Genomic DNA, 72,089 nt, shown 5'->3' on the forward strand with positions numbered 1-72,089 from the left:
AAGTAATTAAAGAAGCAAAAAGAAGTTACTGGAGACAATACTGTGAAAGCATAGGGGAAGAAACTGAAATCAGTGCAGTTTGGGGAATGATCAAGAAAATGGCTGGGATTCATAAAAATAATAGCATTCCTGTTCTTGTATGTGATAATAAACCAGTTGTTTCGAATGTTGAGAAAGCTGAAGTATTAGCTAAAGCCTTTGTGAAAGTTCACAGTAATGACAATATTTCAGAACAAATGAGAAGAAATAGGGAACAAAGTTTAAAAGATAAGCCAGAATTATTAAATCATAGAGAGCCATCAGGAGGGATATTAGATAACGAGTTTACTTTATATGAGCTTAAAAGGGCTATTTGTAGAGCTAAACTAACTTCTCCTGGTAAAGATGATGTGTGCTATGAGATGGTAAAACACCTCTCAGATATTTCGTTAAATATAGTATTGCGTCTATTTAATAAGATATGGGAAAAAGGGATTTTACCAGATATATGGAAGCACGGAATAATTATCCCAATAGCTAAACCAGGGAAGGATCATATAATACCGTCCAATTACAGGCCTATTGCATTAACATCAAATCTTTGTAAAATCATGGAGAAAATGGTTATATATAGATTAAATCATGTGATGGAAAGTAAAGGATATATCTCTCCATTCCAGAGTGGGTTCCGGAAAGGACGGAATACTATGGATGCAGTACTATCTTTAGAGTCTGACATCAGGAAGGCACAAGTTAGTAAGGAAGTTGTGGTAGGGGTGTTTTTTGATGTGGAGAAGGCTTACGACATGATATGGAAGGAAGGGCTCTTAATTAAACTGGAAGAGATGGGTATTGAGGGAAGGATGTACAATTGGATACATAATTTTCTTTTTGATAGAACTATACAAGTCCGAGTAGGATCATCATATTCTAAAACATATTATATTGAAAATGGAACCCCTCAAGGTAGTGTGTGCAGCCCTGTCCTATTCAATATTATGATTAATGATATATTCTCACAGGTGGACAAGGGAGTTGAGAAATCCTTGTTTGCGGATGACGGAGCACTTTGGAAGAGAGGGGGGAATGTGACATATGTGGCTAAGAGCATGCAGAGAGCAATTGATGAGGTTGAAAAATGGGCTGATAAATGGGGATTTCGATTATCAGTATCGAAAACTCAGGTTATTTGTTTTTCTAAAAAGAGGGTAAGCCCAAGTATAAAATTACAGTTATATGGGGAAATGTTAGAACAAGTGAGTGTGATAAGATATTTAGGAGTTTGGCTGGATGCAAAATTAACATTTGCAATACATATACAGAAAGTTGTCGATAAATGTAAAAGAGTATTAAATATACTAAGATGTTTAGCTGGGATGGAATGGGGTGCTAAACGACAATCAATGAAGAGAATATATTGTGCATTAATTAGATCAGCCATAGATTATGGATGCATAGTATATGGCTCAGCAACTAAAACTATGTTAGGAAAAGTTGATGTAGTCCAGTCTCAAGCATTACGATTATGCTGTGGAGCATTAAGATCTTCTTCTATTTCTGCTTTGCAGGTCGAAATGTGTGAACTGCCTCTTAATCTCAGACGATTAAAAATACGGATGGCCTACTGGATATCAGTACAGGGACATTATGATTCTCATCCTATTAAAAAAGTTTTGAGAAAATGTTGGGAGCATGAGTCGGATAAAATAAGAAGTTTCGGGTGGATTGCTGATGAAGAAGCTCAATCAGCAGGTCTAATAAATATTAATGTAAGTCCTACTGTGGTAGTGTCAAACATTTGTCCTTGGCTGTTCTCATTACCAGAGGTAGATTTTAATCTACAAGAAATGATTAATGATAAAAACAGGGTAATATCAAAAGATGCAGTAGTAGAACAGTATCTAAAACACAAGTATTGCTCAGTAATTCAAATATTTACTGACGGGTCTAAAGATCCTGTAACCGGTCGAGCATCAGCAGCTGTTGTAATTCCACATTGTCAGATTAAAATTGTTAAAAGAGTTACAGATCATGTAGGAGTCTATTCGACAGAGATGGTGGCAATCTTGCTAGCTATTCAATGGGTGGAGGAGAATCGTCCAATTAGTGCAGTTATTTGCTCGGACTCTCACTCAGTATTGTCAAGCCTCATTAGTGGGAGATCTACAAGACAAGACATTCTATATGAAACTCTTTCAAGCATGTATAGAGTTGAAAAATTAGGAATATGTTTGTCTTTTGTTTGGGTTCCAGCGCATGTGGGAGTAGATGGAAATGAAGAAGCTGATCAGCTGGCAAAGCAAGCGCTGAAATTATCAAATATAGAAATGAACATAGCACTAAGCAGGGAAGAGTTTAAGGCCAAAATTAGAACAGTAATTAAAATAAAATGGCAGGAGTCTTGGAATAAGGAAGAAAGAGGAAGACATTTTTTCCATATAGTAAATAAAGTTGGAAATGAAAGAGGGAATTTCGGTAATAGGAGAGAGGATACAGTAATAACAAGACTCAGATTAGGGCACACAGTTCTAAACCACTCTCTATATAAAATTAATAAACACGAATCTGGGAATTGCAGTAAGTGTGGAGAAGATGAAACTGTAGAGCATGTTCTGATGAATTGTGTTGAGTATGAAAACGAAAGGGCATGTTTGATAAAAGAACTAAGAGAAATGGACATAGGTAATTTTTCACTTAAAACTCTGCTAAATAATGGAGGTAATCATAAAAGAATATATGAAGCATTGATGAGATACTTAAAAAAAACTGAATTGTTCCACAGGATTTAGAAAGATATAATTTTGGTTTATATAATTGTGTATGTGTGTATGTATGTATGTATGTATGTGTATGTATATGTATATATATATGTATATATGTGTATATATGTATGTGTGTATATATATATAATTTTTTTTTTTTTTGTTTTTGTTTTTTTTTGTTATGAATATATAATATAGATTCTTCCTGATATCAAGGGTCCACACTCCAGCCCAGTAGGTGGCGGGAATGCACCTATCGTTTGTTTGCCAACCGCCATAAAAAGTCAATAGAAGAAGAAGAAGAAAATCCAAGATGTACCGGGCCAATCACGAGTCGGTGGGCGGGCTTAACATGATGACGCCTGACCTGCGACCATAAGTTCCGTCAGACATGAATTCCTGGTTCTGTGAATTACGCGTGGAAAACTGAACAGTATTTATATAATTTTTTACTTTGGATACACAGCCACGTCCATCTGTCCTGAGCAGGAGCTCGTTACATGTGAACGCGCTGTGGTGTAGAATACGCAAACACCGGAAGCGATCTGTGGCGTGTATACGACACTCATTGTTCACACAGTGCACAGAGATTGTGGATATAGCGGCTATTCAAAATGGTAATTACTTGCGCTTATCCTGGTTGTTCAAACCCATTTAAAGCTTAAAGATTACGTTTGTTTACGCAAACTCATCCTGGACTTTTTCACCGATTTCCCCTTCCGGTGTTTGCGTATACTACATCAGAGCAGGGTGTAATTTGGATTTGTCTGTGCATGTTTTTGTTTACTTTTAAAGGTTTAGTGCCCATCACTGATCTATATAATGACTGGATTGCTCATTGCGTTCTAAACTGCCGTTAGGCAGTGAAGCCACCGGAAGTGTTCGATCCGCCATCTTACTATTCCCTACCTGCAGAGAGCGCCATTGAGTCACATGTAAATTGCTGACCTAAAATCACCCGATTTGAAGCGTATCTTTCACACAGGATTAGTTTTTAGGATATGTGTATGCAAATTAATTTTTACTTAAGATGTTTTCTGGAATGTTTATGGTCTTTTCGGGCTGGATAAGCGATATCTTGAAATCGTTTAGGTGGGTGTGTCAGCTGCGCACTTGCAGTAACAGGTAACTGATCCAACACAAAATACATTTCTTTATGTACCTAATTATGCAGAAAATAATAAACATAACCATATACCTGGTATTCGTATCTGAAATTGATTCGATTATACAGTAAATAATACAATAAGTCTCTGTTACTATATTGCTCGTTGTATTGAAATTCAAATCTTTGAAATAAAGCTTAATGTCTTTAAGTCCGTACCATTTGAAGTCAGCGGTATATTCTCCGAGTTATGTGTATATTTTTAATGTGCCTGATTGAGCAACATCTATTTCAGACACTTCAGATCAGCAAATTCTGTAATGATTTACTAACATTACCGTTTCCATCTGAGTAAAATGCTGTGTACGTTGAATTAATTATTAATTTAACGAACAAATCATTACCTGCTTAAAAAAATGAATTAAGTATTGTTGAAATATGCAGTTAGTCTACTGTACGAATATTTAAACAACAAAATGACATAAACCGTGAATAACTGTACTAAGATATCGTCCGATGTTTATGTTTATCTGATGTACGTGACTGCAAAGCTAGGCTATATGAACGTACATTTTTTAATAAGCAGAGGGAATTCCCAACATTAAATAAATAACCGTTTACATGCTTAGGACGTTTGCATTGTGAAAATGTACAGTGAGACTTCAGATATAAAAACGTTGACTTGTTATGCGATGTTTTCTCAATAAAATCTTATAATTTCCTATTCATTCAATAGAACGTATGCTAATACTAGGGAATACTAATATGGCGGCGCGGTGGCTTCACTTTTATGACGTCATGAGCAATCCAGTTCTCTATTATAGATCAGTGGTGCCCATCTATGTCTATTATTTGGCTGACAGACTGCACAGTGCACTGATTTTCGTTAAAAATCTCCGTCGCTCTGACTACGTCACCTGACAGACTAAGTCTCTGATTGGTTGTAGCGCTATCCTATTGCGTGGAGAGGAGTTTGAAAGACAACCGTTTAACCCACCCCTCCGGTTGAGCCCTGTCTATGGAGAGTGCCCAGACCCTACATTTATGTGGGTCTGGCTTGCCAGGCTAGCGATCTCCGGTAGATTGTTGTTGTTCTTGGCTCTCTTGCTTTTCTTTTTTGGCTGGCCCGCCGCCTAGTGGACAAACTAATTAGTGCAAAAACCATTCAAGCCACCTGCTGCTCCCTCGGGCCGGGCGAAGATGATTGGCGGGCCGCCAATTGAATAGCCCTGGTGTATACACACTGACCCACACTGCGTTCACCTCCCTGGTCAGAGTTCTGGCCGCTGGAAGTTTTTCAAGAAAGTAGTCACGGTTAGATTCCGGGGCCTCAAAACTGTGCGTTTTTACGTGAAAAAAATATATGCGTTTCAAAGCTTGATTAATTTACATCACAAAAAACACTCCTGACAAAAATCATACCTCAGTTTTAATCGGCACTATTTTCTTTCCGTTTCCATCAATCCGCGCTGCTGTCAGTTCGCACATTCCGATCAGCTGTTCCATTACACACTCGAATGACAACGACGTAAAAAGTAGAAAATTAACAATGGTGCGAACTTGTAAATTCCCAGGTTGTGACCACAAGAATGTGCAGGGATCGCCGTTCAGATTCCATCGTTCTCCTGTTTCTGATATAGTTATGAGACAGCTTTGGCTGGTTGCCATCGGCTACTCTGCGGGAGCTAAAATATCCAGTATCAAGGATTTTCGTGTGTGCAGTGCTCACTTCAGCGAAGACGATTACATCCCCAACCAAGGAGGAAAAATCAAAAAACTGATTTTAAAGAGTTCTGCTGTACCAGTACCACGGGTAAGCTCTATTTACTAACTTTGTCGCATACGACAGGTTTATTTTGAAGCTAACGTCGGTAACGTTACTAATGTCATAACTAATGAATTTAATTGAATCTATATAACACAACAAAATATGATGCTTTGCTATATTTGTTATTGTCTGTAACTATGCGGAACGTGTGTCGGTATCATCGTGTTTATAAGTGTGCTTGAAGTCACATTCAGGTAGTTCTAAACCAGGTATCTCCAACTCCGGTCATCGTGAGCTACATTCCTGCAGCTCGATGTTTTCCTATGACAGGACACCTTTCTCAAATGAGACATTCTGTACAAGCCTGCTAATTACCCGTTGATTTGAGTCAGGTGTGTTGCATCAGAGAAAAACTAAAACCAGCAAGACCGTAGCTCACGAGGACTGGAGATCCCATATGTCTAAACTGTACAGTAAACAATCTGATGTTTAGACTCCTGTGGAAATCACGTGAAACGAGGTCTAATATAAAAATATATATATCGTCTGTTCCGTCTGACATTGTGCTAAAATTGGTTTCATCATCAGAAGTTTCGTAGTCAGACATGTTGTCAGTGAGTCGCGCTATCATCAGCTGATCGGAACGTGCGAACTGACAGCAGCGCGGATTGATGGAAACGGGAAGAATATAGTGCCGATTAAAACTGAGGTATGATTTTTGTCAGGAGTGTTTTTTGTGATGTTAAATTAATCAAGCTTTGAAACGCATATATTTTTTTCACGTAAAAACGCACAGTTTTGAGGCCCCGGAAACTAACCGTTGACTACTTTCTTGAAAAACTTCCAGCGGCCAGAACTCTGACCAGGGAGGTGAACGCAGTGTGGGTCAGTGTGTATACACTATAGTGCTGATAAGGATTGCATACAACTTCATGTCTTAAATGCTCGAACTATCCCTTTAAAGAATACATTTGGCTATATGTATTTATTAAAGTGACCTACCCTGTGTCTCTCCCCAGCCTGTTACATAACATTCAGTATTGCTTGGTACAATGTAGTCCTTTTCTGGTAGGCAAGCAGGCAATACCTTATCGTTTAATATTGCAGGCCTAAAATTGGATACAATCATGAGTTTGCTGTTTTTATGTCATTATAACATTATTACATACATAAACAGTGGACAATTGAAACTTACCTGTCCAACTTGAGAAGAGCTATGTCAGTTCCAGCTGGTCCCTTAATAATCTTAGAAACGTCTCGCTCTTGTTTTGATGATTCAGTTGCACGTTCTGTGTGGATTCCAAGCGTGATCTTGTAGGCAGATGGACTATCAGACCTATATAATGGTATGTTCACTTTTAGATGTATGAAGGACCTATTAAGAGTTGTTTTTTGTACCATGTCTGTTTGGGGCTTTGAGGTCTACATACAGTTGAAGTAAAAAGTTTACATACAGAATGCAAAATCAGCAAAATGCACCAAAAATGCATGTTATTTTTTATTTAGTACTGACCTAAATAAGATATTTCACATAAAATAAATATAATAGTTACATTTATAAAAAAAAAAATGACCCTATTCAAAAGCTGTACGCTTGATTCTCAATATTGTGTTTTTTTTTAAATGATAGTTGTTCATGAGTCCCTTGTTTGTCCTGAACAGTTAAACTGCCCGTTGTTCTTCAGAAAAATCCTTCAGGTCCCACAAATCTTTTTGGTTTTTTAGCATTTGTCTATTTGAACCCTCTCCAACAATGACTGTATGATTTTGAGATTCATCTTTTCACATTGAGGACAACTGATGGACTCTCATGCAACTACTACAAAAGGTTCAAAGGCTCACTGATGCTTCACAAGGAAACACAATGCATTAAGAGCCGGGGGTGAAAACTTTTGAACAGAAAGAAGAATGTACATTTTTCTTATTTTGCCTAAATATCATATTTTTTTTATTTATTTCAGTGCTGCCCTTGAGAAGCTACAGAAGATACTTACATGTTTCCTAGAAGACAAAATAAGTTAAATTTACCCTGATCTTCAAATTCTAAAAGTTAATGGTTTGTGTTTCCTTCTGAAGCATCAGTGAGTGTTTGAACCTTCTGTAATAGTTGCATATAGTCCCTTAGTTATCCTCAGTGTGAAAAGATGGATCTCAAAATCATACAGTCATTGTTAAATACACAAAAATGCTGAAAAACCAAAGTATTTGTGGGACCTGAAGAATTTTTCTGAAGAACAACAGGCAGTTTAACTGTTCAGGACAATCAAGGGACTCATGAACAACTATCCAAAAAACACAGCTGTGGATTAATCAGGTAGCAACACAGTATTAAGAATCAACTGTTATTATTTTCTCTTGTGGACTATATGTTAACGTCTTTTATGTGAAATATCTTACTCAGGTCAGTACTAAAAAAAATCACATGCATTTTACATGATTTTGGTAAAATAATTAATATTTTGCAGATTCTGCAAGGTGTAAGTAAACTTTTGACTTCAACTGCAGTGCATGGTTGTTAACTTTAGTTTAGAAGTCCACAAGACAAACAAAATGTACAAGGTTGTGGATTCCCAGAAGCAAAGAGAGAACCACTGCACTTTTGTACTCCTAAATATTGACAAAATTCCCTTTTTGCATCATATAACTCTTTTATTTGCCTTTTTGTGGAAAAACAAAAACAGTCCCTTACCTCTCTAGGCAGTGAGCTGCTGTTAAGACCCACTGGGCATCAATTAGCGTTCCACCACAAAAATGAATTTTGCCTCTGGTATGACAGAAAATTATGATTAATAACTACAATTGCATTTCTCCAATATCAAGTTCTGTTTTCACAAACCGTCATCAATCGGCCATATTGGCAGCACTGAATGTAAACAATGCCACCAAACCGGACAGAACTCGAAAATTTTGCTGATTATTGTTGCTGAAAATGGTCAATTATGTTATGTTTTGGGCTGTATCGGTCGGACCAGGTAGGTAAAATATTAGGCTGATATCTTAATTAATACTGTTTGTACATATCTTTATCAGTTTGTCAAAATATCGTGCCCTTTCCTGCTTACTAAGTCCTCTACATGACTTAGCAGCTTCCACATTTTTTTTCGTGGTTTAGACAGCATAAATTAGAAGAACAACGTATTCAGTAGTAAATTAACAATGCAATCCATACTGTTGTTTACATCCGAGTACCTCCAATATGGCCGTGCATCTGGGTAGCTGACTAAAGCGTGATGTAATGTCAAACCCTTAATACCTGGTCCTAAGACTGATCTGCCAAGGCCACGAATGTGCTTTGGAAACACATCCCCCAACAATCCTCCCAAAGCACCGCTTAGGTTTTGTTGCTGGTTGTCCGCATTTCAGGCCATCTGGTTAGAAAGTAAGAACGAGCTTGTCATGTATCTTACATAGCAAATATATTTTTTATTTAAACCACGGTATCAGCAATTAGCATTCAAGAACTCCCCTTCCCATTGAAGTCAAACTTTCCCAAGAGGAATATTAAGAATTGTTACCGCAGTCTGGGATCTGACAGTAATCCCACTTCTTATTCCGATCTGTTGTATAGCACCAAGGTCCATTCACATCACTGTCTGGGTTTCTGCATTGCTAACAGGGTAACCAAGTAAAAACTGTGTTAAAATTTCAGTTGTTGCCCTCAAAATATGCTTAAAATTATGCATAGACCTACATTTGACTCTAGACCCTTATCTGGATGTGTTTCAGGGGTAAAACTGGCATGCTGATGTGGAGTCATAGAACTCCATGCTTGGCAGGTCACTCCCATTATAGTAGTGGATGTAGGACCCCGGTAAGTTGCTCCATTGCCAACCTTACAATCTTGCAAAAAGAATCAAAGCACATTGTAACTCACACCGTCCCTTAGGCAATACTCTGGTACTTTTCACATTTGATATTACTTCTTAGCTTGTAGGTGGGTAAACCTGTTTTCGTCGGAGATGATGTTTCGACTGGTTCTGTTGGAGTGGCAAGGGGTTCCTGAATAGTGAGCTTGCTGTCACACCGCTCGATGTTGCAGTACTCCCACCGAACTGAAGGATCTGTGGTGTAACACCAAGGGGCTCGGTCACCATCTGGGTTCCTGCACAAGTTCCTCCTCAGATCTCTGCATGATGGGTGAAATCATGAGGTGAAATGAGTGGAGCTTAAGGTTGCAACTGTTCAAGATGATGGAATTTGGTGCTGTGTCTTACGCTGCCGGGTAACTCTGAGGTGTTTTAGAATGTCGATGAGGTTCCATGGATGTCCAGAACTGGCATTTCTTTCCACTGACAGTCTCTGACATGGCACCGCGGTAGGAGCTTCCATCACCTTCATAACATTCGTCACCCACAGGGATCACCGGCTCCTCTGCAAATCACATATTTATGTCATACATAAATAGGGGCATATTAACACAGGAAGGACATCAACATCTGCATTTATTGAGATGGTTTTGTAAGGCTCCTTCAACACAGACCAGGTCTAGGCTGATCTCCACAGCTAGGTACAGTGCAGTACTCCCAGCGGGTCTCAGGATCGGTGGTGTAACACCATGGACTTCTTTCATTATCAGGGTTCCTGCAGTAGTTCTTATCAAGGCCTCTAGGATGAAAACAAATTTTAGTTGCATTCTGGGGAAAGACAAATTTCATCGTTTTACCCTGGATAATTCAGACTTCGAAGAGTCTGTCTCTTTGGTTCTTCAACTGTGCTTTGATTCAACGTCGGCCCTGGAGTGCCGCTGTCCTACAGAGTTTAGCTCCAACCCTAATCAAACACAACTGAACATGCTAATCAATGTCTGCAGGATCACCAGGGCTGCAGGCAGGTAAGTTTTTTTTTAGGGTTGAACTAAACTCTGCAGGACATCGGCACTCCAGGACCAATGTTGCATATCCCTGTCCTGGAGGCTCCTGTCCTGCAGAGTTTAGCTCCATCACACTTGCCTGAAAGTTTCTAGTAATCCTGAAGACCTTGATAAACTGGTTCAGGCTAAAATGGGTTGAGAGCTCAACTCTGCAGGACAGTGGCCCTCCAGGAGCAGAAATGGATATTCCTGTTCTAGTTTAAGTGTGCCATAGTGCTCCTGGAGGGCTTTGAATTCTGTTCTGACCCTGCTCTGTAATTTAGTAGTCCGGAACACCTTGATTAGTTACTCTGCACAAAGACGATTGCCATATGTAGGGTTTAAAATCCTTAGTTTCCTGCAAAACCATCATGTTGATGCTTACTTGCATGGGTAGTTCTCTGGAGTTCTAGAATGCTTGTGGGGAGTTTGGGATACCCATTCCTGGCAAGTTTTTCCTGATAATGTCACCGCGATGGTGCCTCTGTAGGAGTTACCTTCTCCACTTGCACAGGTAAGCTCCGGGACAATTGTGGGTGGTTCAGTTACTACAAGAAAACAATGTCCAATTAATGATAAAACAAATTACTTGTGTTTCAGATTGACAAGAACAGTACTTACTGCATCGAGGAATGTTGCAAGATTCCCAGCGTTTAGACGGACTAGTGGTAAAGCACCAGGGCTTGGGCTCTCCATCGGGGTTCCTGCAATAGTTCTCTTCCAAGTACTTATCAGGAAGGCTACAAAGGACAGACCACAGTCAAAATATGCATAGAATAGACCACATCCCATTTGTGCTATAAAGGATAATGTCTCACGCTGAAGGGATGTAACCGTGGTTGTGGGGTTTCTGAGAGTCCCAGCGTTGGCAGGTAAATCCACTCGCAGTGATGGAGATCTTGCCTCTGTAGTTTTCTCCACTGCACTGCATACATTCCTCTGTAGATATTTAAGAGCAGATTCAAGGGTCAATTTCAAATTGCGTTTCTTCACCCTTGTACTTTAATTAAAAGTGTTCTCAGTTCATTTCAAATATCTTATTTAGGCCAGTACTAAATAAAAAATAACATGCAGTTTGTATGATCCCTCTTATTTTGGTAAATTAATTACCATTTTGCAGATTCTGCAAGGTGTATGTAAACTTTTGACTTCACCTGTAGTTGGATAAAGGAGAAAAGATAAAGTATCCAACCACTATTTGGCAGCTTGTTTGCTAAATGTACCTGTGCAATCTTGGATGTCGCAGTTCTCCCACCGTTTCCCTGGATCTGTGGTGTAGCACCAGGGACCTCCTTGATCTCCATCCGGGTTTCGGCAAAAGTTGGACTCCAAGTCAGCTTTTGGATGTGTCTTTGGCGATATGCTGTGGAAAGTTACGGTTAATTAGCTGGCCACTGTAGTTTTTGTATTTCCTATCCACCTTTTTCTTCCCATACGAGTGGGCATGGCCATTTGTAAATTTTATGGGTGTGGCTTCCGGTCTTTTTAGCTGTAACTAGTTTCCTGCTTGATATTGCAAATTGGTGTGTCTTACCATGTTATTTTAATGTATTATTTTTATTATGAAAACACTAGTTTGTAGTGCAAACAGTTTTACCGTTCACTGCACATTGTTATTCTTCTTGTTATTTCCCTATAGCGAATAACAAACTGGAAGTCTCACCCATAGACATAGATTACTTCTGCGTTGAGGAAAAAGGTGCATATAAATGGAAAAAGTCAAATTAAGATATGTACTTTGGCACATGGGGAAAAGTTCCCTCCCATCGCTGACATGTTTTTCCTGATTTTGTCTTGGATTTTGTCCCTCTGTAGTCCATGCCAATGCCATTCACGCATTCCAGTAAATACTCTGTATAAAGGAATTCAGTGCATTTATTACAACATACTTAAAAACACATTCATTGTGTTTTTAGAGCTAGTACGCTCATTTTTATTTACTAATGACACTGATGATAATGTAGTAATTTTCCTATATTCTTATGGCCCTCTAGGGCAATGGTTCTCAAATGGTTTGTGGTCTGTTGCTAGATGCTAATTGCTAATACTGAAATGTGAACAAATAAGAATACATAAAAATGGCAAAAGAGGGCAAAATGCTTCCATAACTATTGATCTCGATGTCAGGCAGTGAGGCAAAACAAACCCAGTATTTTGGCCCAGTGTTTTTTTTCCATGCGATAGCCAAACGATAACATTATAAATCACACTTTTGCTGTTGTGTTATAGTTTTCTACATTGGATGGTTTTACACAGTTTGACAATATTAATAAATCAAATTTTTAATGATAATTTTGGAACACTAGGCTACATGATTTTAAATGTAAAATCTCAAATCCTGAAGCACCAGCTAAGAACCATTGATCTACAGAATTCAACATCCATTAGGCATACACTGCAAAAACTGCTTTTCTTAATTAGATTTTTTGTCTTGTTTCCAGCCAAAATATCTACAAATTCTTAAATTAAGAAGGGTTTTCTAGACAAGTAAAAATAATTTTCTTGTGTTCAGAAAAAAAACCCAACTCAAAATGAAGTGAGTTTTTGCTTAGGAAAAGCAAAATAATCTGACAGTGGGGTAAGCAAAAAATTTTCAATAGATCTAATTTCAAACAGAAAACAATAAAAAAAAATTTTTTTTACCCCATTGGCAGATTATTTTGCTTGTTTCAAGCAAAAACACTTAATTTTGGCTTGTTTTTTCTGAATAATTTTTACTCATCTAGAAAATCCTTTTTGATTTAACAATTTTTAGATGTTTTGGCTGGAAACTAGACAAAAAATCTAAGTAAGAAATTTTTTGTTGTTAACCTAGACAGTACTTGATTCCTTTGTACTTAAAAAAGAAGTAACCCCTCATTGGACGATAGATTTTTAGATAATCCTCTTCACTTTGTTTACTGACATAGACCAAACTACACTTTGGTAAATCTGGATTATATATTAACTCAGGTAGACTTCAAAAAGCATAGCCAGTTTCTTAAAATGCATAATGTACTTAAAGGTCATTTAAAAACATTGTAGGGGTTCCTTCATAACATCATCTGCTATAAACTTTCAAATTGGTAATAAAATAATAAAATAGACCGGGCTATAAAATCTTACCCTTTTTCTCAAAGAGGGCAGCACTCATTCTTCGCAGTATTTGATCAGTTTTTGAGTTGGCAGGTAATGTTACGCAATCCTGATCTTTTTCGACATACAAAAATGACCTGAAAAGCACATACATATACATTTTAGAATTATAGATTGGAATAAAGCATCACCTGTTAACATTAGAGTCTAGTGCAGCACAATACAGTTTGAGAGTTTTGTTATGGTCTGACTTGCACCTGCATGTAAAAGAAGTCTCTTTGTTACACTTGACGGCACAATCTTCCACTGTTTTCACAGTGTATTGATTTTTAGGCAGCTTCACTATCCAGGCCCCATCTGTTTTAATATACGCTTCCAAAACATCTGTAGAATGTGAAAACATGGAAAAAACACATGTTGATCAAGTAAGGCTCATAGGTTCTGTGAACTGTGCTATCTACCTAATATCTACCTAAACTGACAAGGCCAAAACATTTTAAACTACAGACCATGTAAGCCCCTACCAAACAGTATCACAGAATATTTCTAAAATACAAAGATCTCAAAGACATTTGTTTTACATTTGCAGGTGAACAGATCTTCTTACCTGTGCTTTGGCTGTGGCACCTGAGGAAACCTGAAGGTAACATGATTATATCAGTCATATACAGATATATTAATAATTTTAGTTATAGGTAGTCTTAGAATTAAGCGCTATGAATAAATATATGTTGGCTTACCTGTAAAAAGGAAGAGACAAAGTAAAAGAACTGCTTTGTGAACCTCCATGTCGGAGCATTGACAAGCAGGGACTTTGAGAGGTTTTCAATCAAGCATTTCAGTACAACAAACATCATAGGGCCGTCACTCATCAGTCAATCATTGTCCTAACAAGGACATGGACCAGGTCAAGATGTGTTTGTCGATCAGTGTGTTTGAACCCACCATTACTGTTTCTGATCACATGATTTATCAGAGCTGGACTTTTTATTTGATTAACCTTAGTGGTCTTACTTTGCATTAAGATATTTTGTTACTAAAACTGCATTGAGAGAAAAGAGAAAAAAGGACAGGCAGATAATTTCTTTAACTATTAAGCAAGTGATTAAACAAACTGCTCTTTCCTGATACCCTGAAAACTCAATAGTGTATTTAATTTCATACAGCTTTTAAAATAACACAATTAATTACATAACATATCAATTCAGTCCTTTTAAAATGTATATTCTCATCAATGTCACAAATCAACAAGTTAATTATCAACTGAGAAAACAGGAGCCGTCCTATGCTAACTCAATCCACAAACAGAACAGCCTAATTTTGCAATTGTGAACACTGAGCCAAGCAACCATGAGAAAAACTAGTACTATCAAGATTTGAGATGAGAGGAAAATGGAGGAATTGACAGCAAAATAAGCCAATAGTGCAGTGGGGAGAAAAAAAACATGCAATCTCAGAAAAGTACACTATAGTTAAGCTCTACCCCCATTCAGGAAAACAGTAGAAAGCAATCAAGGTTTGGCTTTTTAATCTGGTATCAACATCCACTGTTTACAGTTACTATTCTGCACAAGTCTATTCATGTGTATGCTTACGGTAATCAGATTAAAGAACTGAAGGAGGTAAGTTGTAGTTTTGTTGACTTTAAACATGAGTTGTATTGAGTTCTTCAAAGCTGTGCAATCTTAAAGGGAACCTTGGGTATCAAGACTTGTATGGCTCAATATAACAAATGATGTCTCTCACTGAAAATTGTAGCAGAAAACCTATGAAAGACTTGTTATTTAAAAAATACACATTGTTTTATACATATTTTGGACTGTGGTTGCTCCATTATTTCAATGACGTGAAATGGCTGCACTCCGTGAGCTACTGGTGCTACTTGTTTTTACCGTAAAACAACTTGGAAAAATAAAATATGGATACAATGCCACAATGTGCGTCTTTTAGTTGTAATTTTCAGTTGATGGGCAACAAGAGAAGCGATGTAAGTCTTCACTGTTTTTCCTAGCCATAAGAAGAGGAGCAAAGAATGGGAAGATGCCTGTGAACAAATAAAACTTCTCTCCACTTTAGCCCTGATGCCTTTGGGGCTTTTAGTAGACAACAGCTACTGAAAGAGCTTACAAATGGCAGAGACAAGAAATGCTAGATGCCATCCTGGCAGGATGTAAACATACCAATGCTTGTCATGTCGCCGCAGCCACTGAAGGAGTTTTTCAGCTCAGGTTTTACTTGATATCCAGGGCGTTTAGACTCCTTATGGTGGAAAATCAAAAGTATGGCATTTGATTTAAGCTTACGCTTATATCCATCACCACCTGTAAACTCAGTAGCTGTGGCTGAGTTGTGTAGCGGCAGTAGCTCACCTAGCGCAACCATTTTACATCATAATGGTGCCTCCCATAGTCCAAAATATGTATAAAATGATGGGTTTTGGGGTCATGGGTTTCTACTACATATTTCTGTAAGAGACATCAAGTCATAACACCTAGGGTTCTCTTTATGGACAATGTACTTGAAAATGCACCAGTGACAGTTTTTGAGGACAATCAGGGTGCTATTGCTCTTTCAAAAAACCCTGTATGTCGTCAAAGGTGTAAGCACATTGATGTTAGGTATCATTTTGTCCGATCTGTACTCCGTGATGGCAAAATAACTCTTCATTACTGCTCTACAGTTGACATGGTGGCAGATATTTTAACTAAACCTGTATCTAGAATCAGAATGGATAAATTTGTGTGTTTTCTATTTGGTATGTGATGCACTGTGTTGTACTCTGTCAATTTCAGAACAAGTGGGGGTGTTGAGTTATGTTATTGTATATGTTCTGAATCAACGCTGTGACCTAGTTTCTGGAAGTGGGCGTGGTGATACACCGGTGCGCAATTATCAATAAATGGCCACTGCTCATTCTCAGTTTGTGAGTGCATGCAGGCCAAAGGAATTTGTGTGTCTGTGTGCTAAGTTTTTTCCTCCGTTATGAGAACCGGCATTCCCAGTTCTTTTGGAGATGGCCGCGCCAACAGTTAGGATTATATTGATTTCACTTTGATTTATTCATCCCTAACTGCTGCTGTAATGATAACTGATAGTGATTTCTTAACAAAAATTATACAAAACCCCTTCCCCCAAAGTTCTGCAGTCAAATTTGAGAGCAGTGTCTGCAGAAATACTCCAAAACCAAACTGGTAGAAACCAGTTTGAATCTGAAGACAGACTATTTGGTTTATTCGCAAACCATTTGAATTGGATCAGAACTTCAGAGTGGGTTTGTGAATCATTTGATTCAGAACGAGACTTCGAAACATGAATCATTTGATTTAGATCAGAACTTCTGAGCGGGTTCATTAATCTTTTGATTCATATCGGAACTTTGGAGCAGGTTCGCAAATCATTTGATTTAGTTTGTAACTTTGGAATGCATATTGCAAATTGTGTTAGATCAGGGACTTCAGAGAATTGATCACAAATCATTTGATTCAGATTGGGACTTGAATAATTGTATTTAGATCGGAACTTTGGAGCAGGTTTGTGTATCTTTTGATTCAGAACAGAACTTTGGCGCATGTTCACAAATCATTTGATTTAGTTCACAACTTGCGCATATCTCAAATTATTTGTGTTACACTCTTAAAAATAAAGGTGCTTGAAAAGGTTCTTCAAGCGATGCCATAGAAGAACCATTTTTGTTTCCACAAAGAACCATTCAGTCAAAGATTCTTTGAAAAACCATTTCTTTCGTACCTTTTTATAATCTGAAGAACCTTCTTTCGCCACAAAGAACCTTTTGTGAAACAGAAAGGTTCTTCAGATGTTTAAGGTTCTTTATGGAACCATTTAGACAAAAAAGGTTCTTCTATGGCATCGTGAAGCACCTTTATTTTTAAGAGTGTAGATTGGGACTTCTGAGCGTTTATTGTGAATCATTTGATTCAGATCGGGACTTCGAAATGCAAATCATTTGATTTAAATCTAAACTTTGGAGTGGATGTGTGCGTCTTTTGATTCAGATTGAAACTTTGGAGCGGGTTCACAAATCATTTAATTTAGTTCGGAACTCGAGTATCGCAAATCATTTGATTCAGATCGAGACTTTGAAACGTGAATCATTTGATTTAGATTGGAACTTTGGAGCGGGTTTGTGAATCTTTTGATTCAAATCAGAATTTTGGAGCGGGTTCACAAATCATTTGATTTAATTTGGAACATCTGAGTTCGTATTGCAAATTATTTGTATTAGATTGGGACTTCAGAGTGCTTATTGTGAATCATTTGATTCAAATCTGGACTTTGAAAGACGAATCGTTTGATTTAGATCTGAACTTGAGCGGGTTAACAAAGAAAAAAAAGAAAATCATCTTAGTCTGTGAATCAGGACCAAGATATTCTTCAACATGAGATTCAGGTAGAAGCAGTATTCAAAATGTAACTCTTACACAGTTTAATAGCGTTCTAAATGATATCCTTTCTATTTTACAGACTAATGCACAAATTAGAGGAGCAGAGAGGAGGAATTTCCTTTGTAAAGGAAAAGGAACATCTAGAATTTCAAAGTGTAAGGACTGCTCACAAAAACAGAGACGCTCTATTAGTTCACAAATGATGAACATGAAGCTCAGTCAGCTGACGGTATATCCCACTGAATTTCATCAGAAAGAGACGCCAAATAGGCCTGGAAGATTCTATAAAAGACTGTTGCTCTACAAGCTCTACAGGCTTTTTAATCTGCTATTAACATCCACTGTTTACAGTTACTATAACTACTGCAGTTGAAGCTGTAGATGTTGAAGTTGTAGTGTGTGCACTGCTGCACAAGTCTACAAATGTGTATGCTTACTATAACCAGAGTAAACTATTGATCAAGGTAAGTTGTAGTTTTGTTGACTTTAAATTGCACAGACTAGGTTATAATATAAATGTTGTTATTTGTTTCAGTTTTGTGTGAATACATGAATTTGTATTCGTTTGTTCAAGGCTGAGACATCTTAGGATTTCACTTTGATTTATTTGTCCCTAACTGCTGCTGTAATATTAACTGATAGTGATTTCATACCAACAATCAAACAAAAACCTCTTCCCCCAAAGTTCTACAGTCAAACTTGAGGGCAATGTCTGCAGAAATACCCCAAAACCGAACTGTGGTAGAAAGCAGTTTGAGTCCGAAGACAGACTATTTGGGGACCCTTCAATCTTTCTCCTCTGTTGTCCAGCATCATGAGAAAAACCAGCCTCAGATGAGTGAATCTGAACCTGGATTCCCATCTCAGTCTGTGAATCAGGAGACGCTTGAGGAACAGCAGAGATCTGAAATGGGCAGAGCCGCCTGCCAACCTGCCCAACATATGTCTCAAAGATCCCCTCAGGAGGTTAGTCTCAACATTTTTGTTATTATTTAGTGAGCATGATTAATGCTGATTATGTCCTTTAGCATCTCTGTAAATAATGTACAGGTTGAAGTTTGCAGGTGTGAATGTGAGATGAAGGCAGGTTTACTAGTAATCAGTTGTGTTCATACCGCCTTTAGATGGTGTGCTGGTTACATATAGAGACATTACAGGTACCAAGAAATGTGCAAAGAAAATAATCTTCTGGTATTTAATGGACCTACCTTTGACTCTAAAAAACACAAATTTTATCTGTACAGAGAAACCGAGAAAATTTCTTGGGAAAAACTTTGGGATTTGAGTTTTTTTGTTGGTATTGAGTTTTACTAGTGGTTTGGTAATTGTATTGCATTTTTTCTTTTTTCTTTTTTGGTAAATCTTACCATTAGTTTTTTATATACATTGATTTTTTTCTTTTTTATTATTGTTTTTTAAAATTTTAGAGACAAATTACTCTTCTGACAAAACTAGAATTTAAATTTAAATTTCAAATCTGATTTTGTCCTCAGAAATCCTAAATTCTCAGCTTACAGTATATAGTTAAATTGTCAGTTATATTTTCTGACAGCATTAATAGTTTTGTTATGTTACACAGTTGTAAATTATTAAAACTTTAAAATTACAAATAGATTTTTGTCCACGTTTAATACTAATATTTATAGAATATGGAATTGTTCTGTTGCAAAACGTGTTTTCCTTGTGTGTTTTGGCCAATGTAAACTACCGCTCTTACTATTCACGCTTCAATTTAGAAGGGTCATGAAACCAAGCTTTTCAAAACTCCAAATCAGTTAACCATTGCATCGCAAAATAATTCACTGTTTCGAAGCACGCCAATCGGATCGCATATCGCGAATCATTTGATTCAGATCGGGACTTCGGAGCGCAAATCGCAAATCATTTGATTTAGATCTGAACTTCGGAGGGGGTTCATGAATCTTTTGAATGCATGTCACACCTCTCTTCATCAATTTGCACTGGCTACCAATAGCTGCTTGCATAAAATTCAAGGCATTAATGTTTGCCTAAAACAACCACTGGCTTTACCTAAATTCATTACTTCAGTGAACGGCGCATTATTGTGCCATCCTAAAGAGGCATAAAATCACTTTCACAGACTTTCACATTAAATGTACCCTCCTGGTGCAATAACCTGCCCAACTTAATCCAAACAGAGTCCTTAGCCATCTTCAGGAATCTTTTTTTTTGACCCTCTAAGTCTAGCACCTTCTATTCTAATTCTATTCTTAAAAAAAACTTGCCCTTTTAGACTTCAGACTCTATTTATTTACTTATTGCTTGTTTTCTAAAAACAAAAACACACTAGCTTCTCAGTTCTTTTTGTATTCTATTTTTAGGCCTCTAACACTAGCTTGCTTTTTATTTTTTATTCTATCGATTTTCTTTTTATTGATTATATAGTTAAAAAAAAACATGTACATGTACTGCGTTAGGCTAAATGAGACTTGTCATAGCACTTGCATGTTATTGTTCTTTTGTTGATTTTGATGGCTTCCATTGTCCTTTTTTGTAGGTTGATTTGGATAAAAGCATCTGCTAAATGTCTACATGTAAATGTAAATCTAAACCTTGAAGCGGGTTCGCAATTCACTTTATCCAGATCAGGACTTTGGAGTGCATATCACAAACTGTTTGTTTTAGATCAGGACTTCGTAGCAGGTTTGCAAATCTTTTGATTCAGATCAGGAATTCAAAGTGCCTATCACGATTCATTTGAATTAGATCAGAAGTTCAGAGCGGGTTCGTGAATCAATTGGTGCAGTCGGTACTTCGGAATGCGAATCACAAATCGTTTGATTTAGATCGGAACTTCGGAGCGGGTTCACAAATCATTTTGTGAACTGAGAGATCTGAAAATTCTGATCTGAAATAATGGTTCGCGAATCATTTGATTTAGATCGGATTTAGGTGAATTCCCAAATAATTTGATTCAGATCGGAACTTTGGAGCAGGTTCATGAATCACTTAATTCAGATCGGGACTTCAGAGCGCGTAACGCGAATCACTTGATTTAGATCAGAACTTCCAAGCGGGTTTGCAAATCTTTTGCTTCAGATCAGGAACTTTGGAGCATTTTTTTATTAAACAGTACAAAACATTAAGGCAGTATAGCAGTATAAAAAAGAAAGAAACAGTTTTTTTTAGAATAAACAGAGCTTTGGATAGTTTACAAATACTTGCCTAGATCAAGAAAAGAGAGGTTTAGATCCATATTTTTATGTATGTGAAATTTAGCTAGCAGGAAACAAATTAATTCAATTGTATTTTCCTATATTCTCTTTTGAGTATTCAAACAATCCAAAAAAAAAAAATAATAATAATGTTAGCTTGATACTACACATAGGTGTGTCTTACCATATTATTTTAATGTATTATCCTAATTAGGAACACACAGTTTGTAGCACAGACAGTTTTACCGTTTACTGCATGTTGCTGTTCTTCTCATTATCTCCCTATAGCAACTAATGAACCAGAAGTCTCGCCCATAAGCTTACTTCCGCGTTAAAGAATAAGGCGGATACAGATTTTGATTTGACATCTGATCATATCTCTTTCTAAACAGAATCCAGGCCAAAATGAGAAAATGATCCTTCAGCTTCAGGTCAAGCAGTTGCAGAGGGTTTTACAGGAACAGAACGCATTGCTTTCTCTCATCAGTCCAGGTACATTAGGAGAAACTCTTACATAACAGGGATTTAAGTTGTTTATGATGATTGCGCTATTAAGAAAATTATCATTTAATGCTTTCAGTTATGAAATGTTGTAGTTTCCAAATTATATTTACAGGAAGATATGCAAATGATAGTTTTAATCTGTGATTAGGCCTGTAACACATCATGCATTACTTTTTTTTTTTTAGTTTTACTGACCAGCACTACAAATGCAGTATATAAATGCACCACTCTTTTTTTCATTACAAAACTTGACTTTCTCTTTTAGGACAGATTTTATCTCCAACATTCTTAGCGCGCTGGCAAGTCCAGACACCTCTGAGCTTTTTGGAAGCTGAACCCCTCAACTCTACTGGGAATTTAGATGTCTTCAAGGAATGCCCAACCAAAACCACACATTCTGGTGAGGTTGAGAATGAGTCAGAGGCTCTGGCAACTAATAACACCAATTGGTAGGAATCAAGAAGTCCTTTATGTTTATGGTCTTTAGAAAAATGTACATTTACAATAGTATGGAAGTAAAATTCAGTTTGAGATACAATGTTCTATACACATCAGTAGTCAAATCATAACTATACATGCAAAAAATATACATATGAAATGCAATTAAAACATGAAATCTTGCACATTTCATCCTCTGTGCCTGACAGAGAAATTCCCTAAATCAAAAGTTTCCAGTTTCTAGACAACACATCATGAGTCACATTTACAAATCAAGTCCAACATAAGCAAAAAACACAAAAAAAATTATTAACATGCTACTTCATCTAAAACTATTTTTTTAAAGCATATGGCTAATTGTTTTGTCATTATTGTGCATGCATTCAGCTTTCATGACCTCATATAATTTTATGTATTGTTAAATACTAAAATAATATGAGGTCATGTGCTGAATTCATAATGACTACATGGACTATTTGTACATCTGTATCACCGCAGGGCCATTTAAAATGAACTAGAGAAGGCATAAAAAAATGTGATTTAAAATGGTCACAGTGCCTAAAATGTACATTTCTGCAATTTACAGTCAAACCAAAATTTATTTAGACACCTTAAACATTTCTCACATTATCACAGTTTATTCAGTACAGTTAAAAAAGATGATAATAAAATATGACAAGAACTCAAGTTCACTTCAGAATTCATCTTGATAATGTCAGATAACGTGTCAAATCAAATTTTTGGGTATAATATGTCTCAGTTACCGCTAGTAAATAAAATATAAAAAATTATATCTGGTGTCTGAATAATTTTTGGTTTGACATTATAAAATTAAAACCTAAAATTTTACTTTGATTTAAAAAAAAAAAAAAAAAAAAAAATCTTTACCCATTTACTAAATGTATAAAAAAAAAACGCAAGCAATTCTTTCAACATTCCTTTCAAAGCATCTTCTTCTTTACTTAGTTCAATCATCTGCAGTATCTTCTGAACTTTCCGGTTGTTGCTTCTCCAGCAGAAAAGGGAGATACATGGATATGTATAACTTTTTAAATTTGCTGCTGCTCAGGCAGTACAGGATCGGATCCAGCAGACAGTTCAGATAAGAGAGACAAACAAGGCCATCGTACAGTTTAACAACAGTAACTTTTTCCTCTTTCATCACGAGTCCACTTATTTTCAACTGCACCGCTCTTGTAATGGTATACGGCAAGAAGCAAACCGCGAAGACGAGAACCACCGAAGTGACGAGGAACATCGCTTTTCTGAGTTTAGTCTTGTCGCCCACCGACTTCTGTTCAAGTCTTCTGATAATCCGTATTGAACAGTACACAAGAACAAAAAAGGGGATGAGAATCTGCGTAAAAAACACAATTTCCCTTAGTAGAACAATAGGGCTGAGTTTCTCGTCTTTTTCACTGCTGTTGCATCTGATAAAACTTTGCAACATGGCTGGAATAGTCAAAATTCCCAACAGCACCCAGATGAATACAGATATCTGAGGCGATTTTTTCAAAATCCTCAGGACTTTCCTCTTCCCAGGATGGACTACGCTATAATATCGATAAATGGAGATGACCGTCAAGAAGGCGATACTGGCTCCTCGGTTGAGAAACTGCAGAAAGAGCTGTACTTTGCACACTACCTTCTGTTCACTGCATTGCTGAAAGTTATACGCTTTTACGGGCAATCCAATCAGCAGCAAAATGTCAGCCAGGACCAGATTGAACAGGAAAATGTCAATGGTTTTAGACTTCCAGAACTTGAGCTTGAAGATGAAGAGATGGATGACTGTAATGTTCAAGAGGAGACCCAAGGTAAACTCCACCACTACCACAGAAGAGTAGAAAATATACAGCGCTCGGTTTTGGTCGACGTGTTCCTGACAGTTTTTGTCTGTTTGGTCGTCTGTAAAGTTGTCCATAGCCTCCATATTTTGATTCCTGTTCCAAAGCGGTTTCTAATGCAAGTAGACGACACAACTGTGAACGTCTGTTCTACCAAGGCAGAGCATTTTTAAAGGCAAAGCACCTCCTCTGCTAGAGTGTTCAAGTCTCTACCTGTTGAGAAGGTAAATGCCTGATGTCACAAACTGCCATGGAAAAGACAAAAAAAGGCCGTCATCAAAGACAACTAATGTTTAAATCTTTTATAGAGCACTGAGTGAGCGTCACTGATAAGATCAAGTGTCAGGAAGGCCGACACAATAAACAAAGCGAATGCATGCTATTAAAAAAGTAGCTATTTGCAAAGATTGTATCTCATAAGAACAGAGCACATTATGGCAGTACAATAGTGGGGCGTGTTGACTTCACTGTGCAAGTTATAACAAATGTATGTTAAAAAATGTAATGGATATTGATCTTCTGATTTAAATACCTTTATTTAACTATGTGTGGCTTGTCCAGACAGGCCTGAGTAGACTGAAGGGTTTTTGTGAAGAAAATTAGCTGAGGGGCAAGTACTGTCTTATTAGCAAAAGGACATGACCTGTTTAAAAGATCTGCCATGCCGATCTTGCATAACAAGCCGATTTTTTTACAGTAATTCAGTTTCCTAATAAGTGCAACTATTCGCTTTCGAAACTATATCTTGCATTATGTTGAAAAAATTGATTGCATTACTTTTGTTTCTCGAACTTTAGGTTATCTCAGTTGTGTTGGGTAGTAATGTTAAATGAGATTTCAATTTGCATTGCAGATGTTGCACCATTAGCAGAGCTCAGATGCTTGTCTCCTATTAAAGAAGAGTCTTCAGAACATGCACAAGAAGACTGTCATCTTAGCCCTTTTGGATTAAGGCAAAGTCTCCCACCAAACCCAGAGGAAAGGTATTATATGATGCAAAAATATATTTGGAAAACAGACTCAGATATTGAGACTATGTGGTATGTATAGACATACATACAATTGAAGTCGAAAGTTTACATACACCTTGCAGTATCTGCAAAATGTTAATTATTGTATCAAAATAAGAGGGGTCATACAAAATGCATGTTAATTTTTATTTTTGAGATCCATCTTTTTATACTGAGAAAAACTGAGGGACTCATATGCAACTATTACAGAAGGTTCAAACACTCACTGATGCTCCAGAAGGAAAAAACGATGTATTACGAGCCAGGGATGTAAACTTTTAAACAGAATGAAGATGTGTACATTTATTTTATTTTGCCTAAATATTGTATTTTTTCATTTAGTACTGCCCTTCAGGAGCTACAGAAGATATTTACATGTTTCACAGAAGACAAAAAGTCAAATTTAACCTGATCTTCAAATTCAAAAAGTTTTCACCCGCCGGCTCTTAATGCATTGCGTTTCCTTCTGGAGCATCAGTGAGTGTTTACACCTTCTGTAATATCTGTAATAACTGCATATGCATCCCTCAGTTGTCCTCAATGTGAAAAGATGGATCTCAAAATAATAGTCATTGTTGGAAAGGGTTCAAATACACAAAAATGATACAAAAACAAAGAATCTGTGGGACCTGAAAGACTTTTCTGAAGTTTTGTTCAGGACAAAAAAAAAAAAAAAAACACAGCTGTGGATCATTCAGGTAACAACACAGTATTAAGAATCAAGTGTATGTAAACTTTTGAACAGGGTCATTTTTATAAATTCAACTATTATTTTCTTTTGTGGACTATTATGTAAAGGTCTTATTCAGGTCAGTACTAAACAAAAAATGCATTTTGTATGATCCCTCTTATTTTGGTAAATAATTAACATTTTTGATGCAGCTTTGGTAAGCATAAGATACCTCTTTTCATATCTTGTATACTAATATAAATAAAAGAAATGTGCTACTTAAGGGCTGTTCAGTAAAAATAATATCATTTAAACACAGGCCTATTCGACCAGGGTTGAGAGAAGAGCAAAAAACATTTGAAGATTTTGTTGAAGAACATCTCAAAACAGACCAACCTATTCTCCAACATGAGATTCAGGTATGAGCAATATTCAAAAAGTAACTTACACATAGTTTAAGTGTGTTTGAAACATTATTCTCTCGATTTTATAGATTAATGCACAAATCAGAGGAGCAGAGAAGAAGAATTTCCTTCGTAAAGGAGAAGGAAAGTCTAGAATTTCACAGGTTAAGGACTGCTCTCAAAGACTCCAGAGGAGACGCTCTGTTAGTCCACAAATGTTAAACATGAAGCTTAGTCAGCAGGTAGTACTTCCTGCTGAATTTCATCAGAAAGAGATGCCAAATAGGAGCAGTCCTGGACTGAAGGGTGTCAGAAACCTTGATGATCAAAGATCTGGCTTGGAAGACTCTCTAAAGAAGAACGTTTCTCTACAAGATAATGATTTATCATCAAACAACAAAGGGAAAGTCAAAGATATGACTGCTAATAACAATGCAGTCCCACTCAAAACTAAGCACAGTGTAGGAGCCATTAATAATTATGGTAAAACCAATGGAACAAGATCAAGTGGATCACAAAGCAAAGAAAGTGTTGGCTTTAAAAAAATTAATGACCACATAGTCAAAATCCAGAGTGGACATATGGTTAAAGACGTCAGTCTAACTGACGAGGTGATGGAGTCACTGGCTCTTAGCGATTCTCGCGACAGCACTAGCAGTGAGGACGGACCCAATTCTCAGTCTCACCAGCCGTTACCTCATTATCTCTCAAGGCACACAGATCACAAAGATCAGAGTCTGGATTTGTCAGATGGCGACTATGCTAGTGATGCACAAAGTGAGACACGATTCAGTGAAGAACATCGCACTTCTACTCCTACGTCTAGTTCTTCAAGCTTTAGCAGTGATTCTGAACCCAAGATCTTACAGGGGTCTATGGGTAACTGCAAGAAAACAGAAAAAGGGAGGCCTGACAGTGACTTTAGACAAACTTCTGCTCCCCTCACAAAGATGTTCCCAAAAGTCACCACTCATAGCATGGGACAAGAGCAACCACATACTCCAATCAGGTTTTTTAAAAAGATTATGATTTTTACATAATTTCTGGTATTTTGAAAAGAAACTGTAACCATCAAGCTCAAGTTTCTATCTCTGATTTAACATGTTTCTGAAATTGACTAGGGAAGAGATGGGAGAGCCTAGTTTTAATGGTGAGGATGGCTGCAGACCTTTGCACAGGAATAAGAAAGAACTTCATGAACTTCAGGTAGAATCAACACTTCTCCATGATAATCACCACTTTGTTTCTCATATGTGACCCTGGACCACAAAACCAGTCATAAGGGTCAATTTTTTTTAAATTGAGATTTATACATCATCTGAAAACTTGAAAAAAACTTTCCATTGATGTATGGTTTATTAGGTTAGGCCGAGATACAACTAATTGAAAATGAGAAAATCGCCTTTAAAGTTGTCCAAATGAAGCTCTTAGCAATGCATATTACTAATCAGAAATTAAGTTTTGATATATTTGCTGTAGGAAATGTACAAAATGTATTCATAGAACATGATCTTTACTTCATATCCTGAATTTTGGCATAAAAGAAAAATTGATAATTTTGACCCATGCAATGTATTTTTGGCTATTGCTACAAATATACCCATGCTACTTAAGACTGTTTTTGTGGTCCAGGGACACATATACTATTAAAAAAAGGTTCCAAATGGGGGTTTTCACAGTGATTTCATAGAACCATTTTGGGTTCCCAAAAGAACCTTTCACTAAATAGTTCTAAAAAAACATTTTAATTTAAGAATCTTTTTCAACTTTAAAGAACTTTTTGTTTAGTGGAAAGGTTTTATAGATGTTAAGTTTATTCACTGAACTATTGTTGATGTTTCAATAGTGAATATGACCAGAAAATTCTTAAAGGCATAGTTCACCCAAAAATGAAAATTCTGTCATTAATCACTCACCCTCATGTCGTTCCAAACCAAGACCTTCATTCATCTTCAAAACACAAATTAAAATCTGTGAGCTTTCTGACCCTGCATAGACAGCAATGCAACTGAAATGTTTCCAGGTGCAGAAACATAATAACGTAAAAAGTTTTTTTCTTTGTGTACAGAAAGTCTTCGTAAAATTGTGGTATAACTACGTTTCTGGGTCTGGGAACATTTCAGTTGCATTGCTGTCTATGCAGGGTCAGAAAACTCTCGGATTTCATCAAGAATATCTTAATTCGTGTTCCGAAGATGAACCAAGGTCCTACGGGTTTGGAAAAACATGAGGCTGAGTAATTAATGATAGAATTAAATTTTTTGGGTGAACCCTTTAACATGTTTATATTATGTTATGTTTAAATCAATGTGCATGTAGGATCTGAGACAGCAGATCTCATCTCTGAAGCAGCAGTTGATGGAAAGAGAGTCTCACTGGTCGCAGGCACACAGTCTCCTCCAGAGCCATGTTGAAGCACTCACCCGAGAAAACCAGGAGCTTCACAGCAGGCTTAATGTGAACAAGAGATCGCACCAGAGCACTGGTTCTTCTGCTCTTCAGCCTGGAACATACAACACAGTGAGAGAAATTCAAACCATTATTTTTTCACTGAAATATCTAAACAATAGCATCTTTAAAATGTAAGGAATAATATAATCTCTATATAAAGACTTTGTGATTATTAATACTGTGCCTCAATGAATAACATATGTTGTGCTTCAGTTTGAGAAGAAAAGAGAGGAACCACAACGGACCCCTCATGGAAGAAGCGCAACTCCAGCCTTTAACAAACCCTCCATCCATAGGACACAACAAGTCAACGTGAGTATGCCAACGTCATTAATGTGCATTAATAACAATAATAACTGTTTTTCGATCTGGAAGTAAGCCTATGGGTGAGACTTCCAGTTCATTATCTGCCATAGGGAAATAACGAGTAAACTGTAAAACTGTTTGCACTACAAACCAGTGTGCTCATAATTAAGATAATACATCAAAATAATATGGTAAGACACACCAATTGGCAATATCAAGCAGCAAACGAGCTGTTTTGTACAGCTAAAAATAGCTGGTCGCAGATGAGACCGGAAGCCAGACATAAAATTTACAAATGGCCAGGCCCACTATTATGGAAAGAAAAAGGTGGATAGCTTTAAAGTAAATATTCCCTTTTTTATTTTTAACAATTTGCTAGATAAGGACTCATATAACTACTTGAGCTAAACTCAATTCCTGTAAACCCATTGAGGTGTGTAATATGTTCTCGAGTGCCTTTAAGCTCGTCAGAAATAATTCATGGTGACTCTCAAAGCCCAGTGTCAGATAATTGACTCGGTTCTTTATAATTAATTCATGCATGTGCAATGCATCTACCCATCTCCATTTCATACAGTATAAGTGTTAAATCCTGATTTTATATTGTAATTGTTTGCCCTGTTCATAATTTATGAACACATAGAGCTATTTAATATAAATGGCTCTGGCACATTTAGCCAGACCAGCGTATAGTATCACTTTCATGTAATATATTTATGCAATCACTGTGCCTGTTTTTGACACACATAAGTATATGTGACCCTGAACCACAAAACCAGTCATAAGGGTCAATTTCTTGAAATTGAGATTTATACATTATCAAAAAGCTAAATAAATAAGCTTTCCATTGATGCATGGTTTGTTAGGATAGGACAATATTTGAAAATCTGGAATATGAGGTTGCAAAAATTTTTTTTAAAAATTAAGTTTTGATATATTTATGGTAGAAAATTTACTAAATATCTTCATGGAACATAAATGAATTTTGACCCATACAATGTATTTTTGGCTATTGCTACAAATATACCCATGCTACTTAAGACTGGTTTTGTGAGTCACAAGAACAAATGCTTGCCAAAAAAAAAAAAACATTGTTTTAAGCACACAATCAAATCGTGATTTTTTTTACCTTTAATTTCCAGGCAAATGGACGTTCTGTTACCAAAACTAACAGGCTAATAGAAAGCAAAGCAAACTCTTTGAGTAAGTAAGTTCTCTCGTATTTCATCTCCTACAAACCAACATACAAGTTCATGTATTCACCACATATGTGACCCTGGACCACAAAACCAGTCATAAGGTTAAATTTGACAAAACTGAGATGTATACATCATATGAAAGCTCAATAAATAAGCTTTTTATTGATGTATGGTTTGTTAGGATAGGACAATATTTGGCCGAGATACAACTATTTGAAAATCTGGAATCTGAGGGTGCAAAAAAATCTAAATATTGAGAAAATCACCTTTAAAGTTGTCCAAATTAAGTTCTTAACAATGCATATTACTAATCAAAAATTACATTTTGATATATTTATAGTATGAATTTTACAAAAAATCTTCATGGAACATGATCTTTACTTAATTTCCTAATGATTTTTGGCATAAAAGAAAAATCAATAATTTTGACCCATACAATGTATTTTTGGCTATTGCTACAAATATATCCCAGCGACTTAAGACTGGTTTTGTGGTCCAGGGTCACATATTAGATGTACTGTATAGAACATGCCATGTCTTGTGGGTTTGTTTTTCCAAAAGGAAAGAATCCTGCACTTTCCATTGACAGTCCACTGAACAATGCCATGATTACACAAGGCGGAAAGGTATTTACATTTCTCTTAAAGGGATAGTTCACCTGATTCAATCAGCCAACATCAGTAATGACACACACTTTTGTATCACAACTGTATCACTCATTATGACGGAACAGCCTGACCCAGTTTCTATTATGAAATGTACAATGCCTCATAGTATCATAACAAAACTTTTGTCCACAGGGAAGTTTGTTTTATCATCATACTGACTGCAATGATACCACTGCACAAATGGCATCAGACAAAATACGAGAGGAAACCTGCTATCCGGATGGAAGGGTAACGAGGGTTATTTGCAATTAGAAATTTTAATTACACTTAAGCTTACAATGCTTAAAATGCTTTTCTTTTAATTAGGTAGATTGTCTTTTTTGGAACGGATGTCGTGTCATCACATTCCGCAATGGAACGAAGAAAGAGATCAGCGTTGATAAGTCAGTCACTGTTACGTTCTTCAATGGAGATGTTAAACGCACACTGGCTGACGGGACTGTGGTGTGTATCACGAGTGAATCAGGAAGTCTTCTCAAGTCTGTTCCCACAGTTACTGGCATATTGCAACATTTCAAAATTCATGAATTATTTTGTGGTCATCCACCAGAATGTTAACATGTTCCTACAGGCCCAAATCTTTGTTTTTTTTTGTGTCATGATTCCACAGGTTTGTCACACTTTCAGCTGTTCCTGCATTTGTGTTCTTTAATAAGTCTTCAAATAAGGATTATTACATTTATACATTTATTTTGGTTTCCAGTTTCAGTATGGTTTCAATTTCCTTGTTTTTTATTCAGTTCTTTTTTTAACAGTTATACCAAACCACCACAAATAACAAAAGTAATTTGTTTGTTTTTATTTAAATTTTTTGGTGCTTCAAATGCACTAAATCAAGGCAGTGTTTTGTGCATTTTTAAATATTTTTTGTTTTTTGATGGTTTGGATTAGGGTTGTCACTAACGATTATTTTGGTAATCGAGTAATCACTCGATTATTCGGACAATTAGTTGAGTAATCAGAAAATGATATATAATCAGATAATTATATATTTTTGTAGTAATAAAAATAGACCTAAGTGAACAATAAATAAGCTTTCCATAAATGCATGGTTTGTTAGGATAGGACAATATTTGGCCGAGATACAACTATTTGAAAATCTGGAATCTGAGGGTGCAAAAAATTCTACATATTGAGAAAATCGCCTTTAAAGTTGTACAAATGAAGTTCTTAGCAATGCATATTGCTGATCAAAAATTAAGTTTTTATATATTTATGGTAGGAAATTTACAAAATATCTTCATGAAACATGATCTTTACCTAATATCCTAATGATTTTTGGCATAAAAGAAAAATGTATAATTTTGACCCATACAATGTATTTTTGGCTATTGCTACAAATATACCCTTGCTAATTAAGACAAATGCTTGCCAAAAAAACATGTTCTTGTTTTAAGCATACATTCAAATCTGATTTTTTTTTTACTTTTAATGTCCAGGCAAATGGACACTCTGTTACCAAAACTAACAGGCTAATATAGCCATAATAATAATAGCAATGAGGCAACAATAATTAGTTCAAATAGCACGTTCTGATATGGCTTTATTGAACAAAACTGTTCAATAAAAAATACATAATGTATTCTAAACAACAGAGTCAACGTCAATTACACATTATAACAAAAGACAAAGGGCGTCAATGGCCTGACGATTGTTTTTACACTTTACTGCGCAATCTAATCCTTGTTAAATTTTGACTAAACAACATTTAATTCAAACATCCACTTAATCTTTAATATTTGCCGATTTCTTTACAACAGAAATGCTACAGTCACTGTAATTTCTTGAATATGTGGACATTAAAATGTGTAAACTTTGAATGGGTTTGAGGTTTTATTTTGAAATCGCGATGAACAGTTAGCATTTTGAGAAAGATATTGATGTATTCTCCTGTGTTTGCTTAGGTTTATAAATGATTTTTCTTACAAATCTGATTAAATAGCGTTGCCAGATGAACAGTATAATAAACTCCAACTGAAACCCAAACCCAACCAAAATGCAGAGATGGCATTTGAGATGCTCCATATATGTAAATAACAACACTTTGCTGCTCTGACACGCATGCAAGTAATGAAAGTGCATATATTGAACCTGCATTGTATATATTCATTTAATTAAATCATAGCATTTGTGAATTCACAATAGCATTTTGCTTTGTAATAAATGGGTTATATATATTAAGCAGCCTTGGAAAATGGCCTAATAATTTGTTTCATTGGTTCTTGTCTGTAGAATGTGCCACTTCCGGTATTTTGCCGGTTACTCGAGACGGGCAAAATGCAATCTACGATTTTTTTTAATTAAATCAAGGAATCGTGACAGCCCTAGTTTTGGATGCAGTCTGTTTTCTTTTAATTAGCACAGGTTCTGTATCTCTTTTTAAAACTGACTGATCATACGCCTCATTGATCTGAACTTATGCTCAGATTATTTGTGGATAATTTTGGCAATGTTGACTAAAAAACTGAGGTGAGTAAGCTCAAACCAGTGGGGCCTATGATCAATCAGTTCCAAAAATAAATTAAAAACCTGTGCAAATCAAAAGAAAACAAGTTCATAGAAAGACTGAATCCATTCCCCTAATAAAAATGCATTAACTATGTTAAAATGACAGAAACACGACATTAGGGTTAAATTAACAATTAAACTGTTAAATTGCTCAGTTAACAATTTTTCCTCTTTACATTTAGATATACTACTATTGTGATGCTCAAACAACACACTCAACTTATCCATCAGGGTTGGAGGTTGTACAGTTTCCAAACAACCAAAGAGGTTAGAAAGAAATAATGCAAAAGACGTTCTTTCAGTGACATACACTATAAAAATATATATATATTTTTAAGTTGTAAATAAAACAGAGATAATTATAGTACATTGCTTGCTTTCTTTGTAAAGCTTTCTTTAGTGTAGTTTCAGTAATTTCACTGTGAATTTGTAATTTTAGATGTATTTTTATGTTACATTTCCCATAGAAAAACACCATCCTGATGGTACAAGGGAAATAGCCTTTCCGGATGGGACAGTTAAGATTCTCTACTGTGATGGTCGAGAGGAGAGTATTTTTCCAGATGGAACTGTTGTCAAGATATCACAGTAAGATTAAAGTCTGCCTTTCCTGTTTGATTGTTTCTTTTCTTCTTCTTATTTACTCCCTTACACACTTTTTCCACAGACATGGGGAAAAGGTGGTGGAGTTTACTAATGGGCAGAGAGAGATCCATACTTCTCAATACAAGCGGAGGATGTACCCAGACGGAGCGGTTAAAACTGTCTTCACAAATGGGAGGCAAGAGACAAAGTTCTCATCTGGGAGGGTTCGCATTAGGAGCAATGAAGGCGTCATTATAATGGACAAAAAATGAACTTCTAAAATTTTTTTTATTTTATTTATTTGTTGTTTTTATATTGATAAAATAATTCAGTAACTATTGTTATGCATCTTTCACTGATCAAACACTGAAGAAGAAAAAATACTTTTTGGAGTGCTGTTTGTACTTTATTTATGGTAATTGCTATAGTATTAGACGCAAATCAACAGTGCAAATTTTCATTATAATTTTAACTGGCTAAAATCATCTCAATCTATACTCTTTGTTCTGAAGTTATCAATAAACTTTATGACAATTGGATGAACTATGCCTGTTTATTTGTACTGTCAGCAGGCCTCTTGTGTTGTTGAGAGTTTCTCTCAGCATGAACACATCTGATACAGTATGCAGTTGAAGACTTGTGACCCTCTGACCTAGTGCTGACATTGTACTACATTGCAACACTCTGGTTTCAGTAGAGGAACATTGCTGTAATAGTAAGAGAGAGCTGGTAACATCATTAATAAATTAAAACCTAGGAACAGTTCAGGGAAATAGTTATTTTGGATAGCGTTCAGTTCTTTGTTGTTTTTCGTCTTTATTTTATTTACAAGAAGCCATACATTATTTTAATCAGTTATTAATTGTGACATACGATTCCATGTTCTTTTCTGATTTTGTCACAATATTATTCTGTTTTACAGAAATTGGCACATAGAAAGAAATTTGTTTTAAAGGAGTAGTTCACTTCCAGAACAAAAATTTAAAGATAATGTACTCACCCCATTGTCATCCAAGATATTTATGTCCTCCTTTTTTCAGTTGTAAAAAAATTATGTGTTTTGAGGAAAACATTTCAGGAATTAGCCTATCCTCATATAGTGGACTTCTATGGTGCCCACGAGTTTGAAATTCCAGAATGCATTTTAAATGGAGCTTCAAAGGGCTCTAAACGATCCTCGTCTCGTCTAGCTCTGCCATGCATGTGCATATTCTGTGCAGTTCTGTTTAAGACAGTTAGGGTATGTTGATAAAGTCCATCTCATTTTCTCCTCCAACTTTAAAATGATTGTACATTGCTGCTTAACCTTTTTTTGTAAAGGCCGTTTTGAAGTTCACTTTGTAAACACTGGGTCGGTACTTCTGCAGTGATGCAGGGCGTTTTTGAAGTTGGATGAGAAAATGAGATGGGAGTTTTTCAACATACTCTACATACTCGGAATACATAGAGTGCATGTAGAGCTAGACAAGACGAGCATTTGAGGTTAAAAATTGTGTAAATATTAATTTATTTCGGAAAATGGCCGGTCGTTTCGCTAGATTCGCTTCTTCCTCGGCTAGGATCATTTAGAGCCCTTTGAAGCTGCATTTAAACTGCATTTTGGACGCTCAAACTTGTGGGCACCATAGAAGTCCACTATATGGAGAGAAATCCTAAAATGTTTTCCTCAAAAAAAAAAAAAACATTTTTTTACGACTGAAGAAAGACATGAACATCTTGAATGACAAGGGGGTGAGTACATTATCTGTAAATTTTTGTTCTAAAAGAGAACTACTCCTTTAATTGCTAATCTGAGTATGTATTTTGTGTTTTTATATTGACCGCATGTATATGTAAAATATACTATACTCTATACTTAAAATTACTTTAAGTAATTAACACTTTTATACACTTCCAGAATAAAAAAATTCTGATAATTACTCACCCCCTTGTGATACAAGATGTTCATATCTTTCTGTCTTCAGTCATTAAGAAATGAACTACCCTACCTTTTTGAACCAAAGCATACAGACGGAGAACTAACTACGCGTGAACTTTCCAATGTGATAAGACACGCATGCACATCACAAAGCTATTGCAAGACAAGCATTTGTGGTTAAAAAGTATGTACATTTTAATTATTTTTAGAAAATGACCAACCGTTTCGCTAGAAAAGACCCTTCTGGGATCATGTGGAGCACCTCGAAGCTGCATTAAAACTGCATTTTGGACCTTCAACCCACTGGCCACCACTTAAGTTCACTATATGTAGAAAAATTATGTAATGTTTTCCTCAAAAACTTTAATTTCTTTGCGACTGAGGAGAGAAAGACATGATAATCTTGGATCACACTGGGGTAAATTACCAGGAAATTTTTATTCTGGAAGTCAACTTCTCCTTTAAGCAAACATGATTTCTGAAGAATCACATGAGACTGAAAACTGGCTAAATGGCTGCTGAAAATTCAGCATTGCTTCACAGGAATAAATTACATTAAATATATATAAAAAAATCTAATATATTGAAACATTGACTGTTAGAAAAACCAGGCCAACTTAAACCATTTTACTTGACTTTTGAATTTAAGGAGCAGCATTCGCTCAGAAGAGGTGGATCTTTTGGTCCCCAAAGCAGAGGCTCAAATTTGTCCCCGACACCAGCGCTCTGACTGCTTTCCATCTTCGTCTTCTCTTTTTCATTAAAGGAAGTTGCCAGTCGGTTTGTGAGCTCATGAACCTCATTTACAATAGCCTTAACATCTGCTTGGTCCTGCGAGGCTTTCCAGGTAGCCTCATTAAAGGGAAACGTCAGTATGAAGTCGCCAACGCGACAAGGAGGAACGCCTCTGTCTTGAGTCGTGCTGTTCCACAGGACGGCTGAAGACTTGAGTTTAGGTACAAGAAGAGATGGTAACTTGAATACAGTAGATGGTGTATTTCTGTGGGAATGCCTCGTGCTGTTAAACGGTGTGAGTTTTAAGTCATCAGATTCCACCTCGTTGGTAATTTCCTCAAACGTCTGAGGAGCCTTTTCATGTCCAGTAGATTTTGAATTGGGGTGAAATGGGCAATTAGTGTCTTGAGAACTTGAAGAGCTTGAGATAGAATGATTCCTGCTTTTGCTGCCTGATGGAGCATGCCGAGTCTTGGGCAGCAGAAACCCTTGAGAGATTTTTGGCCGTAAATACCGGCTACTCGATCTCTTCCTGAGGTATCCCTTCTGTCTGAAGTTGTCAATCATCCTGTAGTTCATTAGGTCGATGATATCATTGATCAGCCCTTTTTTGACCGTTACGTCAGCAGGGCAGTCCAATGAAAGTGCCGGACTGTAGTTGACCTCTAGAAGCCATGGTTTGTAGTTGGCGTCGATGAGGATGTCAAACCCCAACAGTTCCAGACAGTTGGGGCTGGAGGGAACGCAGGGAACGGCTGTGAGCAGAGTCAATGTTACGATATTGCTGATCCTGTGCCACAGGAGAAGTTGGTTAACATCTTGTTTGTGAAGAAAACTGCGAAATCTGCTCATGGTCCACTTGCATCCTCGACCCACTCGCTCTTTGTCCGTATCGTAGCGCATTCCAAATTTATTAATGCTGGTGTTTGTCAAATGAGAGTACAGGCTGTCTAAAGAAGCAAGGGTGTACTTTTCTGTCGCAAAGCGCACTAGGCCTTCCTGATGCATGTAAATCACTAGAGGAGAGAAGCTTTTCACACAAACGTAAATGCGTAAATCAAACTTGTAGCCTGAAATGAGAAGCGGGTTGCTGATGTACCTCTGTACAATCACTGAAGAGTCGTAGACTAAGTCCTTGATATCCTCAAACAGAAATATACCTCTTCCTCTTGACAGGTCAACTGGCTTGCAAATCCAGTAGCGTGACTTCCCTCTGTCAGTCGTGCGATTCTTAGTGTACACCCCTAGAAATTTTCTGTATTCGTTAGGCAATATGTAAGCACCAGGGCTGAAGTCGTACAGGGCTATGCCGAAAGCAATCTTCATTCTTCTCATGTGTCGTGCCAGACAGTCCTTGCGTGTAATCTGGCTCATTTTGGGATGGTGGTTCAATCTCTGCCAGGGCAGGATTTTTTCATAGTCAGACTTTCGGAAGCTAGAGGTTCTCCAGTAGAGGTTCCAATCTCCTTCCTCTTGCTCTTCTTCATCATACTCCTCCCAGCCGCGCTCCAATAGGACCTCACGTACCACTTGTGGAGCTCCTCCGTGAAGTCTGAACACCAGGGGAGCAAAACCACATTCCTGTTCGGCCATAGAGAAGGTCCCAGTGCCTCCAAGAAATCACGTAAGTCAGTTCTCTGAAATCTGCATGGAATAGGGGAAATCACATTGGTTTCATTTTCTAGTGGATCCTGCTGTTCTCTTCTGGAAATACTGGAAATGCTTGCCTTTGCTATTTATCATGCAGATCAGTTAGTAAATGATACAGCTTATAAATTAGAGGTCATGTGAATATGATGCATGTCTACTTTTCTTTTAAATAAAATAAGTAAACAGTAAATTGATTTATTTATTTTAATCTAATTATTATCTCAAAGGCATAGTTCACCCAAAAATGAAAATTCTGACATTAATTACTCACCCTCATGTCGTTCAGAACTTGTAAGACCTTTGTTCATCTATGGAACACAAATTAAGATATTTTTGATGAAATCCAAGATGACTCAAAGAGAAATTACGGCTGAACAACTTGCTGTCACTTGGACTGTTCTGTTGATGTTCTTGGTAGCTTTCTGGAACTTGAACATGGTAGGACCCTTGCTGTCTATGGAGTGTCAGAAAGCTCTCAGATTTCGTTAAAAATATCTTAATTTGTGTTCCGAAGATAATTAGGAATGACATGAGGGTGAGTAATTAATGACAGAATTTTCATTTTGGGGTGAACTATCTCTTTAATCTTATTTTTTTATTGTCTATTTATTTATTTATTTATACAAAATAATTTACATTGTTTTGGCCTAAACTTTTTCATGGACCCCTAGTATTCCCTTGTAGCCTAGAAACTGGAATATTGACTTAATTTAGTTATGGAAGTTGTGATGATACATTTACTCATTGACTGATTAATACCAGATCATTCTTGTGCATGTAAACAAGGTCATAGTACTCTTATGACTCAAAAGCAAGACGCCCAGTTGCTAAACAAGCAATAAAGCACAACCTTGTATTGCCAGCATGGTTTTTAACCAGTTTTAATGCATCTGGTTATATACATTACCAGTCAAAAGTTTTAATGTTTTTTAAAGAAGTCTTTTATGCTCACCAAGCCTGCATTTATTTGATCCAAAATACAGCAAAAGCAGTAATACTGTTAAATATTTTTACCATTTAAAATAACTGATTTCTATTTGAATATATTTTTGAATATATAATAATATATTTGAATATATGTAAAGCTAAAGTTTTAGCATCATTATCTCGTCTTTAAATCATTCTTATAGGCTAATTTGCTGTTCAAGAAACATTATTATCAATATTTAAAACAGCTGAGTATGTTTTTTCAGGATTCTTTAATAAATAAAAAGATCTAAAGATCAGCATTTATCTGAAATAAAAAGCTTTTGTAAAGTTATACCCTTTATCATTCAAAGCTTGGAGTCAGTATAATTTTTTAAAAGAAATTATAGAAATTAATACTTTTATTTAGCAAGAATGCTTTAAATTGATCAAAAGTTGTGATAAAGACATGTATTACAAACGACTTCTATTTCAGATGCTGTTCTTCTGAACTTTCTGTTCATCAAAGAAACCTGAAAATGAAAAAATTCTACTCAATTGTTCAACAAAATAATAATAACTGTTTTTGAGCAACAAATCAGAATGTTAGAATGATTTCTGAAGGATCATGTGACTGGCGTAATGATGCTAAAAATTCAACTTTGAAATCACAGCCAGGAATAAATTATATTTTAAAATACATTCAAATAGAAAACAGTTATTTAAACTAGTAAAAATATTTCAAAATTTTACAGTTTTTGCTGTACTTAAGATCAAATAAATGCAGGCTTGGTGAGGAGAAGAGAGGTATTTAAAAAACGTTAAAAATCTTACTGTTCAAAAACTTATGTGACGTAGTGTATATAGGTCTAATTTCACACTTTTTTCAAATTTAAAAGAGAATACTTGCATAAATCACTCTTACCTGACCGAGCTCTGTTACCCAGGTAGATTGTCCACAGAGTTCCTGTCAGACAGGTTGAGTGTGTCTCCTTTTGTGTCCTCTCCTCTGCTCTGGTCATCTTTCGTTGCTAGGAAACGTTTGAATAAAAGCGCGCCATTTGAGCTGCTAAGGTTGCGAGTTCAGAGAAGGTGACGTCACCATGCGTGATTCAGCGGTAATTATCCTTTCGTACAAAATATTGATTTTTTTTTTATTATTAAATATCAGATATAATATATCCGTACAAATATAACATCTAAACATAATATATGATAGCTACACTGATGAATGTGTTTACTATTGTCTCAGTTCAAGATCGTTCTGGATTTTCCAAGTAGGATATTTGTAAAGATAAATGTGTTTTAGTATATTTTATATTAAATATGTTATTAATTGAGACCCAATTTAAAATGTTATCACGTAAATGCAATGGGCAACCGTATTTTACACATTTTAGAAGTGAAGTCCAATTATGTAGACCTCACTCACATACCCTGCTTTAAAAAACAGCTAAAACCAGCCTAGGCTGGTTGGTTGGTCTTAGCTGGTTTAGGCTGGAAGTAGCTGGTTTTAGCTGGTCTCCCAGCCTGGCCAGGTTGGTAAGGCTGGGAAAGTGGCCAAAACCCATCTAAAACCAGCCTGCTGTCCAGCTAAAACCAGGCTGGTTGACCAGCTAAAACCAGCCAACCAGCCTAGGCTGGTTTTAGCTGTTTTGTTTTTTTTCACCAGGGTAATGGCATTACAAAGTATATCAAATGATTTTCCCTGTAAATGTTGATGTATTACTCTCTCTCTGTTCTCACACAAGATAGCTGAACATAATAGACAAAAGAAAACACTGCCACCTACTGGAGAACATAATACACCTATATAAAGGTAAGGAGGGGTTTACTATCATTGAAAATGCTTTTATTTACTGGACAACGCAAAACATTGTACTGGCAGTGTTTTGATTGATCTTTAATATTATACATATATTTTGCATAAATGCGTAGGCTATAAAGCATGCACCATTATTTATTATATAGCTATATAGAGAAAGCAGAAAGAGTGTTCAGTGAGTTACACTGCAGTCTTCATAGCAGCCTACAGATGGCGCACAGAGACAACAAATTTAATAGTTCCAGCAGTTAGTAGTACTTAAAGCAATTAGACACTCACTGCTTCAATAAAGGAGTACAGTTTCACAGCAGTTTATTGATGATTTTAAGTTTAGATGCTTCTTTAGTTTTTTTTTTTTTTTTTTTTTTTTTTTAATGTGACCCAGGACCACAAAACCAGTAATGAGGGTCCTTCTTTTTTTCATTAATATGCTGAATTAATACGCTTTCTATTGATGTATGGTTTGTTAGGATAGAACAATATTTGGTTGAGATGCAACTATTTGAAAATCTGGAATCTGAGGGTGCAAAAAAATCAAAACATTGAGAAAATCGCCTTTAAAGTTGTCCAAATGAAGTTCTTAGCAATGCATATTACAAATCAAAAATTAAGTATTGATATATTTATGGTAGGAAATGTACAAAATATCTTCATGGAACATGAAAAATCTGTAATTAATATCCTAATATTTTTCGCATAAAGATAATTTTGACCCATACAATGTATTTTTGTCTATTGCTACAAATATACCCATGCTTCTGACTGGTTTTGTGGTCCAGGGTCACAAATCATAAAATTTATTTGATAAAAATGTTCCTAAAACTAAAAATATCCTAAAACACTTTGACTTTTGGAATATGCAGTGTGTTGTGGACACTGAATATTTGAACACTGTAGGAATCCAAGCACGTTGTTGTTTTAAAACTGTCATAAAAATATTTCTTGTTAGCTGTGAATGTCTTAGTCACATATTTATTACTATCATTCAACCAAAGTTATTGCCTGCACAGAGCGCAATTTAATTACTTTATTTTGATTCTCTGTTACATTGCTACACTTGAAATTTCTTACATAACAAACGCCATTGCTTCAGGAAGAGTGTAATCCGCAAATGATTGTTTTTTTTATGCGAAAAGGCTTTATAATCACTCATTTGGACTATCTATATGAGTATCTCAGGAAGATTCTGTAAAATGCGTTAAAAATCATTTCTGATAAAGGCTGTAAAGATTATAATCTGCGCAGGATCTTTTTTTATTACTTATATTTATATTTGATGTTCTGACTGGACTGATTTTTTATTATGTGTAATTATAGTAAGATTATTATATCATTTCATACTTTTACACATAAATGTGATCAGTTAAACATTTTATTATCTGGATCTCATTCTGTGATTTTATATTGTAGATTTGGCATGTGATCTTTGACTCAGCACAATGGTGCAATAGGAATGCACAGTCATTGGTCATGTTTGGGAATAACAGCTGATTTACTACGTACACTTCAATCTCAAAATGATACAAGCCTGCTTTATGATAATTTTTTTAAATAAAACCCTTTTTGAATGTTAACCTGCCATGTTCACATTTGTGACCCTGGACCACAAAAACAGTCATAAGGGTCTATTTTTTGAGATTGAGATTTAAAATAAATAAGCTTTTCAATGATATATGGTTTGTTAGAATAGGACAATATTTGGCTGAGATAAAACTATTTGAGGGTGCAAAACAATCAAAACATTGAGAAAATCACCTTTAAAGTTGTCCAAATTAAGTTCTTGGCAATGCATATTACTAATCAAAAATTAAGTTTTGATATATTTACAGTAGGAAATTTGCAAAATATCTTCATGGAACATGATCTTTACTTAATATGCTAATGATTTAGGATCCCTTTTTAAAAATAAAACACTTTGTGAATGTTAACCACATTGTGACCCTGGACCACAAAAACAGTCATAAGGGTCCATTTTTTTTAAAACTGAGATTTATAATAAATAAGCTTTTCATTGATGTATGGTTTGTTAGAATAGGACAATATTTGGCTGAGATACAACTATGTGAGGGTGCAAAAAATCACCTTTAAAGTTGTCCAAATGAAGTTCTTGGCAATGCATATTACTAATCAAAATTTTTTGTTTTGATATATTTACAGTAGGAAATTTACAAAATATCTTCATGGAACATAATCTTTACTTAATATCCTAATGATTTTTGGCATCAAAGAAAAATATATAATTTTGACCCATACAATGTATCTTTATTGCTACAATAATATACCCGTGCTACTAGCATATAGAATTAATCTACTCCACTTGCTGTAAATATGAGATAAATGCAATAAACATATTAAAGGAAAAAAGTATTTTAATGCATATACTAAAATGAATTGTGCTTTTGTACAGAAATTAAAAAATAATAATAATAAAGAAACAGATCAAAACACTTACATGGTACATAAAAAAACTACAGTTTCTAAACACTTTGTTAACATACTGTAAAAATAATCTCTGAATGACAAAGTAGAAAGAAAATCAACATTTTACAGACTGAGATATATACTAAGGCAGAAATATAAAGCAAAATGTATTTACATTGGTGTCTGGGCAATAACCCCATTCTCATTCCATTCTTTCTCATTCGATTCTTTAAGGTCGCCCTTTTCTGGTTTTTCCAAGTCGTAAGTCACTTGTGAAGTTGGATGCTTGTACTCGTTGTACTCAACATAAAGGTAAGTTACCATGGTAAGGGCAAGAACACTCAAACAAATGTAGATTTTGATGGACAGGCAGATGTATGTGCTGTAGGCAAAGGCTATAACAAAACCAAGTGACTCCCACATGCGGTAGTTGGCAAATGCTGCTTCTTTGTGTTCAGCAAAGAGAACGCCATAAAGTGCTGCAAATAAAAAAAAAAAACACACATTTTTATTAGTATTATTTTTGCATTTTGTGTTGTGAGGCAACACAAGTAATTATCTATAGTTATGTCTCTAGACTGTTTATCAGACGTTGTGCCCCAAAACGAATTATTTTATATCCATAATAATAACTATTAGTAGTATGCAGTATGAAGCACTCACCATTGGTTTGTGTTTGCCACACAGCGTCTGCCATTCCCCAGAGGGCCGGAAACACGAAGAACACACCCAGCTGGTCCGGATGAGGCTTCCAGTACAAAAGACCCAAAAAACAGCCCAGGTTTGTCAGCGCAGCTGTGAAAGTGCAGTAAGACAGAATGAACATAAATTCTAGCCACCATATTTAACCTTTAAACCATATGTCAACCTGTTCATTTTTTACCCAAGCAAAAGAGGGCGATTCTTCCGGTGTATTGAGCCAGTCTACCAAACGTGAATGAGCACAGGGAGTTAGTAGCACCAAAGCAGATCATCGCAAAGCCGACGTAGTGTATTCCTATCGCACAAGTCACGTAGTTCTGCAGGGGAATAAGGGTTGCAAGCACATTAGACTCATATTTTATTAGGACAAATTAGTATTCATTTACTCCAGTCTGAATAGTACAGTGACGCATTGCTGTTTTATTGACATCTTTTCTTGTTAAAACAACATCTTTTCTTGTAATAATGAGATGTTATGTCTTTAAAATGACTTATTTTCTCTTAACAAAGAGATATGTTGTTATATATCTTCTATAATGGGAAAAACATCATTTTTATGACATATGTCATTATAACAAGAAAAAAATAAGTTGTTTTAACAAGAAAAGATGTTGTTTTAACGACATAACATCGTATTTCGAGAAAATATGTTTAACAAGATAATTATGCCATTTTAATGGCATAACATCTGGTTATGACGAGAAAAGATGTCGTTTTAACAAGATAATTATGTCATTTAAACGACAACATCTGGTTATTACGTGAAAAGACGTCATTTTAACAAGACAATTCTATCGTTTTAATGACAACATCTCATTATTACGAGTAAGGATGTCGTTTTAATGGCATAACATCTTGTTATTATGGGAAAATATGTTGTTTTAATGACATAACGTTGTTATTAAGAGAAAAAAGGTCGTTTTAACAAGATAATTATGTTGTTATTATGAAAAATATGTCGTTTTAACAACATATCTCATTACTGCGAGAAAAAAATAAGTTGTTTTAACAAGAAAAGATGTTATTTTAACCACGTCTTGTAATTTTGAGAAAAGATGTAGATTTAACAAGAAAAAGATGCAGTTTTAACGGCCTATCTTATTACGAGAAAATATGTTTTATTTTATAAGATTATTATGCTATTTTAATGGCATAACATCTAGTTATTATGAGAAAAGATGTCCTTTTAATGACATAACATCTGTTTATTACGTGAAAAGATGACGTTTTAACAAGATAATTATGTCATTTTAACGACATATTTCGTTATTAACGGCAAAACATCTTGTTATTATGGGAAACAATGTTGTTTTAAAAAGATAATTATGTCGTTTTAACAACATAACGTTTTGTAATTACGGGAAAATATGTTGTTTTAAAATGATAATTATGGTGTTTTAACAACATAATATCTTATCTTATTAACGCCATAACATCTCATTATTATGGGAATATATGTCGTTTTAACAAGATAGTTATGGCGTTTTAACAACATATCTCGTTATCTCAAGAAAAGATGTTTTAATGACATGACATAACATCTTGTTATTATGAGAAAAGATGTTGTTTTAACAAGATAATTATGTTGCTTTTACGAAAAAGATGTAATTTTAACATCTCGTTATTGCGAGAAAATATGTAATTTTAACAACAGAACATCTAGTTGTTGTAAAAAAAAGATGTAGATGTAGTTTTAACAAGATAATTATGTTGTTTTAACAATGTAACATATAGTTATTAGAGAAAAAGATGTCGTTTTAATGAGATAATTATGTTGCTTAACGATTTAACATCTCGTTATGAGAAAAGATGTAATTTTAATGACATAACACCACGTTATTACGAGTAAAGACGCCGTTTTAATGACATAACATCTTGCTTTTATGAAAAAAGATGTTTTATCTAGCCAATTATATTGTTTTAACGACATCTCGTTATTACGAGAAAAGATTCTAGAGAGTATTTGATTGGACAGAAGGTTTGATGAGAAGCTGAAGTGCAGGGTGAAATCATAAAAATCGTTGATCCATATTAGCAGAAGTTATAGACTGTAAGTTTTGAATGCTTATATCTTAAATATGAATTTTGTCATTGTTTTGGAGCCTTACTTTAGACTAACATAGTCAAATCAAATCGGTTTACTGTTCACTGAAGCAGAGCATTAGTTCCAGATTGAAGCATCAGTTTTGACAACAGCTATGTAAATTGAAACTAACGAAATGTGTAATATTTGACAACTGTTTAATAGTAGAAATGCTAAACTAAGGACAATAATATACTATGATGGAAACTACTCGACTTTCTTCCAAAATGTCCCCAAATGTTTAAGACGTGGTGTACCTTTGTGTATTCTCCAGCGAGGAAACTTTGCTCAAACCCACTGTACATTGTCAATGGGATTAGCAGCAGCAATTTAGGATCTCTCAAGAGCTTGAAGGTAGCCAGAAAGGTGCTGCAAAATGATTGGTTGCCCTTGGTCCTACGAAATTCTTTGGCCAGATCTCGGTCGATGTTGTCCAGGAAGACCGCCACAAAAATTATGGCAAAAACCCCCACACCTGCATGGACCAAGGAAACACTATGTTAGACAGTCTTAATTGAAATTCCTAGATTAATGAAAACTGGTTTTGTATATTTTCTAAAAGAAATGTGAATGGTGCTTGTCCATTGCTATTTAATTAGGTCACTAAACTAGTTTGTAGACACAATTATGAATGAGTGTTACCCACCAATATAGCAGCCCAGTAGTGTGTTCACAAGGTGTCTTGCTGGACGGGTTGAGTTTGCGACTGTGAAATTTTCAACGCATGACGTGGCACCACAGTACTGCAGGTTTTCCTCGTGGACTTCTATAAAACAAATAAACATTCAGTGTATTCAGCAAAAAAATAGATAAATAAAGACACTGGCAAAGTCTTTAATCCATCTGTACCTATGCTAGTATCCTGGCCGAATATCAGAGATGACATGAGGTTTCCCCATACCGCCGATGACTGAAAAATGAAGAAAAATATGCCAAAATATTGGTTGATGAGATCCTGGCCTTTCTTGTTGATTTTCTGGCTGCGTCTGTTGCCACTTATTGTGAGATAAGTGCATTTTGCAGACCACAGCGGTGAACCTCCCATACCCAGAATGGCAGAGGTGATCATCAGACTTGGCCTGCAGACAAAAATGACACTGGTAATTATAAGCAATGTTTCTTAAAGGATTAGTTCACTTTCAGAACAAAATTTTACAGATAATGTACACCCCCCCCCCCCCCCAATAAGATTGAGTTATTTTCTAAAAAAAAATTACTATTTATATACTTTTTAACCTCAAATGCTCGTCTTGTCTAGCTCTGCAAGACAAGCATTTGAGATAAAAAAGTATATAAGATGTAAATGTTTTTAGAAAATAACTCAATGTTTTGCTGGATAAGACCCTTCTTTCCTCGGCTGTGATTGTTTAGAGCCCTTTGAAGCTGCATTTTGGAATGTTGCATTTTGGAATGTTGCATTTTGGAAGTTCAAACTATTTTGCTAGATAAGACCCTTGTTCCTTGGCTGGGATTAGAGCCCTTTGAAGCTGCATTTAAACTGCATTTTGAAAGTTCAAACTCGGCACCATAGAAGTCCATTATAGAGAGAAATCCTGAAATGTTTTCCTCAAAAACACCATTTCCTTACGACCTAAGAAAGTAATACATGAACATCTTGGATGACAAAGCGGTGAGTACATTATCTGTAAATTTTTGTTCTGAAAGTGAACTACTCAGCAAATCAGCATGTTAGAATGATTTCTAAAGGATCATGTGACACTGAAGCCTGGATTAATGATGTTAAAAATTCAGCTTTGCATCATAGGAATAAATTACATTTTAAAATATATTCAAATATAAAAGAGTTATTTTAAATTGTAATATTCTGTAATTTTATACTGTCAGTAACTTGTATTGTTTAGCAAATCAGGAAGTAAAAAAGGCAAAGAAATGCACGCACCAGCCTGGTGCAAGGTTTCCAAAGGAATACGACACATAGCAACCCATAGAAAGGACGATGGTCCATTTACAGCCCAGATTTTTTATCATTATCGGAGGCAGAAACATTGAGGACAAAATGATGGCTCCATAGATGACACTGAGTGAAATAACACCCATTCCATCCTCAGCATTGAGACTGCTCTGTAACATACAAACATGCTTCTGTCAATATTAATACACACACAAATCAATACCAATGATACACCGATTTCTGTAACAAATGAGTCTAAGAGTGTTTCTTCATGTAAGTAATTGTTCATTTAAGACCAAATTCTTAACATGAATTATTATGGTTTTATAATCAGTGTTGGGGGTTACGCATTACAAGTAACGCAAGTTACATAATAATATTACTTTTTCCAAGTAACTAGCAAAGTAACGCATTACTTTTTATTTGACAAGAAAATATCTGAGTTACTTTTTCAAATAAGTAACGCCAGTTACTTTTCCCCCCATTTATTGATTGAAAGCTCTCCTGTCCCCATGTTGAGAGAAATTGTGAGTAAGATTTTAGTTAAGTTATGTTGTAAGATTTTAGAATAAATGTAAACTAAAATTCAACGCAAACCTGCAATAATTAAATATGTTAAATAATACAAATATCCTTTATGTATTTAATCCCATTTTATCAACCGATGTCTTTGTTGCCGACCTTCGATGATCCAATTCATCCATACTAATAAGCAAAAATTACTCAAAATAATCTAACAGTTGGTTTCCTTTTTTTATTTCTGAAGAGTTGACTTTTTTCTTCTGCAGTCTACTGTACAGACGTGCATTTCATTTTCTCTAAGCATGAGGCCTTTGGTATGAAAAGGCTTTTACATTTGCCAAAAATAGAGCTTTTTATATTAAAAACATACAAGCAAAGCTGCCCAGATTTAAAAAGTAACGCAAAAGTAACATAACACATTACTTTCCATAAAAAGTAACTAAGTGACGTAATTAGTTACTTTTTAGGGAGTAACTCAATATTGTAATGCATTACTTTTAAAAGTAACATTTCCCAGCACTGTTTATAAGACAGACATTAATTGTTTCTCTTTTATTTCTTTTACATTTTTTTTTTTGTTGCAATTTTGCTATTTAGCCTCCCACCCAAAATTTTGTAAACCGTGCAACTACAAATAATTATGTTTTTTGTGTAGATATTTATGTGTGCAATTTGAACATTTTGCTTTAACTGATCATGCTTTAAGTTACCATCATGCTACACAATTTAGAGCATTTTTTTGCACATCTATGCAAAAATGTTATATCAAATATTATATTTTTTTGAACATGCATTATCAGTTACAAGATGTTCACTTCATTTCATTTAAATACTATATTAGGCATCAATGTCATCTTTGTCCAAAGTGACATTCAAATGAGAAACACAAGCAACACATTGTGTTATCTCTGTTATTTTTTTACCTGTAAACTCTGCAGCCCTCCATATGCTGTGAATAAGAACAAAAATCCAAATGAAACCACCAGAACATTTTTGCTGGTTCTGCTCATAAGTTTCCTCATCCTGAAATCCTGTGAATGCTTCAAAAGGGAGGAATCCTTTCAGTGAAATTTTCCTGTCAAAACAAAACAGATTCTAGATTGACTGGAAGTCACACTGAGTTAATATAGCAAGACTGAGCATGCTCTAGGACAAAGTTCAGTGTGATGCAGTAATAAAATGCATCCAGTTTTTGGATGACTAAAGCTGGGTCATTGAAAGCCAAACTGCTGATACATTATCAGTTACTAAAAGTGTTTTTAACACAAGTTTTTTTCTGCTTTTTCACATGTTGCTGTTCTCATAACATTGAACTCAAAACTTGGACATAAGTAAAAAAAATATCTAAAACAAGTCTAGTGTTTATCACTCAAAGTCGTGCTAATAGTCTTTAAAGTGGAATGTTTTTATGATGTCGTTTTGCTGATTGTTTTATTGTGCCGTTGTTCACGTGTATTTTGAGATGTATAAATGTAGTCACGTCAGCCAAGACATGTGCTGCACAGTTTTAACAATAATGACAGATTTTACTGCGGTTCATTCTCTCTAAAAACTGCAGACGCAAAGAAAATGTTGACTAGTTTTGTTTACTGGTGAGCATAAGAGACCTCTTTTAAAAACATTAAAATCTTACTGACTAAATATAGCTTTTGGAATTAAAATATATATATTTTAAATGTATTTTATGGTAGCTTCCATAACCCTTCTTTGTAATAATATCTATAGCAAATACATTTATGAAACTTAAGTTTATTTTGTGGCTTCCAGGAACCGTTTGGGATTTAAACAAGATTGACTTTTATCACTCCTTGCATAGTTTGAACTTGCAACCTTTCGTTTACTAGCCCATATCTGTATCGAATAAGCTATACCACTGCCTTATCCACCTGAAAGCTCAGTTAACATGACAACATGGTAAACAGACTGTTTAAACTCAAAAACAACATACGACTTAACCATTTGTCTTGGTTTTGACATGTACACTACCAGTCAAAAGTTTTTCAAAGATTTTCAAAAGATTTTTTATTTTCAAAGATAAAGATTTTTCATGTTTTTTAAAGTCTCTTCTGCTCACCAAGCCTGCATTTATTTGATCCAAAGTACATTTATGAAATATTTTTACTATTTAAAATAACTGCTTTCTACTTAAATATTTTTAAAATCTAATTTATCCGTGTGATTTCAAAGCTGCATTTTTTTGTCTTCCATTTCACGATCCTTCAGAAATCATTCCAATGTGCTGATTTACTGCTCAAGAAACATATTTTATTATTCTCTTTAGCAATATTAAAAACAGTTGAGTAAATTTTTAGGATTTAGGATTACATTTTAGGATTAGGATGAATAGGAAGTATACACTATACAATATACACTATTACCATTTAATAGCTTTTTTTGGGAAAGAAATAATAGAAATGAATACTTTTATTTAGCAAGGATGCTTTAATTTAATCAAAAATTATGATAAAGACTTATAAAGTTCCAAAAGATTTCTGTTTCAGTTAAATGCTGTTCTTCTGAACTTTCTGTTCATCGAAGAGAAAAATAAATAATAATAAATGCTTTATTATTTTTTTTAATAATCAGAATATTAGAATGATTTCTGAAGGATCATGACTGGAGTAATAATGCTAAAAATTCAGCTTTGAAATCACAGGAATAAATTACATTTTAAAATACATTCAAATACAAAGCAGTTTTTTAAATAGTAAAAATATTTCAAAATTGTACTGTTTTTGCTGTACATTAAATCAAATAAATGCAGGCTTGGTGAGAAGAGACTTCTTTAAAAACATAAACAAATCTTACTGTTCAAAAACGTTTGACTTGTAGTGTATATGCTTGCAAAATTCTTCCTTTTTACACCCTTTTGAATTGTGCAATGAAATCTCATTCTTTTATATATGAGGTTGTATTCTTTATTTGCCATGTACAAACCTTGAACTTTTGTTGCTATCGTAAAAAAATGTTTTTGGACTATTAAAGATACTGGAGGTCGTAGAATAATGTGAATGCAGAAATGGTCATCTTTAGGCATGATACATGGCGTACAGCTTTAGCTTTAATATTTATGCAGTAGCACTGCCTTGCATGCCTTTTTGGTTTTATTCAAGAGTTACTAAAGAACAGTGCAAGCAAACATGAAAACCTGCTTACTAAAAATTTACTCACCCTTAGGCCAGCTAGATGAGATTTTTCTTCATTGAAACAGATTTTGAGGAACTTTGCATTACTTGCTCATCAATGGAGTAAATGCGTGCCGTCAGAATGAGAGTCCAAACAGCTGATAAATAATAAGAATATGAAACAAGTAATTCCCAAATCCAGTCTATCCATCAATTAACACCTTGTGAACGGAAAAACTGTGTTTGTAAGAAACAGATCCATCATACTCTATTCATTATATTGCTTTCTACAGTGAAAAATTGACAAGACATAAATTGATCAATTGGAGTCTTGCGGGTTATTATCATCATCAAAACATTTTCATTGAAAAAATACAAATATTTATTAAACAGAAATACAATAAATTCAGAGGTTCAAAAGTGCAGTTCCTTTGGACATTAACATGTATTCAACTTAAATGTAATGCACAAGTAGTCAAGCACGAAATTATTCATACCCCTGGCAATTTCTGACTTAAAGTTACTTTTATTCAACCAGCAAGTTTTTTTCTGGATTAGAAATGACACAGACGTCTCCCAGAAGATAATAAGACGATGCACAAGAGGCGTCATTGTGGAAAAAATTATTACTCATCTTTTATTTACATTTGAACAAAAAGTGGCATGTCCAAAATTATTCATACCCTTCTCAATAATCAATAGAAAAGCCAATCAAATGCTTCCTATAATTGCTGACCAGCATTTTGCATGTCTACACTGGTATTTTTGCCCATTCATCTTTAGCGATGAGCTCCAACTCTTTCAGGTTGGAGGGTCTCCTTGCCATCACCCTGATCTTTAGCTCCCTCCACAGATTCTCAATTGGATTTAAGTTAGGACTCTGGCTGGGCCACTGCAAAATGTTAATGCTGTCGTGCTGAAAAGTCCACTGGTGCCCAAGGCCAAGTTTTTCTGCACTGCCTGATGTTGTTGTTGAGAATTTTGATGTATTGCTCCTTTTTCATGGTGCCGTTTACTGTGATTAGGTTCCCTGGTCCACCGGCTGAAAAACACCCCAAAACATTAGGTTCCCACCACCATGTTTGACAGTGGAGATGGTGTTCTTAGGGTTGAAGGCTTCTCCTTTTTTTTACGCCAAATGAAGGCTACATCATTGTGGCCAAACAATTCAATTTTTGTTTCATCTGACCATAAAACAGAAGACCAGAAGTCTTCTTCTTTGTCCAGATGAGCATTAGCAAAGGCCAAGCAGACTTTTGTGTGCCTTATCTGGAGAAGTGGTGTCCTCATTGGTCTGTGTCTGTGGAACCCAGCGGTGTGCAGTGTCCTTTGGACTGTCTGCCTTGAGATGTTGCCACCAGCAGAGCCCAGATTCATCAGGATGGCCTTGGTGGTGATCCTTGGATTCTTCTTTACCTCTCTCATTATCTTCCTGGCCAGCACAGGTGTCACTTTTGACTTCCGACCACATCCTCTGAGATTTTTCACAGTGCGGAACGTCTTGTATTATTTAATAATAATGCACTGTAGCCACTGGAACTTCAAAACATTTAGATATGGTCTTATAGCCCTTTCCTGACTTGTGAGCAGCCACAATGCGTAACCGCAGGTCCTCAGTGAGGTCTTTTGTCTTAGCCATGACTGTCCACAAACCAACAGCAGAGAGCTTCTGTTTTTCACCTGTTGAGTTGATTAAAACAGCTGTTCCCAATGAATCAGGGTAATTAGGATGCTTTAGAACAGCTTGGACTATTTGGAATGGTATAGAACTTTGGATTTTTCCATAGACTGTGACAGTTTGCAAAGGGTATGAATAATTTTGGACATGCCACTTTTTGTTCAAATGTACATAAAAGATGAGTAATATTTTTTTCCACAATGATGCCTCTTATACATCGTCTTATTATCTTTTGGGAGAAGCCTGTGTCATTTCCGGTCAAAAAAAAAAACTTGCTGGTTGAATAAAAGTAACTTTAAGTCAGAATTTGCCAGGGGTATGAATAATTTTGGGCTTGACTGTATATGATTCTGTACATGAATAATTATTATTGTGATGGCTTATTATAATAAAATAAAATTTCCAATGAGAGTAAGGGTTATTTAACATGACCTAAATATTGTCGGATGTAAGTCTGATAATCACCCTGCGATCTTAATTATCACAATTTTTATTATCCTTTGCACAAGTAGAATTTCAAAACAGTTGCACACTAAGAGTTGGTTAACTAAACATTATTAAAGCCTCATGAACACCAGATTTCTCTTTTCAGGGAAAATTTTAGTGTTTATTCATCACGGTTACACACGCGTGAATTAGTTTACATAAGACGTAGGACTTGATTTATTGAGTGATGTCAAAAGGATTTTTAAAATTCACTTTTATTATGATATGCCATTTACAGTCCACACTCACAGATAATGTTTTTCAGAAACTGATCTTGTCTCTGATTGTGAAATGAATATTGTTTTACTGTGTACTATTTAGTTGTGACAGCTGGGAGGTGAAAGTCACAATTGCACATCATTGACACCACCCAGCCATTATCTATGCGTTTCATTCCTTTCCTCACCATTCATTTGAGGTCTTATCATTTACAGTAAGTAATCACTTTATCTCAAGTGAATTACAGTACACTTAAAAGAAGGTTATGTGGAGTTACTGTGTTTTGCTCTGGAGTAGATGTTATGTAGTCTCTTAATAAAGCCGCTTTGTTGTTTCCATAAAATAAAATATCTTTTTCTGTAAGAGTGGGCCATTTGTAAATGTAATGTGTCAGCCTTCTAGTGTCATTTGCTTATATTTTTAGCTGTACAAAACAGCTTGTTTTGCTGCTTGATATTGCAAACTGGTGTGTTTTAGACCAGACATGGTCTAAAACAAAATTCCACCGAATGGGTGCCATTTGCTTTCAAAACTCATCCAAAAAACAATTCATTTTCTATCTTTTTTTAAGACTTAATCTAGTACTACACATATTTAACTATTCAAAATCTGTATTGGTCCATCTCAGGTAACTTTATTTAATTTTTACAGTGTTTTAGGTAGTTTTTAATATTTTTTAAATTAAATATTTTAAATTTGCAGTTAGATTAATGTGCAGGGCACCTTGTTTGAAAATAAAACATATTTTATAGTTAACTTTTATGCATATTTGTACATATATAATGTCCTGGGGACAGAAATAGCACTCATTCAGTGGAATGGGCCCAAATAATTTTAATGTATTATCTTAATGAACAAACTGAATATTTGAACAAATAAGCTTCCCATTGATGTATGGTTTGTTAGGATATGACAATATTTGGACATGATATTTAAAAAAAACTGAAATCTGATGGTTTCCAAAAAAAAGTAAATATTGAGCATTTAAAGTTGTCCAAATGAAGTTCTTAGCAATGCATATTACTAATCAAAAATTATGTTTTGATATTTTTACGTTAGGAAATTTGTCTTACTGAACAAACTGGGTTGTAGTGCAATTACTGCACGTTGTTACTCTTCTTGTTATCTCCACATGGCGGCTAATGAACCGGAAGCCAAGCACATTCACAGAAAATGGTGTACTCCCGTGTTGAAAATTAAGATAGCAGTTTGAATGTTAGTACTTCATTTTAAGTACTTAAAATTATTTTCATTTGTTGCCAAGATAATACGAACTGATAATCGTTTTATGACATCAGCATGTCGTCTCTTGTTTTGTACTCTAACGATAAGATAAACACACTTCCTACCTCTCAGTTTCTCCTCAGCTCTGAATGTTAATAACAGACATGCTGACCTCCTGCCCACTTACAATCTGATATTGCACAATATACTGCGCATAATATATTCTTTAGAATAGTAACAGATTAGAAGTCATATTAAAGGGATAGTTCGAGCATTTAAGACATGAAGTTGTATGCAATCCTTATCAGCACTATAGTGTATACACACTGACCCACACTGCGTTCACCTCCCTGGTCAGAGTTCTGGCCGCTGGAAGTTTTTCAAGAAAGTAGTCACGGTTAGTTTCCGGGGCCTCAAAACTGTGCGTTTTTACGTGAAAAAAATATATGCGTTTCAAAGCTTGATTAATTTACATCACAAAAAACACTCCTAACAAAAATCATACCTCAGTTTTAATCGGCACTATATTCTTTCCGTTTCCATCAATCCGCGCTGCTGTCAGTTCGCACGTTCCGATCAGCTGTTGATAGCGCGACTCACTGACAACATGTCTGAATACGAAACTTCTGATGATAAAACCAATTTTAGCACAATGTCAGACGGAACAGACGATATATATATATATTTATATTAGACCTCGTTTCACGTGATTTCCACAGGAGTCTAAACATCAGATTGTTTACTGTACAGTTTTAGACATGGGATCTCCAGTCCTCGTGAGCTACTGTCTTGCTGGTTTTAGTTTTTCTCTGATGCAACACACACCTGACTCAAATCAACGGGTTATTAGCAGGCTTGTACAGAATGTCTCATTTGAGAAAGGTGTCCTGTCATAGGAAAACATCGCGCTGCAGGAATGTAGCTCACGATGACCGGAGTTGGAGATAACGTACCTGGTTTAGACCTACCTGTATGTATGTGACTTCAAGCACACTTATAAACACGATGATACCGACGCACGTTCCGCATAGTTACAGACAATAACAAATATAGCAAAGCATCATATTTTGTTGTGTTATATAGATTCAATTTAATTCATTAGTTATGACATTTGCCGATTTTCTCACCACATAGACAGTCGATTATTGTCGATGCTATCACTGCCCCGGTTAGAATATTCTCAATGTGACGTTAGCCTAAAAACCGACGTTAGCTTCAAAATAAACCTGTCGTATGAGACATGAAGTTAGTAAATAGAGCTTACCCGTGGTACTGGTACAGCAGAACTCTTTAAAATCCATTTTTTTGATTTTTCCTCCTTGGTTGGGGATGTAATCGTCTTCGCTGAAGTAAGCACTGCACACACGAAAATCCTTGATACTGGATATTTTAGCTCCAGCAGAGTAGCCGATGGCAACCAGCCAAAGCTGTCTCATAACTATATCAGAAACAGGAAAACGATGGAATCTGAACGGCGATCCCTGCACATTCTTGTGGTCACAACCTGGGAATTTACAAGTTCGCACCATTGTTAATTTTCTACTTTTTACGTCGTTGTCATTCGAGTGTGTAATGGAACAGCTGATCGGAACGTGCGAACTGACAGCAGCGCGGATTGATGGAAACGGAAAGAATATAGTGCCGATTAAAACTGAGGTATGATTTTTGTTAGGAGTGTTTTTTGTGATGTAAATTAATCAAGCTTTGAAACGCATATATTTTTTTCACGTAAAAACGCACAGTTTTGAGGCCCCGGAAACTAACCGTGACTACTTTCTTGAAAAACTTCCAGCGGCCAGAACTCTGACCAGGGAGGTGAACGCTGTGTGGGTCAGTGTGTATACACTATAGTGCTGATAAGGATTGCATACAACTTCATGTCTTAAATGCTCGAACTATCCCTTTAAATTTGACGCGGATGAAAACGAGGCTGCGGGCCTAGATCACGTCCTTACTTTCACAACTACTTGGAGGGGAAATATGCCCTGACTGAAAGACGTCCTAGATGTTGCTTCTACCAGTTCTACCACTAGAGGTCAGTGTTTAACAAATCTTGAGCAGATTCAACGTAAAGTGGTGTTTTGATGGGTTTTCGTGACTGTATAAAGTCAATTTCTAGTATATCTGTTGTTTTATTATTTCAAGACTAACTATTTTTCTTTATAATAAAAGACAGTTTGATATTGTTATCTAATACAATGATACTAACATTTAGATAGCAAACCCATGACAGCAAAGGTCATAAATTTGATTCCCAAGGAAAGCATGAACTGATAAACTGTATATGTGACTCTGGACTACAAAACCAGTCACAAGGGTCAATTTTTTGAAATTGAGATTTATCTATCATAGAATAAAGTGAACAAATCTGAATAAATAAGCTTTCCATTGATGTATGGTTTGTTAGGATAGGACAATATTTGGCCAAGATACAACTATTTGAAAATCTGGAATCTGAGGGTGCAAAAAAATCTAAATATTGAGAAAATAACATTTAAAGTTGTCCAAGTGAAGTTCTAGCAATGCATATAACTAATCAAAAATGAAGTTTTGATATATTCACGTTAGGAAATTTACAAAATATCTTCACGAAACATGATCTTTACCTAATATCCTAATGATTTTTGGCATGAAAGATAAATCAACAATTTTCAAACTATGACTGGTTTTGTGGTCCAAAGTCACATATATCTTGTGGAGAATATGCAGTGTTGGAGAATCTTATCTGCCAAATGCGTAATGTAAATGTACACTGAAGTTCCCAAACCATATTAAAACACCTGCAGCAGATACTGTCTACACACTCACTAACTTTGCAGTGCCTCTATAGGATTTTGTCTAGTTTTCCCCCTTTCTCACCCCCCTGTTCTTGTGCAAATCCTTTAAGGAATGCCAGACATTCATGCAGCAGTGTAGCCTTCTAATCTTCCACTCAATGGGCCGACCAGCTGAGAGACTGAAATATAAATATATAAAACAGCTAAGCAGAACTGCAACAATGCTCAGGAGAAAACACTTTGCTTACCTGGAGGACGTTTTTTATTATTTAAGTTGCTCATTCACAACTTTGGAAAAATTCAGAAACTTCCTACTGGAGGCATTGGGAGCCTTTCATTCAAATGCATGTCCATAGAGTAGATACTGTAAGTGCATGGTGTCATTGTAATGCTAGGAGGCGCTGGTGCTTGTTACATTCAGGCATTTGCCACCAGGTTTCCATGACCCACACAAGCTCATTTGTTTTCTTTTGTATATGTGTGGTTCAGCAGGCGAGACGGGTTTTTCCTGCTGATAGCTACCGATGACAGGCGTGAGTCACTCGCAGAGTGCCCATTGTTTGCTGTTTGCTGATGTGGATGTAGATCTGGAGGGCATTTTCTGTTGCTGGTCCCAGCACAATGCACAATGGCACAGAGATGCTGACACCCTACAAAAATCTCTTTATTTAGCAAAATTGAAACGGCTCACGATGACATGCGTGTGCTTCACCACTACTCCTCCCTATTTTCCCCTTAACTCATCCTCCTGAAAGACAGGAAGGGAGTGGATGAGGGCTTTTAGTCTCAAAATGATTGCTTTGTGAAATTTTGAAAAGCCTGAATTTCTTTTGCCTGTCAAATCCAGCTATTTAATTTAATGCTTGTTTCTAATATGATACTAAAACTTTAGGAATACTTCACTTGTCTGCTTGTAATGTTTTATTCACTTGCATATTGCTCTAATGTCTGTGGCCCAATATTTTTAGCTGCAAAGTTAAAGGCATAGTCATATGGATCACATTTATGGTGTTCTCAGAAGTGAAAGTTGGGTAAACTTCTATAGTGATGAACAAGAGATTTCATCAAGTAGGTAGTATCATCAAGTATCAAAGGTCAAATGGTCAGAAGAGAAGGATGTCAAATTAGCCGTCCATCCCTCAGCCCTTGTATAACTGCGGATATGCATCATCGGTCTGTGAAATGGGTCTATAGTGTAGCATTGCATGAAGCAATGCTTACTTAGAGGTCACTTCCAAGCCAAGCAGCTCTAAATGGGTAAACCTGCCAGTTGGGGTTTTAAAGAGCAGGTTGTATGGGATTTTAAAGTGTCCTAATATTGTGCTCGCAATTTTGGGCCCTATGACAAAATATGAGGTTGGGCCCCCCCTACCACACCAAAGCAGGACTCTGGGGGCTCCTAAAGGGCATGGGCCCTTAGAATTGTCCTAACTTTCCCCCCCTTAGCGGCGCCCCTGCTCACTGATGCTCCAGAAGGAAACACAATGCGTTAAGAGCCATGGCGTGAAAACTTTCTGAATTTGAAGATCAGGGTAAATGTAACTTATTTTGTCTTCTGGAAAACATGTAAGTATCTTCTGCAGCTTCTGAAGGGAAGTACTAAATTAACAAAATATGATATTTAGGCAACATAAGAAAAATGTACACATTTTCATTCTGTTCAAAAGTTTTCACCCCCCAGCTCTTAATGCATGTGTTTTCTTTCTGGAGCATCATTGAGCATTTGAACCTTCTGTGATTATTGCATACAAGCCCCTCAATTGTCCTCAATATGAAAAGATGGATCTCAAAATCATACAGTCATTGTTGGTAAGGGTTTTTAGGCAGTTTCACTGTTCAGGACCAACAAGGGACTCATGAACAACTATCACTAAACAAAAAAACCTAGTTGTGGATCATCCAGGTAACAACACAGTATTTAGAATCAAGTGTATGTAAACTTTTAAATGGGGTCATTTTTATAAATTCAACTATTATTTTTTCTTGTGGACTATATGTAAACATATTTTATGTGAAATATCTTCAAGTCAGTACTAAATAAAAAAATAACATGCATTTTGTATGATCCCTCTTATTATCTGCAGGATGTAAGTTTAAATGTAGATTTACCTATAGGTTAGAGTAAACAAATGCATTGCTTATGAAGTTTCTATCATAATTCAGAACATCCATCCATTCAGCATTCATTTTTTTTCTTTTTGTTTCTTTTGTTTGTTTCTTTTTTTTTCTTTTTTGTAATTTTTTGAAAGAGTGGATACCTCTCATCTAGATATTTCAAAGAGACAAACGTAACAGAACCCTTTGTCACAAACACCTTATCATACCTGTATGATCAGTGATGATGAGACAAATTTACAATGGCTGTTTCTGTTCATGTGTGATTAAGAATTGAGTCAGATAGGGGGCCTGCATGAGCGCCACAGACGGAAGACACATTAGCGATCATGTGTGATTTTCTGCTGAATGAGTGGTGTCAAGGTCAGGAAGAAAGAAATAAGACAGAAAAGGAGTTTAACTGTGACAAAAAACTAGAATGAATTATTCATCTGCCCCTTTTTCTTACGCTCCTCTTCACAGCACACAGTCCTGACAGCTTTATTTCAGCTCGGTCTAGAGAAAAGAGTGTGGCTTTCTGCACCTTCTTACTTCCCAAAATGGCCTTTTAATTAGTCTGACAAATTACAGTCGACGTTCGCTGCAGCTATTGGGGAAAGGAACTGTGGGAAATTTGTGTTCCTCAAGCTTCCTTTTGTCTGCTGACTGTAAAGAGAAGTACAGTGTAGCAGCCGGTGGGAACCTATTATTGAAACAAAAATTCAAAGCACTACCATTAGCATCTTCTAAAAGTATCAGCTTCTTTTTTACCTTGAATATTTTATCACACACAGTTTTTTTTTTATATTCCCAGCATTTGTAATGTGTTCTTTTCTATATAAAGTGTAATGTTTTGCAATGTATCGACTGATAATTATATATACATATATACATATATATATATTTGGTGGACCATAAAGCCATGAAGACATAAAATAAGGACTCCAGTGTAGCACAGTGACAGGAATTTGAGGTTTCATAAGAGACTTTCGTTAATCTGCCAAAATTCGACCTCTGGTGGAGAAAAACAAAGATTTGTGAATAATTGCATGGACTTGTCAGTGGGATGTCTCATTACAGTTATAAATATAATACCTTTTCTTAAAGTAATAGTTCATCCAAAAATGAAAACTGTGATTTACTAAGAATGTTCTAAAAAATGTTTTTTTGTTGTTGTTAGCCCATACATGAAAGTTGTATACAATGTTGTTTGGATTCCAATATTTGTCATTATTAATGCTGTATTTATATATTGTGTATGTCATACAGGTTTGGAGCGACATGACGGTGAGTTAATTACAGAATTTTCATTTTTTTGAGCCAAAAAGTGTGAAAAGGCTACATAATGCTATCATAATGCACAATGTTTCCATGTATTTTGAGGTGCAGATTGTCATATTAATGGAGTGTTTATAGTAAAACGAGTAAACTGGTTACCTTACCTAATTATTTAAAGCAGTTATCTTCAGAATGGAATGGATATTTTATTTGTAAACATACCTTTTTCGCTTATTTCAGTTAATGTCATAAAACTAGCAAGCTATGGCAGTAGTACTGACCATTGAAGTTATATGGTACTGACGGTGTCGTATGAACATGGCTGAAGGCACAAACATTTGCAAACCATTATTCAGATCGGTACTTTAGAGCACAAATCTTTTGATTCAGATTGGAGCTTCGAAGCGAGTATTGCAAATCATTTGATTTAGATCGGAACTTCAGAGCGGGTTCAGTGAATTATCTTGACTTCAGAGTGTGTATTGTGAATGAACCATTTGAATGGTTCATGAACCATTTGATTTAGATCGGGACTTTGGAGCGGGTTCGTGAATCTTTTGATTCAGATCGGGACTTCGGAGCATGTATCACAAATCATATGATTCAGATCAGGACTTTGGAGCTGGTTCGCAAATCTTTTGATTCTGATCAGGACTTCGGAGCTGGTTTGTGAACTATTTGTCTCAGTTCAGGACTTCGGAGTGGGTTGACGAACCATTTGATTCAGATCCGGACTTCGGAGCGGGTTCGCAAATCTTTTGATTCAGATGGGGACTTCGGAGCATGTATCACAAATATTTTGATTCGGATCAGTACTTTGGAGCTGGTTCGTAAATCATTTGATTCAAATCCGGACTTCGGACCGGGTTTGCAAATTTTTTGATTCAGATCGGGACTTTGGAGCGTGTATTACACCTCATTAGATTCAGATCAGGACTTCGGAGCTGGTTCACCATCCATTTGATTCCGATCAGGACTTCGGAGCTGGTTTGTGAACTATTTTTCTCAGATCAGGACTTCGGAGTGGGTTTGCAAATCTTTTGATTCAGATCGGGACTTTGGAGCTGGTTCGTGAACCATTTGATTCAGATCCGGACTTCAGACGGGGTTCGCAAATTTTTTGATTCAGATCGGGACTTTGGAGCGTTTATTACACATCATTTGATTCAGATCAGGACTTCGGAGCTGGTTCGCCATCTATTTAATTCAGATTGGGACTTTAAAGTGGGTTTGAAAATCTTTTAATTTAGATCGGGACTTCGGAGCGTGTATCACAAATCATTAGATTCAGATCAGGACTTCGGAGCTGGTTTACCATCCATTTGATTCAGATTGGGACTTTAAAGTGGGTTTGCAAATATTTTAATTTAGATCGGGACTTCGGAGCTTGTATCACAAATCATTAGATTCAGATCAGGACTTCGGAGCTGGTTTACCATCCATTTGATTCAGATTGGGACTTTAAAGTGGGTTTGCAAACCTTTTAATTTAGATCGGGACTTCGGAGCGTGTATCACAAATCATTAGATTCAGATCAGGACTTCGGAGCTGGTTTACCATCCATTTGATTCAGATTAGGACTTTAAAGTGAGTTTGCAAATATTTTAATTTAGATCAGGACTTCAGAGCGTGTATTACAAATCATTAGATTCAGATCAGGACTTCGGAGCTGGTTCGCCATCCATTTGATTCAGATTGGGACTTCGGACCAGGTTCGCAAATCTTTTGATTCAGATTGGGACTTCGGAGCGTGTATCACACATCATTTGATTCAGATCAGGATTTCAGAGCTGGTTCGCCATCCATTTGATTCAGATTGGGACTTTAAAGTGGGTTTGCAAATATTTTAATTTAGATCAGGACTTCAGAGCGTGTATTACAAATCATTAGATTCAGATCAGGACTTCGGAGCTGGTTCGCCATCCATTTGATTCAGATTGGGACTTCGGACCGGGTTCTCAAATCTTTTGATTCAGATTGGGACTTCGGAGCGTGTATAACACATCATTTAATTCAGATCAGGATTTCAGAGCTGGTTCCCCATCCATTTGATTCAGATTGGGACTTTAAAGTGGGTTTGCAAATTTTTTAATTTAGATCGGGACTTTGGAGCGTGTATCACACATCATTTGATTCAGAGCAGGATTTCAGAGCTGGTTTGCCATCCATTTGATTCAGATTGGGACTTCGAACCGAGTCACTGATTCAAGGTTCCTAGAGGTAAAAGTGATCAGTTAATAATAACTGTTCATGCAGATCTATCATATTAGACTTAGAATATAGTGCATGAGTCATACTGAGCACTTTTTTATGATACTTTTATGGTGCTTTTGCATCATTTTTGAAGCTTGAAAGCATCATCCACCAGTTTGACTGAATAAATGATGACAGAATTAAATTTTTTGGCTGAACTCTTCCTTTAATCTTCAGTCGTACATTCTGACTGTGAGATTCCCCTGTGTATCCGAACACTGTCTAGACAGTTGTTTCTGCATTATCAGACCTTCAGCAAGAAACAAATTATTTTGATATGCAACATACTGCAGTTTTTTTGCTTCCACTCTAGACAAATTAGCTTGTCTCAGAGGAAAAAGCCTGAAATAGGAATATGCCAAATGAGTGAAACCCTAAAGGTTCACCCAAAAAAAACAAACCTTAAAATTTACTCAAAAATGAGAGTCCAAACAGCAGATAAAAACATAACAATAATACACAAGTAATCAACATGACTTCAGTCCATTGATGAACATCTTGTGATGCAAAAAGCTATGTGTTTGTAACAAACAAATCCATCATTAAAGCATATTAACTCTAAACTGTCACTTAAGGCTAAAATAAGAGTCCATAATCCATAATAACACTTCCTCCAATGAAAAAGTTGTCCTCTCACATCAAAATCCACCAAAATATTTCAGCTCTTCACAAGATGTTAATTCATGGATTGGAGTCATGAGGATTACTTGTGATGTTTTTGGTTGTAATTTAGAATTTATTCTCAAAATATTTTTATTTAATTTGCGTATTGCTACAACTTTATTCTCAAAATATTTTGACTTTATTCTTGTAATTTTGACTTTATTCTCAAAATATTTTGACTTTATTCTTGTAATTTTGACTTTATTCTCAAAATATTTTGACTTTATCCTCAAATATTTTTGAGTTTATTCCCGTATTGCTACGACTTTATAAAATATTGTGAATTTTTTTCTCATATTGCTATGACTTTATTCTCGTAATTTTGACTTTATCCTCAAATATTTAGACTTTATTCTTGTATTGCTACGACTTTATTCTTGTAATTTCGACTTTATTCTCAAAATATTTCAACTTTATTCTCATAATTTCGACTTTATTCTTAAAATATTTCAACTTTATTCTCATAATTTCGACTTTATTCTCAAAATATTTCAACTTTATTCTCATAATTTAGACTTTATTCTCGTAATTTCGACTATTCTCAAAATATTTTGACTTGTTCTCATCATTTTGACTTTATTCTTAAAATATTTAAACTTTTCTTGTATTGTTACGACTTTATTGTCGTAATTTTGACTTTATCCTCAAATATTTCGACTTTATTCTTGTATTGCTACGACTTTATTCTTGTAATTTCGACTTTATTCTCAAAATATTTCAACTTTATTCTCATAATTTCGACTTTATTCTTAAAATATTTCAACTTTATTCTCATAATTTCAACTTTATCCTCAAATATTTCAACAAAATATTTAAATTTTATTTTTGTAATTTTTACCTTTTTCTTAAAATATTGTGACTTTATTCTCGTATTACTATGACTTTATTCTCATAATTTCAATTTTTTTCTCAAAATATTTAGACTTTATTCTTGTAATTTCAACTTTATTCTCAAAATATTTCAACTTTATTCTCATAATTTAGACTTTATTCTCGTAATTTCGACTATTCTCAAAATATTTTGACTTGTTCTCATCATTTTGACTTTATTCTTAAAATATTTAAACTTTTCTTGTATTGTTACGACTTTATTGTTGTAATTTTGACTTTATCCTCAAATATTTCGACTTTATTCTTGTATTGCTACTTTATTCTCGTAATTTCGACCTTATTCTCAAAATATTTCAACTTTATTCTCTTAATTTCGATTATTCTCAAAGTATTTTGACTTTGTTCTCATCATTTTGACTTTATTCTTAAAATATTTAGACTTTATTCTTGTATTGTTATGACTTTATTCTTAAAATATTTAGACTTTATCCTCAAATATTTCAATTTAATTCTCGTATTGCTATGACTTTATTCTCAAAATATTTTGACTTTATTCTCGTATTGCTATGGCTTTTTTCTCGTAATTTTGACTTTATTCTTGTAATTTTTACTTAATTCTCAAATTATTTCGACCTTATTTAAATTTTTATTTATTTTTTAAAATGTTTTGATTTTATTCTTGTAATTTTGACTTTTTCCCTAAAATATTGTGACATTATTCTCATATTGCTACAAAATTATTCTCATAATTTCGACTTTATTTTCCAAATATTTCAAATATTACTTGAGATGTTTTCATCAGCTGTTTAGACTCTCATTCTGACGGCACCCATTCATCCATTGGTGAGCAAATGACATAATGGTACAGTAAAATTCTCCAAATCTGTTTCTATGAAGAAACAAACTCATCATAAATCTTGGAGTACATTTTCAGCTTTTCTTTTCTGAGTGAACTATTTCTTTAATTTTGCTGTTTCAGTATCCAGAGGCTAGAATGTAAACCCTATGCTAGATGAATTTCTTTGAGCTGTGCTTGAGTGTGTGCGTGTGGGTGGTAACTCTCTCTCATACACCGCAGTTGCAGAAGCTGCACCGTTGCTATGGTAAACGCAATTAACAGGTGCAACTTCAAGGCATCTCTTTTTCACTTAACGCTCATGAAACGTCCCCCATCATGTTTTATGGGTCTGTTTAAACTGCTGGTCCTCTTCAGACTGATTCGACACACATGGGTTGAATGCAAGCGAGAGGAACTTATTGTTTGTCCCATGTAAACTGAATTATATCAGCGTGGAGCAGCAGCCCCTCATAAAAGAGCACTAGCAGGACTCTCTGTCTGTGTAGACAGCTAATCAGATGCGGAGACGTCTGCCACTTGACAAGCACCGAAGCTCAATGAGGTGAAGCTTTCCCTATTGCCAAACCATTGCCACGGAAACGGCATTCCATGCCAGAGCGCATCCTCTGGGACTGGAGGCGACTGCCCACCGCTTCTATCTGCACTAAATAAGTGGGTTGAAAAGGAGCTGTAGAGAGCAGACTCTTCCCCTGAAGACTTCCTTTGGCTCTCTAGGCGCCGAGGCCTCTGCTGTCTCACTGTAAAGCCATGCTAATATCAAACACAGCTGTGCCGGCAGAACGCTATCACAGGCCAAGAGCTGGCAATTTGTGTCAGTAGCTGGAGTGCTGCTCCAATTTGGCGACCATTTGGTTGTTAGCTTAGGAAGTCGGTACAACTTTACATCAACACTGAAGGTTTTTACATTCAATCAATCCTGAAAATTTGATCGAGCTACCACAGAAATGACAAATGTGTCTTGTAAGAGTTTAAAAGACATACACATGTACGATGGCATTATAGAGCCACGTAATAAAAAAATCTAAGATATTTGGCTATATTGTCAACTTTATTTTCATAATTTTTATTTTATTCTCATAATTCGAACTTTATTCTCAAAATATTTCACTTAATTCTCAAAATATTTTGACTTTATTCTCATAATTTTGACCTTATTCTCAAAATATTTTGACTTCATTCTCGTAATTTTGACTTCATTCTCAAAATATTTTGATTTTATTCTCAAAATGTTTAGACATTATTCTCGAAATATTTTGACTTTATTTTTTAAAATATTTTGACTTTATTCTCATAATTTTGACCTTATTCTCAAAATATTTTGACTTCATTCTCGTAATTTTGACTTCATTCTCAAAATATTTTGATTTTATTCTCAAAATGTTTAGACATTATTCTCGAAATATTTTGACTTTATTTTTTAAAATATTTTGACTTTATTCTCATAATTTTGACCTTATTCTCAAAATATTTTGACTTCATTCTCGTAATTTTGACTTCATTCTCAAAATATTTTGATTTTATTCTCAAAATGTTTAGACATTATTCTCGAAATATTTTGACTTTATTTTTTAAAATATTTTGACTTTATTCTCATAATTTTGACCTTATTCTCAAAATATTTTGACTTCATTCTCGTAATTTTGACTTCATTCTCAAAATATTTTGATTTTATTCTCAAAATGTTTAGACATTATTCTCGAAATATTTTGACTTTATTTTTTAAAATATTTTGACTTTATTCTCATAATTTTGACCTTATTCTCAAAATATTTTGACTTCATTCTCGTAATTTTGACTTCATTCTCAAAATATTTTGATTTTATTCTCAAAATGTTTAGACATTATTCTCGAAATATTTTGACTTTATTTTTTAAAATATTTTGACTTTATTCTCATAACTTTGACCTTATTCTCAAAATATTTTGACTTCATTCTCGTAATTTTGACTTCATTCTCAAAATATTTTGATTTTATTCTCAAAATGTTTAGACATTATTCTCAAAATATTTTGACTTTATTTTTTTTAATATTTTGACTTTATTCTTGTAATTTTTACATTATTCTCAAAATATTTTGACTTTATTTTTTAAAATATTTTGACTTTATTCTTGTAATTTTTACATTATTCTCAAAATATTTTGACTTTATTCTTAAAATATTTCAACTTTATTCTCAAAATTTCTCAAATTTATTTTTATTTATTCAAATCTATTCTCAAATTTTTTTGACTTTTTGTTCAAAATATTTCAGCTTTATTCTCAAAATATATAGTTTTTTATTCTCGTAATTTTGGCTTTATTCTTAAAGTTTGACTTTATTGTCAAAATATTTTGACTTTATTCTCATAATTTTGACTTCATTCTCAAAATATTTCATCTGTATTCTTAAATACTTTGACTTTATTCTCAAAATATTTCGACTTTATTTTCGACTTTATTCTAAAAATATTTAGACTTTAATCTAAAAAAAAAATCAACTTTATTTTTTATAATTTTGACTTTTTTTTTACTTTTCACTTTATTCTCATAATTAAGACTTTAATGTCTTAATCCTAATCTTTTTTTTAACATAGCACTGAAATGCTACACATTAAATTATTTATTCCAACATCAAGATTTCAGGTAAAATGTTATGTATGAGGAAAATTTGAGATGGTGGTTTTTCATCAGTTACGATCACTTTTTAGATTCTTTTCTTTGCAAGAATTAATTTTTAAAGTATAACTATTATGTTGAATAAAATATATTTGTTTTTGTCAAACAAAGTCTTGAAAAGTTCAAAATGTGTTGGAAAATGTTGTTTAAAGATGTCATCTATTCAAAAACAAATGTGGAAAGTTGTATTGAATATGGAAATACACTTACATGGAAATTAAAAAGCCTAGTGCACTAGACTACTTCAGAGCGATTTCCTATATGTGTGTATTTCTGTGTATTGTATGTTACTTGTTTTCAGAAAGTTAATAGTAAGATAATGTTAACGAAAGTTACTTGCTGGGATTCCAGTGTTGTATCTTGTGTGGTAACCTGGTAATACTTTTATGTTTGGAAAATTATTATATAGAAACACAGACAATAAACTGTCGCATTCTAAATTTATTTTAAATCTATTGTGTGTGTGATTATCTCTTATTCATTACTCTTTAAAGTTTAAACAAACAGTCAGTTCTGGAATCTATTGCTAAAGTTGGATTTACCCATAAACAGCACTGAAGGAAGAGCTAAAACCAGTTTCCATTGTGATGGAAATATTCATCATCATTAGGATGTGTGGGACAGCTGTGTAAACGGCATGTTTTCCCAACAGGCCGTGTGGACCACTCCTAAAAATGAAGGTGAATTCTGTGTTTAAAACAGTATTATGGCACTGCTGCTCACCCAATATGCTTTGCACCAACGGTCAAATCAGAGTGAGTTTGAACTGATTACTCACTAGGACTATAAAAGTGTACTCTGTGCATTTTTGTAGTGCGATATTATTGAAATACTAATACAATTTGATGTTGTATTATGTTAAAACATATCACATGCTAAATGACAAAATGTAGAACAAAATACAGTTTACTAGCCAATTAAACTGACATAAAATATTGCACTCTGCCAGCTAAAACAGGATGTAACTGTAATTATAGTACTGCAGAATATGCTGACGGTGTCAAATGCTTTAATACATTTCACCACAGTGTTAAATACCACATAAGCTTTGACTCCACTACATGGACAACAAGCCTGAAGTAAGTTATATTCCAGATCAGCTTTCTTTAAGCCTTGAAATAAAGTTGCTGTCTGTCACCATATGTGAGATTCAGCCAGTTTTCTCTCAGAAAGTGATGTATGTGGGTAGAAGATGAGTACACATGGTGGGTAATTAATCTCGTTGGGTTTGAGTTCAACGACTTACAGATGGCTGGGTGGATCAGTCAGACAAAGCAGAAATGTTTCACTTAATTCTTTTTGTGTCCATTGTCCATTTAGACACTTTTGGCTCTGGTCGAGTCATGCAACTTAAAGCATTTTGTGATGGAATACAAATTTATGGTGTTATTGTAAATGACTCATCATGATTTGAAAAATTTCACTCAAGAATATGTCACATTATAAACTTAAAATGGGTTGCAAATTGGATTTTATTTTTATTATTATTGATTAAGTACATCCATCGTGTGCTTATGAGCTGTTCTGTGCAAATGTCACTTCCACAGTTTATCTCCTGCTCTATATATATAAGTATGACAGATATGTTAATAAAAGTTTGTGCTGTGATACAAAAGTTAAGGCATTTAATGCACAACACCAAAAGCCTAAAATTGCACTTTTTTTAGCAATTAAAAAAGATAAATATATTGACTCATATTACTTTAAATGCATAATATGTTTTCTAGTCCTAATATTTAGAAACATAATGTACTGCATTACCATTGTGAGCAAGCTGATATAAAAAAAGATGGAGATAAATCATGGATGATATTCCAGAGAAGCTCAGGGTGTGTCATATTTAGTTACAGCTGCTTTCATTTTTTGTCCCTAAAGAGTAAATCTGCTCAAGACGCTGAATTCCTAACTTCATATTCACCACTTTTTTGGTTGGGTTTCTGAGTAAGAGAAGTACCAGAACTAGCATTTACAGTAATATCAACAAGTATCTATATTCACAGCTAAGTTTACATGTTTAATTTGACACATTTCTCAACATTAAATGCATTATATTTTTCTAAAATTTATATTTAGCAATTTAGCATTATATATACTGTAAACACTGTATATATTATGTATATGTACACTAAAAGTCAAAAGTTTTTGAACAGTAAGATTTTTTTTAGAATATAGACATTTTAAAATATTTTTATTATTTAAAATAACTGTTTTGAATATGAATTTAAATATATTTTAATGTAATTTATTCTTGTGATTTCAAAGCTGAATTTTTAGCATCATTACTTCAGTCATACAATCCTTCAGAAATCATTCTAATATTCTGATTTGCTGCTCAAAAAACATTTATTATTATTATTATTTATTATTATTTCAGGTTTCTTTGATGGATAGAAAGTGCAGAAGAACAGCATTTGTCTGAAATAGAAATATTAAATAGATTATAAATATCTTTATTATCATTTTTGATCAGTTTAACGCATCTTTATATAGTGTAGGTATAGTGTAGTGTTACAGAAGCTTTTTATTTCAGATATGCTGATCTTTGGATACTGTTTTAAATATTGATGATAATGATAATAATAACAATTGTAATAATAATAACAACAATAATAAAAAGGTTTCTTGAACAGCAAATCAGCATATTAGAATGATTTCTGAAGGATCATGTGACACTGAAGACTCATGAAGAGTCATGATGCTGAAAATTTAGCTTTGATTGCAGTAATAAATTACATTTTAAAAATATTCAAATAGAAAACAGTTATTTTTATATAGCAAAAATATTTAAAAATTTTACTGTTTTTGCTGAACTTCGGATAAAACAAATGCAGGCTTGGTGAGCAGAAGACACTTCTTTAAAAAACATTACAAATCTTACTGTTCAAAAACTTTTGACTGGTAGTGTATACACACAATTTAGTATATATAATACTAAATTGCTAAATATAAATTTTATAAAATATAATGCATTTATTTATTATATAAATTAAGGCAGATGTATAGTTTTTATATATTATTCAGTTTTTATATGTTTAATTTGTATTTAATAAATAATACATTTAATTTGTACATTTTTTGCAAACGTTTTATCCCTTGTGCAATATATCCTTCTGAATATATAACAGTATACATTCATTCTGATCTGTCAGTGATGCTTAATTGTCTGCATTATTGTAATGAAATAATATATGCAAGGCAGCAGGAGAGATCAGGATGCAGGATATTGCCCTTGTTGCACCTTCCTTCCCCCTCCACCCTGCAGCATGAACATTCCTCTGTTTTTATTGCTAAAGTGCATGCGTTTCTGTATAATGCCTATTCTTATCACAGAAGAAGATTGCAGATATAAAGATCCCATAAGTGCTTTCAGATGTCATTTGAAGAACATTTCAGAGTTCAAAGTTCAGTCTTAAACTTCAGCTTTAAAATAAGCATGTATATGTAAGTGTGGAAGACAGAGATAAAATAAAACCGGTATTAATAAGACGCCCTGCAGACCGCAGCAGGAAACCATATTACTTTGGCTCACACCAGCTTCCTGTTTCTACCACAGATATTACAGTACAG

The 72,089-nt window shown here is 35.0% G+C and overlaps 5 protein-coding genes across 5 annotated transcripts; 1 reads left to right on the forward strand and 4 right to left on the reverse strand.

Annotated features, from left to right (window-relative positions):
- Positions 1–2,107: 2,107 nt before the first annotated feature.
- Positions 2,108–14,407, reverse strand: plg (plasminogen). The gene is made up of 19 exons (XM_073852826.1): positions 14,279–14,407; positions 14,146–14,175; positions 13,796–13,922; positions 13,569–13,675; positions 12,201–12,315; positions 11,687–11,826; positions 11,282–11,402; positions 11,085–11,203; positions 10,849–11,011; positions 10,095–10,219; positions 9,829–9,985; positions 9,559–9,740; positions 9,306–9,454; positions 9,130–9,223; positions 8,868–8,982; positions 8,304–8,378; positions 6,810–6,950; positions 6,617–6,723; positions 2,108–2,142 (listed from the first exon to the last, which is right to left on the reverse strand). The coding sequence occupies exons 1-19, from the start codon at positions 14,325–14,327 to the stop codon at positions 2,108–2,110; spliced, it is 2,151 nt and encodes a 716-aa protein (XP_073708927.1). The 5' UTR covers positions 14,328–14,407.
- A 4,242-nt stretch (positions 14,408–18,649) lies between these two features.
- LOC141348547 (uncharacterized) lies at positions 18,650–34,174 on the forward strand. The gene is given in 16 exon segments (XM_073852827.1): positions 18,650–18,907; positions 21,510–21,609; positions 21,887–22,084; positions 24,760–24,889; positions 25,906–26,005; positions 26,080–26,999; positions 27,112–27,196; positions 28,310–28,510; positions 28,655–28,753; positions 29,890–29,950; positions 30,508–30,572; positions 30,747–30,842; positions 30,921–31,058; positions 33,305–33,389; positions 33,590–33,710; positions 33,790–34,174. Coding segments are annotated over 16 exon segments (2,847 nt in total). The 3' UTR covers positions 33,980–34,174.
- On the reverse strand, positions 22,779–24,048 carry gpr31 (G protein-coupled receptor 31). The gene has a single exon (XM_073816809.1). It carries the CDS (start codon positions 23,990–23,992, stop codon positions 23,027–23,029), a length of 966 nt encoding a protein of 321 aa, XP_073672910.1. The 5' UTR covers positions 23,993–24,048; the 3' UTR covers positions 22,779–23,026.
- A 2,078-nt stretch (positions 34,175–36,252) lies between the features above and the next one.
- Positions 36,253–37,953, reverse strand: ttll2 (tubulin tyrosine ligase-like family, member 2). The gene has a single exon (XM_073852926.1). It carries the CDS (start codon positions 37,951–37,953, stop codon positions 36,253–36,255), a length of 1,701 nt encoding a protein of 566 aa, XP_073709027.1.
- A 5,139-nt stretch (positions 37,954–43,092) lies between these two features.
- unc93a (unc-93 homolog A) lies at positions 43,093–49,464 on the reverse strand. The gene is made up of 8 exons (XM_073816951.1): positions 49,305–49,464; positions 47,848–48,029; positions 46,797–47,026; positions 46,594–46,713; positions 46,205–46,422; positions 44,046–44,181; positions 43,826–43,957; positions 43,093–43,641 (listed from the first exon to the last, which is right to left on the reverse strand). The coding sequence occupies exons 1-8, from the start codon at positions 49,401–49,403 to the stop codon at positions 43,334–43,336; spliced, it is 1,425 nt and encodes a 474-aa protein (XP_073673052.1). The 5' UTR covers positions 49,404–49,464; the 3' UTR covers positions 43,093–43,333.
- Positions 49,465–72,089: the final 22,625 nt, after the last annotated feature.

Source organism: Garra rufa, chromosome 13, assembly GCF_049309525.1.
Source record: "Garra rufa chromosome 13, GarRuf1.0, whole genome shotgun sequence".
Classification (NCBI taxonomy): domain Eukaryota; kingdom Metazoa; phylum Chordata; class Actinopteri; order Cypriniformes; family Cyprinidae; genus Garra; species Garra rufa.

Bases quoted from the DNA above. Each gene is read 5' to 3' on its own strand.
- plg (XM_073852826.1), bottom strand. From the start codon at position 14,327: ATGGAGGTTCACAAAGCAGTTCTTTTACTTTGTCTCTTCCTTTTTACA. The intron at 11,403-11,686 runs GTACATTTAGCA...AAATATCTACAG, and splicing joins CGACATCCAAGATTGCACAG to AGGAATGTATGCAGTGCAGT. The intron at 9,224-9,305 runs GTAGGTCTATGC...TTACCCTGTTAG, and splicing joins ATAAGGGTCTAGAGTCAAAT to CAATGCAGAAACCCAGACAG.
- gpr31 (XM_073816809.1), bottom strand. From the start codon at position 23,992: ATGGAGGCTATGGACAACTTTACAGACGACCAAACAGACAAAAACTGT.
- ttll2 (XM_073852926.1), bottom strand. From the start codon at position 37,953: ATGGCCGAACAGGAATGTGGTTTTGCTCCCCTGGTGTTCAGACTTCAC.
- unc93a (XM_073816951.1), bottom strand. From the start codon at position 49,403: ATGAGGAAACTTATGAGCAGAACCAGCAAAAATGTTCTGGTGGTTTCA. The intron at 47,027-47,847 runs GTGCGTGCATTT...TTTTGTCTGCAG, and splicing joins GGAAACCTTGCACCAGGCTG to GCCAAGTCTGATGATCACCT. The intron at 43,958-44,045 runs GTAAAAAATGAA...GCACTTTCACAG, and splicing joins AATCGCCCTCTTTTGCTTGG to CTGCGCTGACAAACCTGGGC.